Source organism: Camelus dromedarius, chromosome 4 (genome assembly GCF_036321535.1).
Source record: "Camelus dromedarius isolate mCamDro1 chromosome 4, mCamDro1.pat, whole genome shotgun sequence".
In the NCBI taxonomy this organism is placed as follows: domain Eukaryota; kingdom Metazoa; phylum Chordata; class Mammalia; order Artiodactyla; family Camelidae; genus Camelus; species Camelus dromedarius.
The window spans coordinates 54,998,891-55,070,979 of NC_087439.1; the positions used below are offsets into that span (position 1 = coordinate 54,998,891).

The 72,089-nt window shown below is 39.2% G+C and overlaps 1 protein-coding gene across 1 annotated transcript; it reads right to left on the bottom strand.

Moving 5' to 3' along the window:
- Positions 1-21,451: 21,451 nt before the first annotated feature.
- On the bottom strand, positions 21,452-52,762 carry FRZB (frizzled related protein). Its single transcript, XM_010991660.3, has 6 exons — positions 51,811-52,762; positions 44,792-44,839; positions 29,622-29,687; positions 26,056-26,260; positions 25,601-25,664; positions 21,452-22,461 (listed from the first exon to the last, which is right to left on the bottom strand). The coding sequence occupies exons 1-6, from the start codon at positions 52,286-52,288 to the stop codon at positions 22,345-22,347; spliced, it is 978 nt and encodes a 325-aa protein (XP_010989962.1). The 5' UTR covers positions 52,289-52,762; the 3' UTR covers positions 21,452-22,344.
- Positions 52,763-72,089: the final 19,327 nt, after the last annotated feature.

Here is a 72,089-nt window from a genome sequence, read left to right on the forward strand (position 1 = left end):
ATGAGGAAAATGAGAAAGCTCTGAAAAACTGCAAAACTTTAAACTCCACTCTATTTTGTCTGTCCTGTCTACCTGTCCAACTTTATCTTCACTCTTTTTGATCCCCTTCCACTTCCATTCTCACCCACATACTATACACTCTGGCCATATTCAAACAATGCCAGGTCCTGAAAGCTCAGACCTTTTTTTTTAATGTCTCTGTGTCTTTACACACACTATTCTCTCTACTAAGCTCTCACTAATAGTGATTAATATTAGGTATTATAAAGAACTATAAAAATGTTAATACAGCTGTTTGTCAGCTTAATAAAGAATAATGCAAGAAGTGAAGTATGTCAGGGCAATCTGAAGCACTCACTCTCAAAGGCAGGACCCTCTTCTTTCTGAAACTGCTATGATCGGGGTCATTGACGTATCTGAAGGTCCCTTTTCTGCCTTCCATTTTCTTGACCTCTCAGTAGCACTGATCACTGTCCAGTGAAGCTAACTCCTCTCCGGCTTCAATGACACTACATTCTCTTGGTCTTTCCCTTCCTCACCAGTCTGCTTAACTAGTCTGCTGGCTTCTCTCCTACTTGACCTCTAAACATTAGTGTAACTCAGACTCCATCCTCAGCCCTCTTGTCCTCTGCTTTTCTCCACCTACATCCACTTGTTGGACAGTCTTACTCATTCCCATGGCTTCAGATACCCTCTGTCCATCAATGAGCCCCACATGTGAGTCCAACCAGCTCCAAATTCTTTTATCCAATTGCCTTTTTGACATTTCCTTTTGGATATTTTAAAGGCATTTCAGACTTTACATAATCAAAACAAAACCTTCTGTCTGCTCTTCCCTCCTCTCCAAAAAATTTTCTGTTCCTTCTCTATCTTTGCATCTCAGTCCAATGGCTCCACAATCACTCATACCAAAAACCTAGGAGAAATCTTTAATGCCTAGCTTGCTTCCCCCACTATATCCAATTCATCAGTAGGTCTTATTGATGCTACTTTCAAAATATATCCTGACTTCCCCTCCTTCCAGCTCCCCTAAACCTATTTTTAGCTTTAAGCATCTCCTGCCTAGATTTCCAAACAGCCTCCTAGCTGGACACCATGTTTGCACTTCTGCAATTTGTTATTCATCGATTAGTAAAGTGAGCTTTATAAAGGATAAATTGTATGTCCCTCTTTGACTGAAGAATCCCTCAATGGTACCCCATTTTACTCAGAATAAAATAAAACCCTTCCCAGGATCTACAACAATCTTGGTGATGTCATCCCTGCCACTTTCTCGAGCTCATCTGGCACTGCTCTCCCTCCTGCCCACTGCCCTCCAGCCACATAGGCCTTCTTTCTGTTCCGGAAAGTCCTCCAAGTCACTCTCCACCTCCAGGCCTTTGCACTCTGTTCCCTCTGCCTAGGATACTCTGTCACCAGATATGTGTTTGATGGGCTCCTTCTTCTTATTTAAATCTCAATTAGAATTATTACCTATGAAAGTCAATTCTTAAAAGATCTTGCTGCTTTTATTTAAAATAGTCTATTCAGGTGATTGTGCATATGGTGATTCTCTAAAGTAAAGCAGGAAACACATGAGAAGGACACGGTTCTGGAGAAAATGAGCTCAATTTAGAACTTGTCGAGTTCGAGATAGAATGCCACTAGGCATCTGAATGGATGGAAAAGGGATATGATTGAAAACGTAGTTACTTGTGCATAGGTGGGAGCAGAATGCATGAGAATAGGTAGGTTTGCTTCAGGAAATTAGAAAAGAAAAATAGAAGGACTGGTGGTAGAACACTATGAAATGACACGCATTTTACTGATGAATATAGAAAAGCTACCAAAAGGCCCTAGGAGACAAGAAGGAATAAGAAAACCAGTGAAGAATGGGAATAAAAAGCAAAAGAGAAACAAGTTTCCAGAAGAATGAAGTGATTAACTCCAACAAGAAATTAAAAGTATAAATAAAACAAAAAGGGTCCAGTGCTTTTGGAACTGATTAGTCATTGATGGCCTGGCCTAGAGCATCAAGCCAAACTGCAAAGAACGGGAGATAGAGAGTGCAGGTGATGGTACCCACCTGCTCTTTTATCAAGTGTCTGCCTCCTTCACCAGATCTTAAGCCCCATGAGGGCAGAGCCCAACCTTTCCCTTATATCCATGTTTTCCAGAAGTCATTACAGTGTTAGGCACATTGTATGCACCCCTCCCTTCAAAAGAACTCACCCAGTGAAAGGATGAGAGGGAGCAGCTGGGGGAGAAGGGGGAAGGGCAGGAGGGGGAAGGAGGAAAAAGGGAGAGGAAAATGCAGGAAGGAAGGGAAAAAAGAGAAGGAGAAAGCCCAGCAAGGAAAGATACAGCCGTGGGTAGATGGAATCTGACAGTTTTCAAGATTGGGACACATTGAACATATTTCTACGTGGAGGCAAAAATAACCCAATAGGTAGAGTTTTCAGACAGAGGAAAGGGAAAGACAAATAGAAAGAAAGCTCAGCAAGAGGGTAGGAGATGGGCTCAAAAACTAGCAGAAGGATGAATTTCATATGGATGTTCCAGTGAAAATTAAGTTCAGTAAGACTGGCAGAATGTCCCTAATAAGCCACAGGTGATCTGTAAAGGGTGATTTTTAATTATTTCATAATATTATTTATGTTGATTCAATCATGTGAATGTGATTGTTCATGATAAACCAATATTTATATCCGATTTTAAATTCCTTTTTTTAATTAAAAAAATTTTTTATTGAGTTAGTCAGTTTACAATGTAGTGTCAATTTCTGGGGTACAGCAGTTTTTCAGTCATACATGAATATGCATATATTTGTTTTCATATTCCTTTTTACCGTAAGCTACTACAAGATCTTGAATATATTTCCCTGTGCTATACAATATAAACTTGTTTATCCTGATTTTAAATTCTTGATTAAATTCTTAATAACCCAGCTGCATTTTGTACTCGTTCCATCAGAATTTTAATTTTGAGAGAAACTTTCTCCTATAGCTATAGAACACATGACCTTTGAAGGTGAGGTAGAAATATGACCACAAATAAAGAAAAAATACACTTATTTTTCACATAAAATAAACAGCTGAATCACAATTTTTTAAAAAAATTGTTCTGCTTCACCCATTTCAGAACCAATAGAGGGTGACAGAAGAAACTGAGAAATAAGATTTGTTGTTTGTTATAAAAAAGATTCCAGTCTAAGTCTCATCTATTTTAGTCCATGTCCTTTGAAGAAAAAAAACCTCCCACCTCCAGAAAAAAAAAAAAAAGAAACTGAATAGTTACTGAACTCTACTCCAGTGCTGTGCTAACGTTGTCAAATTTCTTGTTTACCAAAATTGAACAGTCACAACATTCGTCCTGCATGTTCCTCCCCAGAGGACAAGGCTCTACTCTGCCGATTTCTTTGTGCTTTCTAAAACCTTATTTTGGCCTCACCCCTCACCCATCGGAGCTTTACCTAATTTGAATCTTAGTTAAAGAAGGCAAGAAATACAAATTTATTTTAGGCTTCACAAACTAGGTGCCTAACTAGGACCTCACATCAGATCCTTCATCTCCGTTTCATAGGGTATTTATCAGGGTTGACTTTAGAGATCACCATTTTGCAGGAAAATAGTGAGACTCAGGAAGTCAGAGTGACTTCACCACATGCCATGAGTTGTCGATAAAATTAAGGACTAGCTCTCAGGTTTTCTGACTCCAAGAACAGTTCATTTCCCACTACCCACAGGTGCCCTTTTGAAATACTTGCAGATACATGTGGCTAAAAGATTGCATTATGGGGGAATAGTGTATCCCATCTGATTCTTCTAAAATAAATTTTGAATCCTACTTTTTCTTCATCTCAATCATACCTACTTCCACTCATTCAGAAGCTAGGATCTGTTTGTTGATAACCAGAGCCTACGTTCCCATTTTGCTTCGGGTCTGTTTATTGCTTATTGATGTCTCCTGCAGTGAGGACAGGCTCTCTGAACAAAGGGGAAGCCTGCAGTGGGCACTGGATTTGCAGAGCTGGTAAGTCTAGAGAGAACTTTGAAACAAATGGCTTATTAGGATTTGTGGCTGGTTTTTGTTTTGTGTGTAGATTCCTGTCACGTGAGTTATTGAGAGTTCTATGTGGGCCCTATTGGCTGCTCCACTGGCATCCATGCCCCCCCAAACCAAATCACACACCTCTTCCACCCCCCAGAACCCCTCAGCCCTAACGTATCTTGTCCCAGCACTGGGTCCACTCTGACAACTCCCCAGGGGGAGCCTGCCTGTGCTTCGGGCACTCAGCTCCACCAAGGCACCCTGCCAACAGGGAGCCTTCCTAGGTACCTCTTCACTCCCCCACCCCCACCCCAAACACACACACAAACAACTCAAGTGCAGGGGCTTTCACACTCCAGAATCTCTTCTGATCAGTGGGAGATGGGAGCTACTGGGTAGATTTTTCCACCTTTTGCTCCACCCCCATCATAGCCCTGAACACAGTCTCTCTTAGATTCAAGCAAGCCCCTTTTTCCTTAAGCCCCAAGAACACAGTCTTTTGAAACCCCATTCCTTCATTCTTGTTTCTGTTCGGAGTTGAAGTTGGGTCATTCTGGTTCTCCTAGAGAGGAGAGTGAAGAAGGGAAGAGACGCGGGGAATGTAATGCTTATAAAAGCCTGACACATGGTCCATCCCAGAGAGATGTGGCGTGACAAGAGGGGACACAACCCAACACCATCCTTTACTTACATTTCTTGTCACACTGGGGAGACTTGACAACACTTGGAAATTTCCTTTAAATCCTCTTCCATCCATTAGAGCTTTCCCTAGTCTCCTGAAACTTCTTTGGTAAAACTTCTCCGCCCAACCTGGACTTTTACAAGTTCAAACCTTATCCTCTTCAACTTTTATAACACTCTCAGCTTAACTTTTTTCTTGAGGTCCCTTCCCTCCATTTCCCGCCCTTTTGGCACTAACTCAGTGCTCCTTCTCCAAATCTCCACCATAAACGACAATAGCACTTCCAGACGTTTTCTAGGAGTGAAAGTACCTTACGATACACAGAATGAGCCAGGATTGGAGCAGCGGTTCTCAAAGTGCTGTCTGTGCGGCAGCATCAGCGAGACCTGGAATTTGACAGAAACGGAAATTCTCAGGTCCCGCCCCGGACCTGCGCAGTAAGAAACTCTGGGAGTAGGGCCCAGCGATTTGTTTTCACAAGCCCTCCAGGTGTTTCTGATGTGAGCTAAACTTTGAGGGTATAATAGTAATCATTATCACATGGTTCTCATTCGATCCAGTAGTGTCTATCAGAACACCCGGGGAACATTTAAGACCTACCCTCCAGAGACCAGTTTCACCTGGACTATAATGGGGCCCAGAGTTTCCAGGTGATTTTACTGCTTGGTGGGGCTGCTGAAACTGCAGTATCCTCAAATAAGAACTAATAAGGGAGACAATTTTTTTCTCTTGTGGAGGAATTGCGGGGTGAGGGAGAAAAGGCATGGTGCTGGTTTCCTGGCTTAAGTTCAAAATATTTAGCTATCATTATAACCTTAACTCTAATCATTAACATGAAGCAAGACTGCATGTCCAATTTTTTAAATCTCACTTCAGTAAAATATATAAATGACTATTAGAATTTCTGAGCACATGTGGTAGAAATGCTGAAAGTAAGCAGAACCCTTCCACGCATCATGGACACCCAGGTTGGCGACAGAGCACTTGTGGTTCACTGATGGCCGGCTGGGTGCCTTAACAGATTTAGCAACACTTCAGGTCCATGCCCTGGGCAACTGGCCTTCTCACACCATCCTCTCAGCCCCCAGTCCTTTGGAACACAACTACAATTCTGCTAATGTCTTCAGACAAAGGCATCATTTTATTCAGCTTTTATTAATAGCAGCAAGTGTTAGAGGCTTTGTAGACTGAATCCTGTGGGGAAAAAAGTTAGAGACTGGCTGTGGATTTAAGCATTATGCCACCTCATCAGGACATTTTTCCACTTTCTTTTCGTAAGGACCAAAATAGACAATGGAAGAAACGCCAATTGCAATTTTCCAAATGGCAATGAGACACCGTGTTGAGAGTTCACTAGTGAAGTTTACGTTTAGGTAATATAACACAATCACACAAATCCCTACCTTCTCTGGCTTAATTGGGCTCTATTACTGTCAGCTGATTTGATTTGGGGATTTTTTTTTTTCTTTCAATTTAAATAATCACATGGCATGTAGTTAGAAGTAGTATAAACTTTTTGTTTTAAGAAATCTTGAAGTTTCTTAAAACTTTACTTTACACCTGAAACTAACATTGTAAATCAACTACACTTCAGTAAAATTTTTTAAAATAAAAAAAGAAACAGAAGTTGACCAAATGTCTTTAAGTTTCAATATATTCTTTTTTGGAGGGAGAGGTAATTAGGTTTATTATTTTTTTTAATGGAAGTACTGGGGATTGAACCCAGGGCCTCATGCATGCTAAGCATGCACTCTACCACTGAGCTATACCCTCCCCTCAATTTTCAGTATTTTCATCTTGGTTGCATGAATTACCCTGATTAGAAAATCAATTACAACACAATTAGCCAAAACTCCAGTGCGTTATCTGGTTACCCCATGAACAACTGCCAAGCTGTAGTTCAGGGGAAAAAATCTTTCACCAAAAGCACATGGTATTTATAAGGAACTCGAGTGCCAGCTGGTCTCGATGTCCAACAACAATAAAACCTTTAAATATCTGCCCTGTGCTTGCAGTCAGTTAAATGAGCATAAAGGAAATACAGAAGAGGAGCGCTGTGGTTCTCCTTTGAGTGAAAGCACATCTGGTCTTTTGCTGATGATATTCTAAACAGTGCTGGAAATGGATACTCACTGCACAACCTACCTGCTGAGAAGTCCATAAAATCTGGAACCTTGTCTTTGAAGTTGTTGGCAGAACACTGGGAAAACAAAAGTTGGAGGAAACACTGTAGAGACAATTTGTCAGACACTTACTATTGTATTCCTTTAAAACTGTCATGAAGTTGTCCATGTTTTTAGATGCGTAGTGTAATGCTCAGTGAGATGGAACTTGAACTTCCCTCCCACAAACGTGTAGAGCCTGAAAGTAGCTGGGCAAGACGTGGACAGATTTGCATGAGATGATTCCAACCCCTTCCGAGTGGTTGCCATCTGTCAGAGAGCCCACAAGGACTTGATCAAAGGCCCAGTGGCAGGGAATATAAACATACACTGTTATAGTAGAGAGACCAGCAGGGGAGCATGGCCACCGCACCTCCTGGATCACCAGAGCTTCTAGGCCATGATGGTGGCAGATCTCAGTCCTCATCCTGACCTGGAGATGGAAACTTGGTAAGGTGCCCTCTTGGCAGAGGTGGCACCAAGGCAGGGATTGTCATTAGACCTGTGAGAGCCACCCCAGCAGGACAGTCTGCTCTAGCCATGTTTCCGAGGCGTGGCCAAAGAGCCAGCAAACCCTACAGAGATGTTTTGTTTGGTTTTCTACAACGAACCAAAGACTGAGTGCCTCCTACTCCTCTCTGAGCCACTATTACTAATAAAATGACAACTCTAAAAAGCTACAAAAGAGTAAAAATTGGAGTTTAAAATATGATGGGCTCTTTGAGTCTCTGCTGAAGGTAGATAAGACTGTCAGCCTCAGAAGGTGAAACCTGACTTCTGCCTGAGTCCTTGGCTATTTTCTGAGTCTGCTGATTCGTTTTACTGAGCCAGAGTTAAAACTGGACTTTCTCAGCTTCAAGATTACATAATTGTGAAGCAAAACAACTAGTAAAATTTCATAGAATTTAAGGGCCAAAGGCAGAATACAGAGGCAATGTTGGAGTGAATCTTGAAAGATGTGTGTAAACTCATCCGGTTATCAAAGGGCAGGACTGCCAGGCCCAGAGAGGCAGCAAAAGGTCAAACCCTGGAATCTCCAGCAGAGAAAATTAAAATTATTCTGTGCCCACAAAAAGCCCTTTAGGATTATATACTCTATCATGAGAATAAAACCTACAGATTGTAGCTGATCATGTGAAAAATACAAATGAAGACATTTAAAAACTCATAAAAATAGGCAGCCCTTGGGAACTTTCCCAGGCAGCACGTTCAGTGTTTTCTGCCCACAGCTCACTTCACCGTCTAGCAGTCTTGTTAGGTTGGTGATGTTACTGCTCCTCCTTTATAGGTGAGTCAGCTGAAGTCTGACAGAGCTCACCCTCCTGACCTTAGCAGAATGACCGCCTCCAGAGATAACCAGTGAATTAAGATCCTCAAGGACGTTTATCACCAAAGTACAAGTAGGATGGGAGTTAATTTCCTGGCACAAGTTGTAAAAGGAAATGCTTGGGCTCTCGGATCCCTCTATTTTTCACTGCTTAGGGGGCACTTCACAATTTTTGGTGCTTTTAATGAATTTTTATTTCCCCTCTGCATCTTTCTCAGATTATATGCAGACAATATTTTGAATGAATACATTTGGTCTAAAAAAATGGGAATCAGAAAAAAAGATGTTTTGATGTTCTAGCATTTTTTAAAACTCAAGATTTTTCTTAAGGCAGCTGTAATCATTACATGGACAACTCTGAGTCCTGCTTTATTCATTTACATTATAGCTTAAGAAGTTCTCGTATTATTAAACACTCTTACAAAAACGTGTGAATAGTTGATAGTATTCTCTCAATTAAGTCAATCATAGGCCTTTTAACCAATTCTCTGTCATATGACAGACATAAAGCTAAATTCGAAGTGTAAAAGTTACCCTAACCCTTCCCTTAGCACTGAAGAGCTAGGAACTAATCAGCGGGGACTGCTCTCAGGGCTGGTTACCTGAAAGGCTGTTGCAATCAGCAAGTTACATAGCCTGTCACACTTGATCAGTTTTTACCATATTAACAGTGATTACACGTTTCTCGTGTTTCACTGGGAAATCAAATAATTGACAACAGCTGGCAATATTTTATTTTCCATGGAACACCGCAGCTGGAGGAACGCCAGCCTGGCCTTGAACGGGGCTTTAACTGATGCAAACATCGAGGGGCACCGTCTTGTGCCTGCTGACTTCCTTTCCTTTGCTAACCTTTCACTTGGTGTCTGAATATTTTCAGCAGTATACAGAGGAGTTACATAGCCTTCACCGAGGCCCAAGGAGAGCCCAGGAGCCCAACAAACTTTACCCCAAGAACGCAAAACAACCCTCGGATCCTGGAGGGCACATCGTGGACATTTCTAAAGGGCGGTGTTTGGAAACTCATTGGATCCCCTCGGGTTTTACAGCTGCTTCAAACCGATAATAAGCAAGGACAGTAACTTCAGAGAATGTGTTTTGAATACCAGTAATACCTGCCACAGGATTTTTATAAGCAAGAATGAAATAAAAAATGAGAAGAGCAAGAGAGAAATGAAAACTCCCTACCACTTAGGTTTATAAACGCTTCCTGACACTCACCATGGTTTACCTGAATCAAGTGATTAAACAAAGAAAGTTTCTATGAGTGAGAGAGTGTGTGAGTGTGATGCAGATTTATCACTAGCCTGTTTCCCCATTAAGCAGGAATATTAACATGCAGTTGTAGTCATTTTGTTATTAAAAAGAAGTCAGATCCATTCCACCTGCATAACCCACGTAATGTGAATCAACATGCTGTATAATTTGGACGGTACTTTTCCTAAAGTTGATGGGTTTTCACTGGGTACTAAGAAAAAGGGAAAAAAGGGTCATAGGAAACATTTTCTAGGACATACCCTTGATTTACTAAAAACAGAGACAGAAGCAAAGAACCCAGTCTTATTACAGCTGCTTTTTACTTCACAGAACAAAGAATGCTGCTGTCTACAGTAAGGCACACTTGAAAAAACAAAAAGAACCCTTAAAAAATTAAATTGCTACAATATGTCAAACCCAATCTTTAAAACATAATTAAGGATCAATTGTAATCAGCTGATGAAAATATTTTTACTTCTCGTAAACAGCCATATACATACATATACCCACATGTTTACACACACACGCCACAAACTCTAGCCTTCTATGTTAATTTTAAAACATTGATAAGTCAGTATTTTAATGCTTGTATCTATTTTCACTTTGGACATACCAACCTAAGAATGATTGTAAATTATTCACTTTGTTTTTAAATGTAGGTTTAAAATGTCTGTTTTCATGGGGAACAATTTTTAAAGTTAAACTATGTTTTAGCAACTTTCAAGGTTTTACTTTCAGCCTTTCCGATAAGCTTACATTTAAGAAAATGCTGGCTGGCATCTTTAAATATGCCCCCCAAGCCCATGGGCCATTTTTCATGTCCCCTCCTGGGTTAACGTGTTAACCAGGTTAAAGGGTTAGCCCTCGCGGTTACACACACTACATCATCAGGGAACAGCTTTAGGGGTAAAAGAAGTCTCCCAGGTACTTTATTCCAGGGATCATTTCAATAACACCTCAAACTGAGATGTCATGGAGCTGGGAACCATTTATAAATAACTTTAAGTGGTAAATTATATGTCAAAATTGTAACCTATTAGTAACAAGAGAATGACTTCACATAATTTTAAAAACTAGCAAGTTTATGTTAGTATGGCACATCTACTCACCAACGAATGCAAACTTTATTTTATTTTTAACTCAGCCTGCAGGCCTTTAGCCCCTGCCTTCCAAGGGTGTCTAACAGAGCTGTAGCGTTGGTACAGTGTCTTCTGCACCATCACTCATAGGAATTTATGAAACTAAATTTTAGCAGTAACAAAGAGGCATGTATTCATTTAGTGTAAATTCTGAGCATTAATAGTTGGTCCAGGACTGGTAAAGTTATTAGACTGGTTCATATCTGGTTCATTGTGCTTCTGCCCTGGTAGAATAAGCATTCAGCTAGGGTTCTCCTGCTGGAGGCTAGACACCAGTTTACGGGGCAAAAGGCAACAGGACAATTTAACTTCTAGTTAAATGTTTTTCCATTAATTCGGCCACACATTCTTACAAGCACCGTTGCACACAGTTTGGTTTTGAGAAGATTTGCAAGCGTTTTGTGTGCCTTTTTGTCAGTTCCAACATACAGCTTATCCTTGATTTAGCAGACTGCAGTTATACAGGACGTTTCTTAATTGCTTTTCATGCACAGTTGGGAGAAACAGCAGGCAGCCTTAAGTGAAGGTTTTGTGGCCCCGAAATGGTAGCTTAAAGTGCCTCCTTTCCTGTGTTTATCATTGACAAGTCAATTCGCATGCCAAAGCAGCTGCAGGCTGTAGAAGGCGGGGTCAACCAAGCTGCACAGCAACTCATTTTATTAACATAGGAAACAGAGGGACAAAATTGGCTGTGATGCATTTATCTTGTGTAATTCCTGAAGAGCACAACAGACAGGGCCGAGTCTAGCCAGTTTTCCCAAATTTTCATCTTACGGAAAGTCACAAATTTAAGCTTTTTCCCCCTCCACCCATTGGTGGCTGACAAATAGTTATCCATTTTCTCATTCTTCAAGCTTTAACAAAAGCTGTACTTCGTGAAAACAAGATAAAGACCTCATTTTCATTCAGGGTGTTCTTTTAATAAAAAGTGATATTTTTTAAATTAAAGGTAGGCAAACAAAATAAGTATCACGTAAGTGTATTTTATGGACAGTGCAGTCAACAACGATATTTTGGGTAGCCATAAGCATACTGAATTGTTGAGTTAGTTGTTCACAGTAGTTCCAGCAAAACTGGTGGGAGAATCTGAACAGTGCCAACAGCTCTCTGTAGGTAAGCAAGCTGTGGGGACTCCGGGTGCAGATTCCTGGGGTGGAATCTGGTTCTGCAAGTGGGTCCGGGGGCAGTTTCCAGACAGACACTCCACGTCCTGCTGGTGCAGCTGCTCTCTGGAAGCCCCATGGCACCAGATCCCTGAGATGCCTGGTAGAGCTTGGAGGTGATGCCTGCGTCTCCAGGAGTTCAGCACTGAGACTGGCTACAGCAGCAGGGATGACCATCAGACCCGCAGTGGGTCCCAGTCAGAAGGAGGAAAGGGTCACTCTTCAGGGCTCACACTTGGTGGCGTTGACTTCCCAGGTGCTAACACTTACTCCTAACAACTTAAGTTTGACTTGGGATATCACTCTTGGCTGCCAGCTACAGAACGTCTGAGCTGGAGGCAGAGATCTCACGAGGAAACAGCTTAGGGTGACTGTTCTACCTGCCCTGTTTTGTTTACATACCAGAAGTTCTGCAATGGGCAGAATTTGAAACTGCATTCCTTCCTTGCCAGCACTGTCAGCAAGGTCTCCTGAATCATTCCATTCTAACCCAATCATAGTCTTTGCCTCTTTTCCTACCTTCCTCTGAAATGTTTTTATTATGCCGTGACTTTGTAGTTCTTCAGGGTTTACCACTGTAATGTAAGCAACCCCAAAAGTACTCATTTCACCCCGAAAGTTCTTACGTTGGCTTTCCTGTCATGCTTACCATTTTCTGCTACTTTCCTCGTGCCTACCTTTTTTTTTTTTTTTTTTTTTTAGATTAGCCTTCTCATCAAAGACTACTAGACTTCAAAATAAGTATTTCAGGAATTGTGTGTGTGTGATGGTTGTGGAGGGTAGAAGTCCCATAGAGATAAGATATAAAAACCCCTAGATTACCCACTCTCATCAGAAAACAGAAGAAAATCCTAAGGAAGAGGTTCTGAAATAAGATGGAAACTTCCTCCGTACAAAATCCACTCACAGAAAACTTCATGGAGAGCTGAGTACTGAGCAGGCTGACACTCTCCACGTTGCAGTTAGGGATGCAGCCCCTGAGCATCGTAATTTGCAGCCTAATCATCTCCTTCCTGGATTCCAAGGGTATTTCAATACCTGTATATTTTCTAAATGCCTAATGAATGATGGTAATTGTTTAAGAATAATATAACTTTTACCACATTTGCAACCAATTATTTTACTGGTTTATCTTCCCTAAGGAAAAGGTAAGAATTTTTTGTAAGACCAGCCTGACAATTACTTTCTCCTTACAGTATCTTCTCTTCACAGCTCTTTGTAATTGTCTCTAATGCTACAGATACCAGGTACAAATATGGATTTGTCGGGCTCCTAGACCCTCAGATTGTGTTTAATTATAGTTGACACTTAGAACTTTCGGTTACACTTGAAAGAGATTAGAGACCCAGATTAGCCAATACTGCTCTTCCTTGCTCATTTGCAAAAACGTGTCTTTAACTCTAGGAAAACATCTCCTAACTGAAGCCTCCTAAAGTCAAGGCCTTAACCCATGGGCAAACACAATGTTGGCCACATGTCATGTAGGCTTTCAAAGCCTGGTCTGTTCATTGATTGGAATGATTCAGTGGTGGTCATATAATTGTTTCTCACAGGCCACTAACAAATGTAAACTAACTCTGATAACAAAGTCAAAGTCTGATTTATTAGATGGTATACATATTTCACATACCTAATTCATTCCTGCACACTCGAGTGGGATTAGATAACACAGAATGTCTTACTCTGTGATCCGGCTCTTACATCAGCTTCAAACAGATGTCAGCATTGACAGCACACAGATAAAGCCAAATCCGTTGTATTAATAAATGCCTTCCTAGATATTCCTAATGCAACTTTTTGTGATTATTTCAACCTTCTGGCAGCAACTCTGCCCCACCTCCAACATCTTTCTGTTAAGAATCCTGTAGTTCCACAGGAAAGTAGCTCTCAGGTGGAGTGTTTCTACTTAATCCAGTTTAGAAATTTGTCCTGTCTCAATTAAATTATAGAATGAAGAACCATCAGAAAGAACAGAAATAGGAACTTTATACAGTTTTGAAACATGTTACATTTACCAAACATGTTAGTAACTCCCAAATTTTTACCTGTAGCTTTCTCCTAAATTCCAGACTCATATAGCTGACTGCCTATTCAAGTTTGAATATCTTGAACTTAATACAATCAAATCAGAATTCTATTCCCTCACAACCCATTCCCCCAGTTTTTCCCTTTCTTAGGCTCTCCCCACCCTAATAAGCAGCTATACTATCAACCCAGTGGTTCAAGTCAGACAATTTACTCAGGCCGTCTTTGACTCTTTTCTCTTCCCAGTGCCCTATATCCAACACATCAGCTGTTCCTATGATTTCAAAATCTAATATGTATCTGAAATCTGTCCACTTCCCTCCATAACCACCACCACCACTTTAATCCAAGTTAATACCATCTCTCACTTGGAATCGTCCAAAAGTCTCCTTTCTCTCATCATGCTCCCAACCTCATATCAATCCTTATAGTCTGAGTAATCTTTTAAAAACATAAATCTGATCATGTCATTAGCCTGCTTAAAACACTCCAATGGTTTCACTTTGACAAAAACCAAACTCTCTAATACAGTCACCACAGCCCTCCATGTTTGTCCCTGCTAACTTCTCCAGCTTTCTTTCCTACCTCTGTCTCCATTCCCCATTCTAGTCTCTCCACAGGTCCCCCAAGTGGCTGAGCAATTTCCAGGTTCAGGATTTTCAAATGGCCCTTCAGCCCAACTGAACTACTATCCCCACATCAGGCATGGCAGGCTCCTTCTTATCCTATCAGAATCAACCCGAATGTCTCTTCTCCAGAGAAATCTTCCCTAACCACCAACCATGAATTCAGACTTTGTGATCCCTGAAGCTTGCCCAATTTGGGAGAATCTTCTTTTACGGAAAAAAAAAAAAAATTAAATCTTAAATTTGTAAAGCTTACAAAAACACATGCTTGTGGGACTCCTCTGGCTGGGCAAGTGAAGGACCCTAAAGCTTAGTGTCATTAACTTCCCAGTGATTCTCACTCTGACCCCTCTTGTCAAGCAGGTCCCCTGCACCCCCACCTCCACCCCGATGGTCTCTATTATTGCATCCTATTTACTCTTCTTAGCCCCTTTCACGAATTGTCACTTGTCTCATCTGCCTCCCGCCATCAGAGTGTACATGCCAGCAGGGCAGGTATGCAAGAACTCCCACCACCAAATGTCACATCTGGCACGGTAGCACTCAGTAGTGCCATTGAATGAGTGAGTGACAAAACATCCCGTGAGATTAACAAGGCTAGGTAAATGTAAAGAACTGTTGTACAATTTAAGTTTGCATGTCATTAAAGCAGGCTTGTTTTCTGTTCCCCCTCCCATGGTAAGGAGAACCTTACAGCATGACATCATTCCTGGTGTGGAGGAAACAATTATTATGCCCTCTCTACCTACTCCAAGTCTCAGGAATTTTTAAGGCCACACCTCATTGCCAGAGACAAACAAGGCAGTTGTCCAAGATGGTGGACCTAGTTACCTGGGTCAAAATCACGATCCTCTGTGTTTTGGAGGAGAGCTCTGCACCAGCGTGGCTGCTGGCTGTGGCAGCAATGGTCAGGACCAGGTCCTGCCAGCGTCCTCTGTGGAGCCCTGGGCTCTTCCCGGGCTCGAGCCTCTTCTCTCTGGATATGTTTGTGCACCTAGTGCCCGTTGTATTCACGTTTCTGTCAGCCTGTCCTCATGCCTGCAAGGCATTTCCCCAGTCCCCAGGCTGTGGCTCTGAGAAGGGTATCAGGGAAAGGTCCTGGAGTTTGTCACGAAGGAGAGCTAACACCTGGACCTAGGTGTGTTTGGAGCTCACAGACACCTTCCTGAGCTTGAAGGAGAAAAGCAGAACCTGAAGTTTTTCTGACTTACTGAGATGATATTCAACCTAAGTCTGAAATCCTTTCCAACTTGGCTATTTAAAAGTGTTGAACAAGTACTTGGGGGAAAAAAAGCATAACTTTTATAATTGTAGCTGAATAGTTCATGTAACTTGATATTTTCTTGTTCTAAAACCTATAGTGTAAACTGCCAATAGCAGGAATAATTATTATACCTTAGAATTATCTACCAATGGGAATTATTAAATGACTTGCAGGGTACACTTTCTGAATGGGAGAGATGATAGATAAGCCACTCTCTTACATGGTTTAAGTTTGGTTTTACCTGAACTAACAAGAGTGAGTGGCGTTGTTTTTGGGTTTAGAATACTACAAAAATCTTGCCTGACTTCCGCTGAAAATCTCTCAAAATCTTCCAAAAAGAATCAGCTGCACAAATCCAGAAATGAACTCGAGGTCCTGCTGTATTTATGTGAACAAACTGCATTTCATTTGTTGAGTGGCTTGGGATCTATGCCGTTCATTTATTCGTGGCAGGTTACACAGTCAGCTGGAGTATAGATTAATGGTTGAATTAACCCGAGCTGGGTTAATTATGGCGGCCCTTGAACCTCCATCTATACCTTGCCGATTCATCCTTAGCGTGACCGTATTCCACTCTCAGCTACAGTATATCAAGCACAAACTCCTGACTGGGAGCAGCTTCAGAATCAATTTACATTCAAATAAAAAGGCCCTCCAGTGAGAGGCACATTAAGATGTTTAAATTATGGGGCATGTGGGATTCATCAAGCAAGGAAAGCCATTGTAAATCAAGCTTATGGTGAACGGGTTAAACACACAGGGGGGGTTTTAGTGCCTGAGCAACACTTCCTAGTATCTTTTTCCAGTTTTAGCAGCTTAAATGAAAATGTTAAGGAAATAGCAAAGAGTAAACAAGGTTTTTACAAACGACAACTATCAACCATATTTATAGTTTTTCATGCTTGTCAGCTTTAAAAATAGGGAATAACTAGTGCTAGGAACATATTTCAATACACCAAACTGGAATGAATGGAGGGGAGGGCAAGAGAGAAGTGAGCCCGGGGGTTTGCAGGATTTTTAAGAAGAATTACCCTTTGTTCTTGCTTCTTTGTAGATCCTACCATCTTGTATTGTAAGTGGATTTTCCTGCTGGATTATCCTCTTCCACTTCTTACCTTCATTTTCTAGTGCTGAGCCTTGCAACAAAGTAGGTGTTTGTTGAATGGGTGTGCAGTGAACGAAGTGGCACTCTGTCTGGATATCTGAGCACTCATTCATGCAGGATTTTATTCCTAAAGAATGTGCCTTTGCAGGAGCAACAACAACAAAATATTATTGGGTGGTCAAATGGACCCCATGAAGATTGTTTAGAGGGCGAGACAAACGCCTCTCTTTCAGGGCCCTCCTCTTTCAGTCCCCTTTTCTTTACTCCAGGCGCCCGGGTACTCTCATGCAGCTTCTAGGGCCTCGAGCTACTAATTAACACTATAGAGATGCTGACTTGGTACATTTCCTAAGCCCTTGCATTTTAAGCAGATTTCTGAAGAGAATAATGTTCAACCCAGAAATTGACTTTCTAATGGTAACATTTTAGGCAAAGTCCTATTGAGCCCCAAATCGAACTTTCCTTGGTAGTTAGTTTCTCTATGCTACCAAAACCACCTATTTAATTAAGTCCAACAAATGAGAAAATAACTCAAACTAGTCAGGGAGCATTTGAGCAGACCCACAAAATTAGGCAAACGACGGCACAAGGGCTAAACCCAGCCTGCCTCCTGTGTCTGTAAATAAAGTTTTATTGGAACACCACCATGCTTACTCATGTGTGTATTGTCAGTGTTTGCTCTTGAGCCTCAGCAGCAGAGCTTGCAACAGAGACTGGATGACCCACAAAGCCTTAAGTGTTTACTATGCAACCCTTTACAGAAAAGTTTGTCAACCCCTGGGTTAGATTGTGCCCTTTGTCACCTGGCTTTTAGGTTGTCTTCTATTTTTCCAGTGTGTACTAGTCCCAGCCGTTATGAGTTACCCTTATTTCCAAGTTTCAGTAAAAGCTGCCTCTGTTCTGAGAACCCTCAGTGTGCAGCCTGGAATGCAGAGCCTGCACTTTTGAAACATAAACACTTTGTCTCAATATAATTTTAGTACTTCTGGAACTCCCTAGGAAATGAAAAACACCAAGAAGCGACTCGGACAAAATTCAGCTCATACCAAGAACACACAGCTTTGTAAGACATCTCTCCTTGCTCGCCTAAACCATGAACAATAATAACCTTTTTGGCGAACCAAACTTTTACAGTCACATGAAGAGAAAGTTGTCTTACCTGCTTTGCTTATTACTTGTAATGGATAATAGTAAATCCCATTCCACTTGAAAGTTGAAAGATTAAGTGACTTAATCTGGAAGCTGACATCTCCATAGAGTTAATTAGCATAAAGATATTAAGCTTTGGGGGGAAGGGTATAGCTCAGGTGGCAGAGCACAGCTTAGTATGCATGAGATCCTGAGTTCAATCCCCAGCACCTCCTCTAAAATAAATAAATAAATAAACCTCCCCCTCAACAAAAAAAAACTTTAAAAAGATATTAAGCTTTCTATAGTAGAGGTTTACCATTTCCCATATTTAAAAGCAACTGGGGATTAATTTATTTCCAAAATAAATCATATCTGAAACAAATTTGTATCAGTGATAGAAGTATTTGTAGAATTGAGGACTATGTACAGAATCTTATCTTTTTTAAACCTGAATACGTATTTATCTAGTCTCCTGATCATGTTACTTTCTAAGCACATCTGCCTCGCTCCCTACAGGAGGAAAAGGAAAATCATTTCAATCATTCAACTTGTGGATGAGCTGAGGGGATTTTTTGAGTCTGGCATCTTAAAGATGGAGGAGAGAGAATGGGGCAAGGAGTAGGATCTATTGGAAAGCCACGTTTTCTTCTCGGGTTGACAAGCACTCACAAGAGACCTGTTTGAGAACAGTGTACCCCACAGAAATGGTTCAAGAATAAAGGTGGAAAAACTCTGAGACTTAACTAAGCAGCTCCCATGCTCCAGGCACTGCTCACCAGGCTCTGCTCCGCTCAGCTCACCTGATCTTTCAAGTTGGAGAGTAGGCGAAGCAGCCAGTAAGTTGCAAAGTGAGAATTTGAATACAGGTGCCTTAACTCCAGAGCTCTTTCCCAGATGTGATAAGGGGGCCATTTGAATGATTTAATATCGCTAAGGAAAAAGGAGTGTGGGCAGCTGTAGCGCCAGGCTGATAGCAGTGGGCGTCTACAGTGGCAGAATGCATTTATCTTTTTATCAGGAATTGCAGTGGTGAAAAACATGTAACGTGGGGAGTAAGAAGATGGTCTGAGGCCCAGCTCTCCTACTTATATAACTCTGAAGTTCTAAATTCTTGATTTCTTCATCTGTAAAATGGAAATAACAATTCCTACTTCACAGACTTTCAAGGATGACATGAGGTAAAACACATGTGTTTTGTATAGAGCTCTAGCCACTGGTAGACGTATTACCCCAAAGAGACCATTATCAAAGGTATAACTCTACTGTTTTTTGTTAATATTAATACAGCTGGCAACCATGTTGCGGGGGGAGGTGGTAGCTCAAGTGGTAGAGCGCATGTGTAGCACGTACAAGGTCCTGGGTTCAATCCTCTAAAAATGTAAATAAATAAATAAACCCAATTGCTTTCCCCCTCCAAAAAATACAGCTGGCAACCATATTTTAAGATTCAATTGGTGGGATTTCAGTAACAGTATTAGAAATCTTTACTTTACCTCATATCTACACACGTTAACAACTTGTATTATTAACATACTAAAATTCAGTCTAAATAAACACCAATCTTAAAATACTTGATTTTTCAGTCACTTTACTTGTTGAAGGATAATAGAAAATAATTTCTCGTGGAAGACAATAAGCAGTGCTATTTACTCATAGTGATTCTAATTTTTGTATTTGCCTTCCTAATATGTAACAGATGTGGAATGACACGGATTTGGCCCACCCCACCCCCAAATGCTCACTGCAACACAGGGCACCGAATCGGATTACACTCTGTATGTGACACCGGAAAATACTCACATATCCATGAAGAGAATCCAAGTTTGCTGTCATTTTAGTTTTTGCTAGTTTACTCAGCACGCGCCTAACATTTTGTTGTTATCTGGCTAGGAAAATTAAAATCCTGAAGGTGACCAAGATTTTCCAAAGAAACTTTAATTTTGTAGATCTCAAGGTCACTGACAAGGATACAAATATATTAAAATTTTAGCGGCTTTGAAAGTTAATTCCTGTCCGAAAAGCCTGTTGAGGGGCATTAACTAGATGTGTTCGTATCACGGCAACTACAGAGGAGAAACGATTTTGCAGTCTGATTAGAAACGTGACCATTATGATAAAAAGTCATATCCCTGTGAAAGAGGCCTATACATAATTTACTAATGGAGATACTGCAACTACCAAACTGTAAAAGCAAATGTAACTTATTCATGGACCTTATACCTTTAGAAACTTTAACTGACAGAACCTCACACTCATGAGCAAAATGAAAGGTGGGAAAAAACCCACTGCTGAATCTGAAGACTGGGGACTCTTTGGCTTATAAGTATCATGTATATATATGTATTGAACATCAATTGTGTCAAATCTCTACACAAAAACTATCCCCCCCCCCCGAAAAAAAGAAAGCGACAGGATCTGGAGATGTCTGTGGTTCCCACTGTACATCAGAATATTTTGTCACTAAAAACTCCTCTCTGGTTTGGAAGAGTTTGTGACATTTTGTAGATTTGAGAAACCAGTTCCTTTAAATCTCCTGCAGCCAGTTCTTGCCCTTCTTCTCATCGTTAACGTGAAAAGGGCATGAGAAAAACAGGAAGGGCTACCCAGTCCTCAGTCCTTGAAGCTCAAGTCGAGGCCTAAGCGTCAGAATGAGAGGTACGGAGGCACGGCTGTTCCATTGTGAGACTTCACTCCTGCCCGTGACACCCACCCTCCCCTTCTGAGGCTACGACAGCAGCATCTAGAAAGAGATGCCTGTCTAAGCCACCTGAGAATAAGCCCCCAGGGGCAGACGGTGAAACGTGACAATACCTGGAAGGAGCCATGCGGCAGCTCACAGGCCACGTGGTCCTGATGGAGGCGAAGGTGAGAACTCTCTGTGGGATTGTAGGAACTGATCGTTGGGGTTTGGGGGTCAGTCAGAAGGCAGGGGTGTTCTCTTACTTCCAAAAGAGGGAATTTAGATGAATTGTTATTTACCCTTTTAGGAAACTTCTGTTCAGGAATGAATTTCATTCTTGCGTGTTGGTCCTTATAGAGGGAAACTGCACCACTTTGCTTTGCTTTTCAGCACACCACAGCTCAGAAATTTGGTTCTACTAATATCAAACGTGTAAATGTAAGAGAATGAGACTTTCAAGTGATGGGCACTGGCTCTCCAAAACCCTGCTGGAGGAAGGAAGGAAGAGCATTGTTGTTCCCCAGGGCCTGAGGACCCCACTGTAGCCTAAGTAAGGGGAATGTGTATTTGTTTCAAAAGTCAGAATCACCTCTCTCCTGACAACCATAATTCCTTTTATTTAGGCATATTTTACTGAACGTTAAACGGCACAAATCCAAATAATAAGGTGCAGGCCAGTGCCCAGGCCTGTAATTCAGTTCAGCTTGGGTGTGAGTGTATGGACACACACACACTAACACACACACACGCTCACAGAGCCTTGCACATTTTACCATCCTGCAACTACAGCATTTTATGGAGCTATATAGCTTTTAAAAATAACCCCCCTGGTGCCCATGCACACACACTTTCTTTTCCTGGTCAATGCAGCAAGTGAAATTTATTTTAAAAGAAGGAAAGAGGAAAAAAAAAAAAAGACTTACACCAATGGGTTTATCTAAAAGGAAGCAAATTAAACAGAGCTATCCTGATAACAGCAGATGTCTAGTTATAATTCACATACCTAAGGCTGATTAATATATTCACAAACAAATCGAATGTATTGCCAAAAACAAACAAACAAAAATGCTGCTGTTAACACCCCAGCAGCTACTGGTTTGCTGTGCTATTCCATCAGGCAAAATGCTCTTTCCCCAGCTCCTAACACTATTTGTTTTGCTTCCTGCCAATCTCACAAATAATTCATCTTGTGTGTCATTTCCTCTTAAATGCTTCCTGGTGCTTGATTGCTTTGCCTGGGTGGCATTTGATTTCAAACTGCCATTTTACCTTTATAAACATTTAGAACTTTCTAAGCGTAAGGAGAATGCCCAAAAGGCATGCAAAAATGAGGTTGTAATTAAATCAGCAAAGTATGCTTTACAGAGTATCTAGCTTTCTGGGTACACCAGAAATCTCTCTTTGCATCCAATACTGTGTTTCCAGTCTGGGTGCAGAACTGTAAATTAACATTTACTCTAGCAAAGAGGCCCTGGAATCAACATATTTAATTTATTATTATTGCAAAGATTAGTGAAATAGAATACATATAATATATTTAAGAATCTGCACCCAGACCACAAAAAAAGGGGGTATAGGGATGGGGGGAAGGTGAAAAGCAAAAAACAAAAGATAAAACAGAAGTAACATCAGTTACCACCTGATTTTTGTGGTAAAAAATAGAATATGACGTGCAATAGTGCAATTTTTCTTTGCTAGTCCAGCAATGCAAGTCTTAATAGGAAGTCCACGGAGGATTTTCTGCATTTCAGGATTTAGTTGCGTGCTTGCCGGGGGTTAGAGTTCCTGCCAGATTTCTGACTCTGAGTGGAATCACTATGGCTGGAATCACTTTTATTCAGTCCAAGATGACGGAGCTTCATATCCCAGCGCTGTGAAATGTAAAACAGAAACTGGTCACAAGCACATGTCACCAGAGTCATCACTTGTACTGTTCTAACAACTGAGCAAGATTGTAAAATCAGATCTTGAGAGCATTTTACTACTTTTCCAAATGTGTAAAATCTCTATACCAGGTTAACAATGAGAGCGATGCTATATGAACGTAATTCTTTGATTTTAAAAAGCACAAAGTTGGCCACTTGTAATAATATATCAGTAATGCTTTCAAATCAAATCGTAAGCTTAAAATCTCCATGTCGGTAGATGGTGACACAAATATGTGTCAATATCTGTGGGTATTTCCTGAGGTTACGCATACAAGTCTGCCACTTCATGGGTGATCAAGTGGAAGATTTACAGAGAGAATTTGAAGGAAGGGCAACTTTTTATCTTCCTCTCTTAATGACACATAAGAGCACAGCCTTTTATAACTATGTGATTTGAGCAGTGAAAAAAATGAAAATGGGGGGAGGGGATGACAACATTGTTAACTGACTATACTTCAATTAAAAAATATATAAGCAAAATAAAATAAAATGATTAGGCAGAAATTTTTAAAAAATGAGGGGAGGGGATAGGGTCCCTTACAATATTTTTCTAAGTTAATATATGCCAAGTGCAGCAAAACAGAACAAAGTTCTGCCCTCATTCTAAGTTTTGCAAAGCAGACATTACCAATTTTTTAATAACTATAATCAAGTTTCCTAATATTTCATTTTAACAATTTCAATTTTGTTTACATGTAATACACCAAACTAAAAGGAGGCTATATTATGGGTACTATAGGTAGAAATAAGAGTAAGTACTTTTTAAATTTTAATGAATATAGAAATAACCTGGATATCTTGTTAAATCTGCAGAGCATCATTCAGTGGGCTGCGATGGGGCCCAAGATTTTCATACTTAACAAGTTCCCAGGTGATGCCAACGTTGCAGGTCCAGGGAAGACACTTTGAGCAGTGAGGAGCTAATGTCAGATATGGCCCAAGTTCAAGTTCTAACTCCATCAGTTACCATGCAAAGTTTCTGGAACTTACTAGACCTTATCATTTACACATTAGAAAGTTATAAAGACTGTTTATTGTTCTGAAGGTGAACAGATGAAAAAGGTACACAATTCTTAGTACATAACAAATTTTCAATTTTTAATTGCTGAAATAATTCTTCATTTTAGCACCCTTTTACTCCATATCATATCTTACTGGTTTTCATATTTGAAAAAATAGTCTGATTCTCAACTCCCCAAGGCAGGCCAAATATCGTAATCTGAACAACCTGCTATGACCAACACTTTGGTTAAAAAAAGAAACAGTTTGCATGGCAAAACTATAAAAAGGGTCTTAATTTAATTCTTGATCTGTCCCTGAGAACAAAAAATCAGTTGAAAGGGCAACTCATTAAAAGGAGGAAACAAACAACAGTGCTCCATATAACTCTGTTTTACATCCTCAAAATTGACTGGAAAGCTAAAGTAAGGATCTCTATAGAGCCAAAACAGGCTGCCCACCCACAGACTTTAACCCTGAGTTCTGCATATGAATTAAAAAATGTTCAAGTTATTTCTTTCCTTCAGCGTGTTTAAATCCAGACTAAGACTATAGATGATTTTTACAATAATAACTGTGAGTTCCCCGTAGAAAGTAATAGAAAATATGTCTGCCTTCTGAAGAAACAAGACAAGCCAGGAGTCCTGGGTCTTTACATGATGATAATTGTTTCAGTACCAAAAGAGAAGCAGCAAGCTGTGTTACATGCTTTGCAGCAAGGATGTTGAAAGCTCTTCCAACTGGTACAGGAATTTAGGACAAATTCCTGTTATGCATTAGCAAGCAGAAAACTGAATTAAAAGGACAGCAAGAGATTCCAACATACTTTTTAATAAACACCAAACAAACTGAAAAGATACACAAATAGAGAATTCTCCTGAGTCTGAACTTGAAATACAGCTCACTTTTGACAAAATACTAAAGAAAAAAGAGATTACTGGAGGGTATTTTCTCTCTGCAAAATAATGCCCTCTGTATTTTTGTAGGTCACTTTAACTGAAATGTGTCCGCTGTGTCAAGTGCCAGATGTATAAGATAAACTGCCCAGGGGTGTTTAACTTACCCTGTAAATGTTTCCCAAGCCTTCAAACTCACAGAAGGAAGAGGATGTATTATGTTTGGTACAATTCCCACTTTCCCCTCCCCCCGCTTCCTGTCCAACACACACATAAACACACACACACACACACACATACACTTTTTGATTCTTTGCCCCTCTGTGCATACTGCCCCTACATCCCTTCAGTTGAAACAGATTTGCTTAGTATAGTAAGCGTAAATGGAATTTTCTACAAGGTGATTTATTGTGATTTTTAAAAAATGCATCACTTACAGAATCTCAGAGTCATTGGCTTAAAAATAAAGCTACAGTACAGCTCGAAGGACCTAATTTGGTCAGATCTTATCTACACAAATGAACGTGGCTGCACCCAGTACATAGGAATTGGTGTTTATGCACTGGGACAATCCTGGCAGTTTTCCACCTGTGCTTTATTCCCCCCTCCTCTGACTCACAGAACTGCAGTTTTTCAAGGAAGCAATACACTCACCTAAAAAAGCTAAATTTTTCAGCTTCTCTTGCAGCTAGAGATGGACATGAGACCCATGAATCCTAAGTAAAAGTTGTTAGATGGGGCACTTGGAAATCCCTTTGTAACCTCCTTTTCCTTTTACCCTGCGATGTAGGCGTGACATGGAGGTAGGGTAGCCATCCTGTGACCTCCGGCTGAACATGAAGATGGAGGCAATACCCTTAAAAATGGCAAAGCCATAAGCTGGAAGGAGTCTGGAGCCCTAATAATAATATGGAGTCACCAGACCAGGACTAGATTAACTACAGCTAGACTTCCCATTGTCAGAAGCCTGGCAGCTGTAGTTAGATCTCTGATACACTCTGATATAGAGAATTTGCTTCTTAAATGAAACAGACATTAGAGACAAACTCAGTTCTTGGACTACTGAATATAGATATATCAAGTTTTAACATTTCTTATGTATTTGAGGGCAGCTATTTTGTTTAAATGACAAATGGGTGCTTTTCTACGTTTCTATGTATCACTCTGAATTTAAAATTGAGGCTTACCTTAACTTTTTTACCAAGTCGATCCTTCCATTTCTCAGCGATAGAACCTTCCACCAACAGTAATCTGTATTTTTTAAAGAAGCAATCATTGTTGAAAAATTAAAACACATTATTGAAAAACACAAGCAATTGGTGCCAAGAAAGACTTACTGTTTATACTAGAATAGGACAGCCAAGTTTTAGAACAGCAGTTCTTAACAATTTGGGAGTTACAGACCCCTTTAAGAACAAATGAGGTCATGACCCCTCTCCCCAAAAAACGCACACCTACAAATTTCACACATACTCTTTTCTATCCAATATATGAAATTGAAGGATCCAACTAAAAGCTATCTTTAGTCCCCCAGAAGGGAGGCAGATCCCAAAGTAAGAACCCCAGAGTAAGCTCTCCAGAGACAGGCAGTAAGGCTAGGACAGGCATAGAAATTGCTCTGAGTCCTTAAGGAGTGAATTACCTGGAGCGTTCCTCGTCTTCATAGCCCATGATGATATACTCCTCATTAACGTTAAGCGGAGGACACAGGCAGCCAGAGCTGGTGTAAAGGTTAACAGTGTCCCTTGGAATGTTCACCAGAGAAGCCTTTAAAATCTCCTTCACCTCCACTACCGCAGTCACGTCATGGCACTTGCTCTTTACTTCTTTAACTTTAGCCCGAATGACTGGATAAAAGAGAATAAAGCTGGGATGGTAACATCACACACAGTAGGCGTCCCATTCAGAAAAGACAAGGAGACTTCTTTCTAGTCAGTTCATATCCACTTGATGCTCAGTGAGTGCAGGGAAAAAGTCAGCCAGATATTTCTGCCTTTGACAGTAGTGAGTGACACACTACACAACACGCCTGCCCCTTTAAGGTTCAGCCCTGATCACCTTAGAATCTGCATGTACATTTATATTTGTGTGTGTATATGCACGTGTGTGTGCACATATTTCATTGTGAGAAACCATTTAGATCATCAAGGGTTGAGTGGATCTGGGTGTAATTTTCCTCCAGAATTTCGCTTCGGATGTGTACAGATGTATGTGTATATTTGGATGTACGTGTACAGCTTCAGTTGTTGCCAACAGGAATTTAAACTATATTAACTTCACTATATGTAAAGACCTAGCACTTTAAAATGCTTTGTTTCCTCATCAGCATTCTTCTATCAGGTCTATTAATACTTTTCTAAAGAGTTAGGGTTTTCTTTGGTGTCATAAAGTAGTCCTGCTCCACAGTGTGCCCAAGCTGGTTCTGCAATCTTTCCACCTGCCTCCTCTGATCTCACTGGTCAGACATCAGCTCCTTTCTTCCTTTATTTCAGTAACTTTTTTATACTCTCCTTTATATATACTGCATTTTCTTTTAAAATAAACACTGACCCCACTCACGTGCTATGGAATATGGTCTAACTTGTCAATTGTATTAATCTACTTCTCTCAGTGGATATACTGGCACCCAACTTATAAGACTTGCCTTTACTTCTCAATATGAAGACAAATTGCCTTAAAAGTAATCAGTTCAGTTGCAAAATCAAAGTATTTGAGAATATAGAAAGTACAGCTCTGTTGCTTTTCTGTATTTCTCTCCTTTGGAAGAGCCAAATTCTTTAGATTCCTACTTCTGGTAAATGAGCGAGATTTTTTTTTTAAGGGGGAGTTTGAAAAAGCCTAAGAAGCAAAAATATCAATTAGTAAGAAGTCAATGGCTTTCACCCAGGCACCCTCATTGCTCTAGTTCAACATCCACGGACGTTATAGAGAGGAAAACACAACATGTCCACATGAGTGTACTTTTTGAAAGCCTCTTAGGCACGTATCTGCAGACCACTTTCATCTGAGTCCCTTCCCACATATTTTAGGGGTTTTGGACTACAAAGGAAAAAGCAATCCACGAAATCTAAGTCCAGTTAATCAACCATTTCCCCCATCAATGCCCCAATTCCATACAGAAAGTTATTCAATAACATTCCACCAGTACAACACACATACAAATTAAGCTACTAATCCTAAAAACTTTAGGACAAAACCTCATTTCTGCTTCATAGGTATTTCAATCTTCAGAGAATTAGGTGTCTCAAGTATGAGAATTTATAGCAAACAAAATATAACTGCCCAGCTATCCCTGTTTGGTTTGATTTGTGAGTGAAGGAGTCCCTTTCTATTAGGGTTCTATTTTATTTTAACAAAAGATAAGGTTGCCCTTTTTGAAATGTCATTTGGGAGGATCAGATGATAGATTCACAGCCCGACTAGCAGAGATGTTTTGGTGTCCTGGCTTCTGTGAATGTGCTTCATAGCCTTCATCAACTATTAGAGATCAGTGAACTGTGCAAATGTTCTCAAACTAATGATTTATTTACCCAATGTGTCTACTATTTTCATTAGAAATTTTTAGCACATGTACCTACTCCAAAATAAATATCTCTCTACAAGACTTACTTTATTATTCAAGTAATTTTGTTAAAGCTCCAAGAGCTTTTAACTGAATTAATCTGAATGAAGCAGAGGATTTATCTGAATTATCAGTAGCTCCCATCCCCACTTTGTTTTCTCAGTAGACACATGCAGATATTTAAGAAATAAAAATCAACATATTTTAGAATTATAAGGTATTTTCTTTTCAGAGCTTTTGCCTCTGTATCATCATTTCAGAGCCTGCCTTAGCCAAAGAATCTCTAAGTAAGCCTCAGACGAGTGAAAATCCTTAAACTATAGGTAATCTGAGTATTATTTGGCTATGAGAAAGAAATTATCTTTTTCCATTGATTGTGATCTCTGTCCCATTTCCTGTTAAAATAGTCACTCAGCTACTTTGTGGAAGATTTTGTCTTTCCATGACTTGGAACCACCAGTATTTTATCTTTTAACAAAAATAGCAGCACTAACCATTGCAGCACTAAGAAAGTTGGATAAAGTAAAAATTGATAATGGGTAAAATCAATACAAACTGAACTAAAATTCCCCAGTACAAAATTTTTACTATGCTTTTTAAAATTATAACTGTATTTAAAAGTTCATAGAGCATTTTTCAATCTCACAAAGCTAATCTAAAAATTAGACTTCCCTTTCTTTATGATTTTTTCACATCAATTGTAGAGGAGGGGGTCCTCAGATGAGCAGCCAAGCATCTGACTTCTTAGGTAAACATAACATTTCAAGCTTGGAAAGTATGTCTACCGTTGGCCAAGAGAAACTAGCTTCTTCTAAAGATGATTAAAAATAAATAATAGAAAATAAAAATTAATTCCATTGAGAAAAACTTCTGAATAATAAAGGAAGGACAAACTTAAGTTCAATAATAAAATAAGGACAATAATACATCTCACAGAGCAGTTGAAAAAATTACATAAGATAGTGTGTGGAAACCACCTAACACAGTACCCGGCCCAGAGACAGCAGGCTTTTTCCTCCCCAGTTAAGTCTGTCAGCTATGTTTGGGTTGGTAGCTCTTCAATTAATATTTTGTTTATCAGAATGCCGTGTATCTAGGTCAAGCTAGATAACGAAACATTTCCTTAATGGAACACTAACAAATTCTGTGTTACTTTCCAACTCTGTAAATGTTTTCCATGCGACAAACTACTTGAAGAAATCAAGTTTGATTCTTTTAGCAATCTCTTATGCATTGATGTGCTCCTCTGTTCACCCCACTTACCGTTCACCCCAGTAAAACACAACTGATGACCCACTGCAGCTCCAAAGCCTCCTCAGCCTGTCAGAGAGAGGAGTCCCTCCCCTCTGTTTTGAAACGTATCTCCTGTGTACTTAATTGCGTGGTTCTAAGATGCCAGCAGTGCTGTCTGATACGCTTCAAAAAATTAAGCATTTGTTAAGAATTGTGCCCATATGAGACATGTTAATTATTTGGAACAGGGAGACTATGCTTTTAAAATTTGTCCTTGTTAATTTGATTTTAAGCCTTATTTTTCAATTGCTGTATTCATTTACACACACACACACCACACACAAACACACACACAAACACACACCTCTTTCTTAGCCCAGCAGTTTATAGGTCAATGGTGAAGTTATCCTTACCATAGTTGTAATTGTTTCGGAAATAGGTCTTCTGTGTAGCTCTAATAGGTTTACATTTGCAGCGTTCTAAAAAATAGAACATTTTATCTATTATAAGCAAAATTTCAATATTAGCTAATGTAAACAAAAGAATTGTTTATGCACATTTTGTGGTAAGATTAAAGCCAAATTTGGTAGCAAGGAGGCTCCTAGGAATTCTATGTGTTTGATCTCTTTCTCCTGAAACAACATTCACATTTATTCTTTCTACAGAGCCTCTTATTCAGTGTCAATATGCTCATAAGTGCCTGGCCTCCAGCGTACCACCCAAATCCTAAGGAAAGATTGTTCTCCACCAAGCATGAGGAGAGCATGGCCCCTGAATCCTAAAAGAGACATGCTTAGTGCTTATGGCAGTAGAATCAATGCCTACTGAGAGGCAGCGTAGGCTTATGCTCAGGTGACTGGTTTACCCCCGTGCAGGACCACGTGCATTTGTATACATTTTCCAGATTACACAGCATTCCCCCAAACATTAGTTTCTGGATCGAAAAGCAACTCAGTGAGAAAAGCAGGTATTATTATAACCCAGTGAACTTACTGAAGTTCTTAAGAAGAGAGAAGTGATCTCCTCTTTTTTTATATATTTTTTTTTTTAGTTTTTCATTTTTTAATTTTTAATTGAAGTATAAATTATTTACATTACATTAGTTTCAGGGGTACAACATAGTGATTCTCATGAGCACCGACTAGAGCAGAATAATTGCTATTTAACCCACTGGTATTTTTATACTTATGGGAAGAAATTACTATATACGTATTTTATTTTTTATTCTTCTTTTGCTCCTATTATTACTTTTTCTTTTTTAAAATTATAATTGATTTACAATGTTATGTTTAAAAAGGTTTTTTTTTAACTTTTTTTTTAATGGAGGAGGTACTGGGGATGGAACCCAGGACCTCGTCCATGCTAAGCACATGCTCTACCACTGAGCTATACCCACCCCATACATATTTTAAAATGAGAAGTTCCATGCATTTTAAATTTCTGGTGAATAGTGACCAGAACATATTTTCTATGTAATATAATACAGGTGTATGTAATAAAGGTTCCAGTTTTCTCAAAATGTTTCATGTGTAGGATAAATCATTTAACATCTTGGAGACTGGATTACTATATTGCTTATAGATTACTTAGCTGAGAAATATGCATCATATCTACATCATAACCATGGTAAACTGCTAGTCATTGAAGTCAATATTAAAATAGAAGATAATACACAATTACCTTAGAAAGCATTTTATTTTGTGTAAAGATTTCTTTAAAATAGAAAGCTTCATTTAAAATGAAATGGCATGTGTTTCTTCTACTTGGACACAGAAAAAGGAAAAAAGAACACATGAATCACAGAAAAGAAGCCAACAAAAAATTTTTTTATTAAGAAGTGTTTATGTTAGCATGGAGACCAGGAAAAGGCAGAAGCTTTTGTTGACCATTTGACATTGTGTCTTCTCATCAAAACAAGTATCTCCAAGTTGAACTTAAGAGATGACATGCTTTAAAGCAGTAGCCCCAAGGAGAGTAGCACCTTCACTACCAGCTTTCAGTTCTAGAAATAAGTCTCTCTACAGGGAACAGGAGCTGATCTTCAAAGCAAAGCGGCCAGTGCTGTTGTTCTTACCCGAGAAAGACGTGAGAATTTTCTCAGTGCTACACAAAGCCATTTCCTTGTTCTGCAGATAATTTTTAACACAATTTCTGTGGAAAAACAATCTCAGCCCAACAAACTATAAGCGGTATCAGTGCTGGTTGCTATTTTGAAGAAGACGCCTAGAAAAATACTTTCTTATTAGCAAAACATTTATATTCCCACTTAAAATGGAATAGGGGGGATGGTATATCTCAAGCGGTAGAGTGCATGCTTAGCACTCAAGACATCCTGGGCTCGATCCCCAGTACCTCCTCCAAATATAAATAAATAAACCCAATTACCTCCCCTTCATTAAAAAAAAAAAAGAGTAAAATGGAATGGAAAGCTATCTAGTTCTATTGTACAGTTGTTTCATTTTGTACCAAAATGTTACACATTTTTAAAAGAGAGGTATTCTTGAGATGAGGCTATTTCTGAAAAAAATAAATGCCATGGTCTTTGATTTAAAAATTATCCTTACGCATACATAGATATAGTCTTCTGCTTTCTATCTATTTAAAAATAGATATCTACTCATTAGAAATAATGCGTGTAGATAAATGATCTACATATTTGTAATTCTTCAGAAACTTGCACATATGCTAATAAAAAATTATTGGCAAAAATACACCAGCTGTCACTGGATTAAGTCTAATGTGATGTTGTTACCATATAATTTTGCTTGAAGCATAAAAAAATGGATTCCACAAAACTTTCCAGGCAGAGATTTTTTTCAAAAAAAAATCGTATAATAATTTAGGAAGATTTCAAGTAGGTATTTCCACAACTATATGTACAACTAGATGTATTAGCTAAACTCCTTCCTAGTAGCTAATGACCTAAGCAATTATACTCTTGGGGCTAATTTTGTTCCTCCTGAATGCACCTGTTTTTCCTGCTGGCCTCAGAGGTAGCAATGCCATGCTATTATATGAGGCATTTTCTATGCTCCAATCCCTAGCTCTTGCTATAAGCAAATATCTGTCTAGTTGAAGTAACTAGTAGCTCAATAAAATAACAGAGTAATAAGAAGGAATGAAATTTTACATCCACAAGGCTCAAATACAGAACTTCCTTTCACTTATTTCCACTAATTCAACTCAAACATATTCATATCTGAGGGTATTCATCAACAGATCTGGAGGTTTATCCCTCTTCTAAATTATTTCTACTCGCAGCTACATATATATTCCCCCAAACCCAAGAACTGGGAAATGGTTAAAAAAAGAAAAACATAGAGGGATACACTGCATGCATTATTGACTACATTTTTTTTGGCACCAGCCACTCTAAATCAGACTGCAATTGCTTATTTTTATTTATGACCAATAGTTGATTTCTCAGACTTTTTATTGGGCCAGTAGCAGCATCATCATATTGACTTTAATTCACTAATAATTTTTCCAAGAGTCTTCCTCTCCCAGCTTCCTAATGGCACAAGGTCTATTTTTCCCCCTATAGTAGCAAAGTAAAATCTATTCTTCTACTAAGCTTTGCACAAAGACCATTAAATATTGATTTGCTTGCATTCCACTGCTGAGAAGAAAAACTTGTGAAGCAACTGCCTCGGTGTACTTATCTAAGGAAAAAATACGAAGAAGTTAGAGGAGCTGGCTGCAACAAAATAAATTAAGAAGTGGCAAAGAGTTCTTCAAAGGTCGGGAAGGTTTTAACATAAGCAATTCATTCCCCTTGAATTCAAAAATTAAATGTAACTCTCTGAATTGGAGAACAGCATCGGTGCCACATCCCACAAGCATCCACGGTGCACGGAGCACCAGGAAACTGTCTTGGGCAGCTCTCCATCATGTCCTCTAGCTGGGGTGTCTCAGCTACACTTCCAGAATCAATGGTCTCCTACTTCCCTGCTAATGAAACTGAAAATTGTTTATTATCCGAGTATGAAGATGAGTTTACCACCCTAGAACAGGTAAGAGTCTGTTAACTTAGCCTGCCCAGTGCTCCACAGAGGCTGGTCTGCAGTTCACCGCAGCTGCCCCACCGTGACTGAGCCACTAACAGCCCTGCTGTCACAACGCGGAGGCATCTTAGAAACATAATTCTGAGGTGAAAGCAATCACATCTTTCTTTATTCAGTTTTTCACTCATAAGAATCAGCTCATTTTTTGAAAACACATAGTCTTTTTTTTTAAAGGGTCATATGATTTTACAAGATCTAAAAATTGTAAGCACCTGACACAATTATGAAATTTGATACTCACTGGACCTTTACTATTTAATGCCACTTTGTTTGAGTTCAAGCTTAAGTGTGATACGCCTTTCTAACTAACCCTGACCTTTGTTTGAAGTTGACTTCTCCTGGGTCTCCTCCAGAGCTGTAAGACTATAATTAACTTTGGCATATTCCAAAACCCCTATAACCTTTCATGAACCATGACTTCGGAATATTACTATCTACTAGTGAATATTTTTCTGCTTTTTTTTTTTTTAAGGAAAAGATCTTAGATCTGTACTCAAGATTTATTGTCAGGGGGAGGGATATAGCTCAGGGATAGAGCACATGCTTAGCATGTACAAGCCTGGGTTCAATCCCCAGTACCTCTACTTAAAAAAAAGAAAAGAAAAGGCTTATTGTCAAAAATAGTGGGGAAAAAGAAAATACAATTCTATCTGTGTTACGATTTCTACTGCTCTTTCAAGACTGACTGTTTCTAATAAGATCAGAGTTTAAATAATTTTAATTTGTACCAAATGAACTATATGTTTTCTATTTGACCCTGGAAGCCCACTTGTCCACCTTCTCTCCATTTTAAGACACACTGGAGCAGACCATAACACATTTTAAAGCAGGTGTAAAAAAATAAAATTTTATGATCCTTAAAGTTTTATGACTTCTTGACTAAGACCTAGATCTATATTTTCAACTGCCTGTAAGTGGTGTCCATGAGCATGTCTTAAGAAATTTTAAACATACATCAATATCCATCATGCAATAAACTTGTCTTTCGACAGAAATAGTGTTTTCTTACTCTACAACCCTGGGATATCCATGCTTCTCTAAATATGAGACAGGAAAGGAAAAGAAAACTAACACTTGTTGAACATTTTGAGTCACTTATATATTAATTCACTCATTCTACAAATATTTATCAGGCATCTGCTACATGTCAAGTTCTACGCCAGCATGTAGGGCACCTGATGGGCACTGCAGACAATCCAGAAAAGGATACAGACATTGAACAAATAATTACACACAAAATAATTTACTTTCATGTATAATACATGCTATGAAAGAAAAGTACAATGTGCAATGAGAACATACGACTTGATGACGTACACTAGTCTGGTCTTCAGAGTCCTCTGAGGAAATGACATTTAAGCTCGAAACCTGAAAGATGAGTTGCAGTTATCTAGGCAGGAACTACATCTTTATACATAAGACAGTGAAGAAGTCCATAAAAGAGACTAAGAGGGAGTCTCTAATGAGAGGGAAGAAATACAGGAGAGCATGGAGTCAAAAAGCTGGAGGAAGATGGTGTTTCAAGGGAACAGGAGAGCTCTCTTTGAGGAGAGCACTCGCAAAACGCAAATGACTTAAGAGAGAAAGGGGTCCATTGAATTCAGCTGGCAAGAAGATGGGACCCTGAACAAAGGGGAGAATAGGACTCTGAAAGCCAGAGGGACACTCTATCCACCAACAAGAAGAAAAACAAGAGAGGGGTACTGAGGCTGCCAAGCTTATAAATCTGTTGGTGGGATGATGAGCAAGTTCCTTCTGAGGCTTTTACTTTCTCACTGGAGGATGAAGTCATCAGCTGTGGGGAATGAGGCGCTGAGAGAAGCTGGGTGTGGAAGAGTGAGGAGAAAAAAGTCTAAAACAGTCATTTTATCGATGGAAAGGCAAATTTTCTAGAGAAAAAAGGTAGGATTGCTAGGCAATGTTGAGTGTGTATCTGAATTTTATCTTGAACTTAGAGTGAAACCAGCTGAGTAATTTTCTCCAGCAATGAGAGCTGAGAATTTGCCAAGGGAATATGCCAGAAGAAAAGACAGACAAGGGAGTTGAGGGTATTTTCAAGGGAATGATGATGTCAGTAGACCATGAAATCTCAGGTGTATATAGAGGTTAGGGGTGAACAATAATAGTAAGAGGTCTATGAAAATTAGGCAGTCCCAGTGGAGTAAAAGTTTCAGGAGTGATGGTACTAGAGCAAATCTGCTGGAGTGAAAAGAGATGGTAGCACAGAATGGGATACTCGCAATTCAGATTACAGAACTGGCACCAATGCTAGACGGCAAGGTACAGAATGTGCCCATGGATGTGGATGGCTGGGATAGGACAGATGAATAGGTGAGTGAAGTGAAGAAGTTGATGTACTAGATGGAAGATCTACTTTGTCATTGGAGTCATCAAAATGGCAACAGTGATGGATGCCAGTACACAACGTGTTCAGGGAGAGCTTCATGAAGGGTGGGCAATACATCATTTGGCCTTCCAGAATGTCAGTTTCACTACACTTCCAGGAAAAAAGAGATGGTGAAACATCCCTAGGTTCCACCCCTAGGACCACTTTCCCTCTTCCCAAAATTACAAGTCATGAAATGGACATTTTATTGAAAATGTAGAGGATCTTATTCCTGGTACATTTAAAAAAAAAAAACAAGAACAAAAACAAAAAGACAGAACCCATATGTCTTGATCTCGATGAAAGAAAATTTTTAAACAGAACAACAATGTCTCTCTTGAAGAATCAGGAGCCAAGTTGATCTACATTGCTAAGTAGATCTGTACCGCTGAGACAGAGTCCAGAAAACACCATGTTTAAAAGGATGGACTGTTTAGAAAAATCCCATATGATATCACTTGTAAGTGGAATCTTAAAACAAGGACACAAACGAACTACTTATTATTTATAACTTAGATGATTGATTTCTTGAATATGCATAAGCACATTTGACTGTCCTTTATGATTGGATTACTGCATTCTATTGATTCTTATTTTGTGGTTGCTTTATTCCTTTGATAACTATGCACGTTTAAAAACCTAAAGCTCTAAACTGTTCTTAGAAACAATGAACAGTACATATATGTAAATTTTTAAATATATGTACAGTATATTGTATATATGTATTTACATGCAATATATTGTATATGTGCAGTCAAAATGTAACAATTCTACCCAATAAAACTGAAAAATGAAAAAAAATTTTTTTAAAGGATAGACTTTTATTTTCAGGCACAGCTGGGTTTGAAGCTCAGATCTATCTCTTACTACTTATGTGACTTTCAATATCTAAAAAGTGGTATCTTGCAGAGTTACTGAGAGAATTAACAGAGATAATACACATAAAATGCTTTTCACAGTACTGGGCACAGCATGCCCCATGAATGTCAGACTTAATTATGCACAAGATTCACTGGGAATCCCAATCCATCATTTGTAAAGACCATTTAATGAGCAAGAGAAGCAATATTTTCTCAAGGCTCCTGGCCACCTACAGAACTGTGGGGCTGACTAAAAGTAAGCACAAGCAATCAGATTTTTTTTTTAAACAGTGCCTGACTGTGCTGTTCTGATTCAGGTACCCCAAGCTAATTTCTGTTCTGATGTAGGGAGTCCATTTGAACTATCAAGTACACATCCAAAATTTGAAGCATCAAGCTTAGCAAGCCAAAATAATCCTATATGTGGCCTTTCTAATAAATATTATGGTGTTAAAGAGTATGGTTAAGTGATGAAGGGCACATGGGTTTCAATCCCAGCTCTGTCCCTTCCTAGTTATGTGGCCTTGGGCAAGTTACAAAACCTATTTCTAAACTAATGCTGGCTACCCCATAGGGCTATGGTAAAAATTTAAAGAGTAAGTCATATGCAGAATTTGACAGAGCCTGGTACTTAATCATTCATTAGATGTTAACTAGTACTAGTAGTAGTAATATATAAACCAACCAAAAAGAGCTGAAAATATTTTATGCAAATTCAAGAGCCATTTATGAAATAGAAGAGATAATTTCCTAACCACAAAAGAATCATCTATAAGTTTCAGGATAAAAATTTGCTAAATTTTCCCTAGAGATAGATACTTAATTTAGATGTATTGCCTTTAGTTTGGGAAGAACTGTACAAAAAAAGAAGAGAATTTAGTAATCATATTGGTATTATGCCCACACAAAGACATACTATACCATAATAAAAAAGGATGAAATGATATGTAAAACTAAATGGATAAATTGCAAACACATTGAGATTTGTTTTGCAAAAACAAAAGCAGCCATTCACAAAAGAGTATGTACTGCATGAGTCCATTCCCATAAAGCTGAAGAAAAAATAACATTAATCCGGGGTAATAAAATCAGACCTGTGCTTGCCTCATAGTGGGGTGGGTGATTGGCTCGGCACAAGGGAATTCTCAGGGGTGATGGAAATGTTCTTTATCTTGATCTGGGTGATAGTTACATGAGTGTATACATTTGTCAGAATTCAGAGTGGCATGCACCTAAGAATTGTGCATTTTACTGTAAGCAAATTACCATTAACATAAAAATTCATACTTATGTGAATTCCTTTCATTTTTCCATAAATTAAAGTATGCTGTGACTTAGTAGCTGTTCATGATGTGTTTAAAATAATATTTATTTCCTAAACATATACATGGGGCAAAGAATACCATACTAGATTTTATTTTGGATTAGAGCAGTGTGTGGAAAATGCAATGAAGTTGATTGGTGAATTTTTAGGGAATATAGTAAGGCTTTAAAAAGCAAAAATAACATTTGTTCAATTTAGCTGAAGAAACAAACCTCAACTATTGTAATAAAGGTCTCAATTCCTAGTAATTTATTTGCTCCTTGTAAAAGGGAAGTGGTTAAGATTGAGGGAACTAACACTATATTAATAAGAAAACAAAATTCAGTTTATTCCTTTACAATTTAGGTCTTCAGAAATATTGAATAAACTGCCTTTCAGAACTGGATCCAAGGGTCATTTAGGATATACAAAATACAGAGAATCAATGCCATATTCCTGTTTTCTCCTGTGAGATCAGGAGTGTCAGTTTTGGGATGTACAGGCCACTCTAAAGAGGTCAATTAACAGAAAAACAGAGAGGGCTTCACAGTCTTTCGGAACATCATGTATCTGTTCAATTCCAAGTGCACAGGAAAGAGGTGGACAAAGAGGGAGTGCAGTCAGCTAGCTGCTCACTCCTTCATTCCGTGCCCTTGACGTGTGGTACCCCTGGTACAGGAGGTGGTCATTACATTTGTGATGAGGGAAGTGTATGGCTCAGTGGTAGAGTGTGTGCTTAGCATGCATGAGGTCCTGGGTTCAATCCTCCATTAAAAAAAATAAGTAAATAAATAAACAAATCTAATTACCTCCCCCCTTCAAAAAATAAATAAATCCATTTTTAAAACTATTTTAAAATGTAAGCATGTAAACTGACAAAAAATAAAGTTGAAAACAAAAAAAAAATTTTTTTTTTTAAATTTGTGAATAAATGGTGGGTGAATGGACTGTGTAAACTAAGCAGTTTGTGTTGAGGATCTGGGAAAACAGTGGTGCCACATACTAAAAAGCTGCCAGGAGTAAATTTTTAATGAAAAGATAATTATTGCAAATGTCGTATTTAAAGGACAAGTAGGCTGCCCAGATAGAGATGTTTACTGAAGGAGAAATGTGAACTCTCCCTGGGGGAGCGATCAGAGCTGTCACGGGAGTGATGCGTAAGCCCAAGTAGCCGGATGGACTGGAGCAGGAAGAAGTCCTTGTAAGGAGGAGCAGAGGCCAAGCACAGAGCCCTGGGGAATGGCCACAACTGAGGCACAGGAGGAGGAGGACTAGGACAACTTGGGTAATAACTCAGGGAGAAAAATGCTTAGGAATAGTATTTATCAAAAATATCCACCACTGCAAAGTAATGGGGAAAAGCACATATTTGCAAGCTACTGTGTAATTATAAAAATACTATTTTTACCTATCCTAAATTGTTTTCAATAAAGATAGAAGTTGTCACAAGTTAATTCAGCCTCTGTAGTCAGTAAACATTTGCACCAAAGGAATAAAACTAGATTCCTTCTCAAAATTAGTAGAAAAGACAAAGGGGAGGAAATAAGTTTGGAGAAGGAAAGAGAGAGAATGGATCTATACTACCCAAGCTAGGCAGTGGTCATCTCAGTAAAAGGTGGGGGGGGGGGGGTGCCGGGGCAGGCCTGGCAGGTGCAGGCAATCAGGAATCTCCAGTTACTCAGCTGCAGAGAGGAGTTTCACTGAAGCACCTTTGAAAAAGGGCCAGGAAGGCGTTAGTGAAAACTGGGGCAGCGTACCCAACTTCCTCCAGCAGGTACTACTCATGTTTCCCTGACACGAAAATATATCAGAAATACATATCAGAACTCACAGGTCAATATAATCTCGGAGGTCAATATAATTTTATATTAGAAAACAGACTCAGAATAATTAGGTTAAGTAATGTGGTTATGCTCAAAAACAAATCAGTGTCAGAATTGACCAACTGTATCTTCTCTTTGGGGAAATTTGTGTTTTTCAAATATAAAAGCTCATCAACTGGTCACCATCACAAAGTAGATAACTGGGGGGATACTTTTTCAGAATTGTTTTTAATAAACAACACATCTTTTCATTACACCATGTGAATACCTGCCTTAATTTTCTGTGTTGATTTGACAGGCCAAGTGATTCGGCAGACTAGAACTAAGATTGTTTTTCTCCATATTCCATGTTATGAAAACTAGAAAGGATGTACTCTTCATTATGATGGTGGGTTTACAACAACAAAACACACTCATGAGTTGGAAGCTGCTCAGATAGTCATTATCTCCAAAAAGAGAAGACTGTTAAGCTTTGAGGCAAAGAATAAATTAACTGGAGTGAAAGAATTTCTTTTCCAAATTCCAGAAAGAAACAGCCTGACACTTTTGAAAACGGGGTTATGAGGCTTACATTGTTTTTATATCTTTCTCATTTCCTGCTTTATCATAATCAGCCTCAGCTGTTGCATTACTCCAAAGCACAAAATTCTGAATGTAAAGAAATTTTATTTTCTCCTTGGAACACATGACTTTGTCCATGTGTTTCTTCCACAAGCAGAATGAGCTTGGTTTTGCCTGCTTGTTAGTTTGTTTTCATCACTCCCATTGTACCAGGGGACAGGAAAACATTTATAAAAGAGGAACAGAAACACTGAACCCAGGAACACTGTATTCATTCTAGGTAGTTTGTACACATTGAACTATTTTTGTATATTATTTATAGTGTCATTACTGTCTTCTTTTCTCTTTCACATGTTGAAGTGTTGTATTATTCTAACCATAAGTTCTGGGTAAATGGATAGCACATGCATATACTTAGACTGCAATTTTGACTCACCGATTGTACTATCGCACAAATGAGCTTTCTAGTTGGTTTTGAACAAACATAATAGTAGCAGTGAGCCTTAAAATAGCACCACTACTGGACACTAGTGATTTCCAACTGATTTTATGACACTATAGGAAAATTCTCAACTACATTAAGAAGGCAACAAAATAATTCTAAATAAATCATTTTAACTCACTTGTGTTTTTTAAAAGATAAATGTTGGCTGGGGTACCTTTAGTGCACACTGCCTCATGTCAAAACTTGTCACTCTGATAAGAGTCAGTGGAAATCAACAGTAAAAACTGTTCCAATCTAGTGAAAATTGATGTTTCAAATTTATTTGCAGCTTAATAAAATAAAGGTTCCACTTCCACGTATAAGACACTTTACAAGACAGTACATACAGACTTAAATCACTGCAAGTTACTATTTCCAGAAAGTGAAAAAGAAGTATATAGTAACTAATTGGAGTTGTAATGTTCTTGTAGAAACAAATGCAGCATTAGCCACAGTAAAAAACCAAAAAGCAAAAAAAAACTAGAAACAACAAAAATGTCCAGGAACATTAAATGAATAAATGAAGTGTGTTATAGTCATATGATGGAATACTATATAGCAATGAAAATGTAAAAGCACTGCTATACACAGCATAATGAAGAACAAAGGAAGCCACACATAAACCATATATAGTAGGATTCCATACATAGAAGTTCAAAATCAGGTAAAATTAATCCATGCTGTTAAAATTTCTGCTAGTGGTTACCTTTGGGAAGAAGGGTAAAAGTAGTAATTTGGAAGAGGCACAGGGAAGCTTCTGGCATGTGGGTAATGGTATCTATCTTGATCTGTACAATGATTACAAAAGAGTGTGTACTTTATGAAAATACTACTAGGCTGCATGCTTATGATTTGTGCCTTCTCTGCACATATGCTATACTTCATTTAAGGGTTTATCTTATGTAAACCTGGAGTAAATAGAGGGAGGGCATAGTTCAGTGGCAGAGTGTGTGCCTAGCATGCACAAGGTCCTGGGTTCAATCCCCAGTACTTCCACTAAAACTAACTAACTAAATAAGTAAGAACACCCTCCCCCAAAAAAAAGAGCTGGAGTAAATAAACTCCATCTCATCTCTCCCACTGAACACAGTTATAAAACAGAATGCATGAAGCAGCTACTTAAGGACCCTAAAAAGTAAATAGTAGCAGGAAGTCTGAGAAAGAAGCCCAGTACCATCAAACTGGTAGTGGGTTTGTCATTCTCTCCACCTCTTATACCTCCCAGACTGGTTTCAACACAGCCTGGAAGTAGACATCATGTAGACACAAGCACTCTAGGAAAAGCCCTCTAGTTCCAATTCAGGAAGTGGGAAAAGGGTCTCCTAATACTCCATTTTCTTCAGTCCCATCTCTGAAGCAATCCTGGGCCAGAGATGGCACCACTGGCTGCTGCAGGGGAAGTCCTCAGAAGCCTACAATGCTGATGGAGGAGAACCTTCCTTTCTGATTGGATGACACATGGTATCAGGGTATTGGGGGAAACCTCCACTGCTTCGTCCTCCACCACTTGGCCCCTGATACAGAAGTCCCAGGAATTATATCACAGAATGTTGCCACCATAACTTCTCTAAAAGAAGTATAAAGGAAGGTCTTCAGACACAAGGGAAATGATACCAGAAGGAAGCCTAGAACATCAGGAAAGAAGGAAGAACAACAGAAATTACAAACATCTGTATAAATGCAGTAGGCTATTTATTTCCTCTTGAGTTGTTTAAAACATATTTGATATTTGAAAGAAACATTAATGGTTGAAAGAGAAAATACAACATTATCTCATGGGAACATTTATATATCACACAGACACATACATGAGTGTGTCTGTGTGTGTACACACATGATGATGAGTGAGAGAGAGAGATGCATTCACATAACCCAAGAAAAAGCTAGAATACAGGAAACAGAAATGAAAAAAGAAAGAAAAAAACAGAACAAATAATAAAAGGGTGGCTCTAAACACAAACTTACAATAATTACAATAGATGTAAATTGTCTAAACATACTAATCAAAAGACAAAGATTGACAGAAAGGACAAAATCAACACCAACAAGAAAAAACAACTATATGATGTCTAGAAGAAATGTATTTAAAACATAATGATATAGATATGTTAAAAGTAAAAAGATAGAAAAAGATAAACCTTGCAAACACTACTCAAAAGAAAACTGGAGTGGTTATATTAATATCAAACAAAATAGACTTTAGAGCAGAGAAAATTACCAGAGATAAATAGGAACATTACATCATAAAAGGGTCAGTTCACCAACAGACATAAAAATATTAAATGTGTATACACCAAGTAATACCACCTTTGACTGCATGGAACAAAACTGACAGCTGAAGAGAGATACAGAAAAGTCCATGATATTTAGACTTAAACACTTCTCTCACAGTGATCGATAGATCTAGTAGATAGAAAACCATCAAGAACATAAAGGAACTAAGAAAAAGTGTCACTCAACAAATCTAATTGACATTTAAAGAATATTCTATTCAACAACACCAAAATAGATATTTTCTAAATGCTCATGAAACATTCATCAAGATAGATCATACCCTGGGTCATACTATAATAAATCTTAATACATTTAAAAGAATTAAAGTCATATAGAATATATTCTCTAACCATAATGAAATTAGAACAAAAATTAATAACACAAAGAGAAAAGGAAAACCTCCAAACAGCAGCAAATTTAACAGGATGATACTAAATAATGCATGAATCACAGAAGTAGTCTCAACAGAAATGATAAAATATTTTGAACCAAAGAAAAATCAAAATAAAACCTATCAAAGTTTGTAAGATGCAACTAAAGCCATTCTTAGATGGATAGTTGTAGCATTAAATTATTATATTAGAAAGAAGAAAAGTTTCAAACCGTAATTTAAGTTTTTACCTTAAGAAACTAGAAAATAAAATAAAATAAAAACAGCAGCAAAATAAATCCAAAGCAAGGAGTAAGAAGGAAATACTAACGAGCAGCAATCAATAAAAATGAAAACAGAAAAACAGAGAAAAATCAATAAAACTACAAGATGGGTCTTTAAATCCAGAATTTATAAAGAATTGTCAAAACTCAGTTGTATGAACATAGTCCAATTTAAAATGGGCAAAAGACTTGAACAGACACTTCAAGAAAAAGAATATAAACGGATGGCAAATAAGCCCATGAGATGTTCAATATCATTAACCATTAGGAAAATACAAATTAAAACCATGATAGGACATCACTACACACCTATTAAAAATGGCTAATTTAAAAAAAAAAAAACAAAACCAGGTGGGAGAAAGGATGCAGAGCAACTGGAACTCTTAAATATTGCTAATGCAAAATTGAACAGCCATTTTAGAAAAAGTTGGGCAGTTTTTTTTTAAATAAAGTTAAATATATCCTTACCATTTAACCCAGTAGTACTATACCTAGATTTTACCCTAGAGAAATGAAAACTTATGTTTATACAAAAACCTCTACACAAATGTTTATAATAGCTCTATCTATGATTGCCAAAAACTGGAAATAACCCAAATATCATTCAAGACATAAATAGATAAACAAATGGTAATACATCCAAGTAATAAAATATTCAGCAACAAAAAGGAATGACTATTGACACATGCAAAAACTTGGATGAATCTTAAAGGCATTTTGCTGAGTGAAAGAAGCCAATATCCAAAGGTTACACACTGTCATTCCATATATATGACAATCTCAAAAAGACAGAACCATAGCAATGAAGAGCAGATCAGTGATTGTAGTGGTTAAGAGTGGGAGAAGCTTGTAATGATAAGAAGATACCATGAGGGAGAGTTTGCTTTTTTTTTTTTTTTTTTTTTTGAGGTAATGGAGCTGTCCTGTATTCTGATTGTAGTGGTGGTTACACAAAACTATACATGCGTTAAAATTTATAGAACTACATGCCGAAAGAAAAGATCAAATTTTACCATGTTAACTTTTTAAATAAAATACAAATAAAGAAGTCCTTTTATAAGTTTACTTTAAAAATGTATGACACAAACTTCCCCAGATAAGATCTGAGTACCTAGGTGACATCAAAGTCTAATCTGACCACAAATGAAAACCAGGAAGTTAGTGATGTACTCACCACTGCTCGCCCCTCTACAGTTTCCATTACTGGAATCCATAGGAAAATCTGAAAGTGGGTGATGGAATAAAGTGAGAATCATAACATACTCGTTATCACTTCAAGAACTTCCATATTAAAATCTAATTCAGTCACAGGCTGATTTGGGAAAGAACCCAGATGTCTCAAGGAAATTGATTCTTACCAGTGTTGTGAGGCTGGCACTCTACCATTTGTAGGTCAAATAAGGACACGATGTATTCTCTCATGTCATTAAATCTTAACGTCCTTTTTTGAATCCTCATCAACTGTGCATACTATTTCAGGATTTAGTAAACAAAGTTTCTGAGTTTCACAGAACTTGTGAATTATGAGCGCCCTCTAACAATAAAGCCCATGCTCATGTTCAGTACTCACCCAGCATCTGTTTCTTGATGACTCAAAGAACTAAATTACAGCTCTTCAACAGATAGATGTATCACACTTTTCTGGCATACATTTTAATTCTTAGTGCTTAAGGAAAACATGCAGAGAGCATTCTTGTGCTCTTTGTTAACTGCAGACTAGCAGAAAGGAAGCCTACCATCCAGGGATTACTCAAGCCAGTGCAATTAACAGACATAGTAATAACTGGAAATTGCCATTGACTCTTTTCATGATCCCCTAATCCCAGAAAATGGTAAAATGATAAATGATAATGAAAATGGTAATTATATAAAGTCTTTCTGTGCTCTAGTTAAGAAAGTACCCTCTTAGGAATAACACTGATCACCCAGCAAAGCACCATGCTGTATCCAATTATAGATTCTTCCTGACGCTTCAACTCAGTACTCTTACATGAGAGCTTTACATGTGTATTAACACTTTATGTCAAACGAGTTTAATGCCTCTGTTTATCCAAATAGAAAATAACATTCTTCCTCTGTCCTTTTTCTTCATAGGTCACATCATGAATAAATTAAACAAGGAGGGTAATACCATTTTAGAACAATAGCACCCAAAATTACAATTAATGAATTACTTTCCCTGGCTTAGTAATCATCAGCTGGTATTTTAATAGCTATATCCTAGGAAAGATAGCAGTCACCAAATAAAAAATAGATAAGCAGGCAACAAATATGTGATTCTAAAATGTTTGGTTCCATTAAGGTCAGATACTGTGAATTTAACTGCTTTTTCTATTCAAAGACTTTACTCATCATAAATATATCCAAATATTAAAGTAATATGCCAATAGTTTTTCTATTCCTGAAAAAGCCTAGTAATCATGTGATACTCTGCATATGATTTATATAAAAATGATCTCTCTGTAAATTAAAAAATCATATCGATCCACATTTAAAATAATTGTTTAATGTCGAAAGGTTGAAATAAAAATGAAAAATACAATCCTTCGCTTGGAAAAAGAAAACCTCTTTGCATTAGCTGAACCTAGGAGATTGGTTTTCTTTTTTTATTCTTATTCAGAGGAAAACATTTCTACACTTTTTAAAGTGCTTAGACATCAACTGTCAGAATTATAAGAGAGAAAACCAAAGTTTTCTGATCATAAATAATTCCAAAAAAGGTTCCAGAAAGTTAAATTTAGGAATCCTAACAAAATTATCCTAAATTAAAATAGTAGGTATTATTAGTAGGTCTTATGGCCCAAGGATTTCAGGTCGGAGTCATAGAGGTTTCCAGAAGAGTTCTAAAGGAGCTGTTCTAAAGGAGGAAGGGAGGGTTTTCCAAATAGAGAAGAGCAAAGGCATGGGGGTGAGAAAGCACAGCTCTCATCAAGGGACCTGACCGTCTTCCGGTGGGGCTCAACAGAGCGCTGTAAGCGGAGGGGGAGAAAACTAGAAAGGCAGGAAGGCATGAGATCATGAAGGCTAGAGGCAGATACCAAAGGATTGTAAACAACAGATTTGTGCTTCAGAAAGATCGCCCCATTGGAATGTGGAGGGGTAACACTGGAGGTAAGCAAGCCAATTATCATTCTGTCTCCATAATCCATGTAGGAAATGGTGAGGCCCAAAGAAAGAAAGTAGCGTTAGAGAAGAAGGGAAGGGAATTGGCTTCAGAGTGGATCTAATGGCACTTGTTACCTACTGAATGTGGAGGGTAAAGAAAAGGGTGGAAGAAAGTCTGAGTCCCAGGCCTGGAATATGGATGCGGTGGTGCCTCTGAACAACCTAGAGAATACTGGAATAGGCATAGGAAGGTAAGGAAGTGATACGTTCACTCTGGGGTCTGGTGAGACGGAGGGGCAAATGGTTAGCCAGGAGAATCTGGAATGCATGTTCTCTACTGTCTCAGAAGCCCAGGGAAGCACTTAGCTCTTATGTCTTGGAATCCTTTCTCCAGGGCTTCCCCTTATTCTCTTAAGCCCTGTATAAATGGGCTTTTGAAATATAATGAAAAAAACTTGTTCCTTTAACTGCAATCTGATGGTCAAAAGACACAGATATGCTATAAAATTAGAATCACTTACTTCTTCGTAGAAGAGGGAGCATAGCTTAGAACAGGTTCCGGTATGAATCGTCTATTAATAGCTTTATGAACTTGGTTCACTTAATTAACTTCACTATATGCCTCAGCTTCCCTTTCTGCAGATAATACTAGTACCAACCATGTAGTTATTATGAGAGTTAAAAAATCAATATGCATTACACAGAACAGCATCTGGAACATATTATGCGTCGTTAGTTCTTATTCTGTGGCTGCTGATGATTCCTGTCCTGAGAATGACATGTCCTGTCATCATGTTGCTGTTGCTTTACCATTTGTCATTCACTTCACATGAGTATTTCTTTTGTTCTTCACAATCCCAATGTTAATGTCAAATGACTTGCTCAAAGTACACCATTAATGGCCACTCTGGGATCCCAAACAAGGACCTATAACTCTAAAACTAATTTTCTTTAAACTGGGGGCATAGAGCCAATTCTTAATCATTCAAAACTAAGTATGTATATGGTGGTTGTTGGTCTCTTTCAATACACCTAGTAGGAAGAGAAGGAACAGATATAACGTCATCAATTTTGTTATTTATAGCAAATAACTATTTGGAATTTTGTGGGAACAAGATAAAAAATGAACTATTAAAATCAGATTTGGAGACTATGTAAGATTCCATTACCACTGATAATTGCATTAGCTATAAATGGAATTAAATCACATTCTGGGATATACTCCCCTACCCCTTCCAGAGTGCCTTTCAATATTTTACACCATGAAGGATCTTTAGAATCATGTTTTCTCTCTAGTTTTAATTAAAAATTTCCATTTCTCCTTTCCGTTCCACTTTCCTCTTCATATCACACTAAATAATTCTTCCTTCTTGGTATTTGGCCTCTCAAATATTTGTAGATCTAGGCTAAAGAAAAGGCTGCCTGTTCCCAGAAAGTGGAGAAATGATTAAACAGCAGTCCATGCATGTGAAAGTTGGCGCAGCGCAGCCCAGTGAGAAAAGGCTGGGAGAAATGTGTGCAGCAAAAGCTGGGATGACAACAAAACCCAGCAATGACTGAGGAGTGATTATAAAGCCCCTGGCATGGCAAACCACAGGGGCTGTAGAAATAGCTGTTAAATATCATACCATAAATTTTCTTACATTCTCCATGTCTACATTTCTGAGATAAACTATTTGTAATTAATAGACATTCATCAGACTCATTCTTCCCTTCCTATTGCTCCCAAAGGGATTTGTTCTTGAACCTGAGATCCAGGCTGATCTGTGCAAAATGAAATATTAAGTATTTTAAATACATATTAAATATGTATTCAGAAGAAATGAGATCTGCTTTTCCAGTTAGTTCTCAGTGTGTGAAGCTTGTTTCCCAGAGCTGAACTGATACAAGTTCTAGGCTGTATCTGCATTTACCAAAAGACCATGTTTGTTCAAAGAAAACAAAACAAAAAAGAAATCAATTTGAATAACAATAATAACAGTGAAATAACAAGAGCAATGTCAGCAATTTGTGAAGGACTTACTACTATGTACCAGACACTACAGATGCTGTTTAATTTCATCATCAGTGTGCCCTTGGGACGTAGGTGGTATTGTCCCCAGTTACAAATTAGAAACCTTTCAACTGGAGAGGTTATATAATTCCCCCACAGTAACAGTTGATACAAGGTAGAGTCAAGATTCAACACCTGGTCTGCCCCACTCCAAGCACTTTACTCACCATACAATATTAAAGATTTCACTAAATGTCATAATTAACCAGCAGAATGACTAAATTGAACTGAATTCTCCAATAAAGCAGATAAGGAAGTTCTATGTGTGGCCACAACTCTATAGTAAAATATAAACTGTGGAAAGATAAATGTAATGTAAATTTATTCATAATGGTCAGGAAGATATGATCTTTCTTTATGAAAATATGCTTGCCCTTAATATTTAAAAGCAAACAGTAGTTCAAAGCAATACCCCATTTCAATAAGATTTTGCTTTGTAAAAATGTCCTAAACTTGTTGGTGGAGTCATAATGTACCACGAGGGAACAGATCTGTGTGAATGGTAGGATCTGAAAATCCTCTTGACATTGGAGGAATGTAAAAGGTGGTTTCATTTTACTCAGGGAAACCTCATTTTTATATTCTGCTGGATTCTAGGCATAAGACATAAGGACTCTTTATACCTAAAGGAAGAGGGAAAAAACCCAGCTTAATGAACTATCATATCCCACTGAACCAAGGAGCACATTGCATCGTAAATTAAACTGGCCACATGTGGTAGTTCCTAAGTAATTCCAGGTGCCTGACAGTTTGACCCTGGATAGAGAATGTAATTTTCAGCAAGCTGGCCTTGGAAGCCAGGGCACCCTTCAGGCTAGAATCCACCCTTCAATTTGCCTTCCCCACCTCCCCTTCAGCTCCCTCCTGCCACCAGAGTCTCTGGTTCACACTGAGGGTTATGATTAAGAGGGGGAAGGGGGGAGACTATCACTAAAATATGGTTCCAACTGCCACCTACCCCTACTTATTTTTCTAGCAAGGATGTTGTCAGCAAAGCATATTATGGCATTTTAAAGCAGCTCAGCAATCAGGTCCCATGAACTGACAAATTGTTTCCATGCACGTCCTATTTGAGTGCTTCAATGAGGCAATTGTTCTACATTTGGTCCACGATGATAGGTAACTCAGGGACACTTAAGGAAACTGCTTTCCATCCATATTGACCATGGCTTTCGAGAGCCATTAATCTTGCCAAACCTCTCTCATTTGAAGTCCATTATCTCTAAGAGAGGTTTCAGAACAAGGGGAGAATGCATTTCAGTGTGAACCATAGCCACCTCATTCCTAGCCCTTGGCCTGAAAGAAGTGCCAGGATTTAACTGATTCTAAGTGCCTGGCAGACCAGGGCAGCAATGGACTGAGCTATCCCAGCGTCTGCCCAGCCTGTGACGGTTAGTGAGTACAAAAGCTTAAGAGTACTCTTTTAGCCCAAAGATTAATAAGAAATACATTTCTTTTTGATTATTTGATGCAACCAGTTTGTTTCTTCATGAAAATCAAGGCGACAATGGGTATAGTCAAAATGATAAACTAAGTCAGGTAACCATCAAAAGCTCCTGAAATCTTTCTGTTCAGTTTGGTTTTGCAGCTATTTGTACAAGCACTCTTCCCCTCCCCACTCACTGTATGTTAAGCAACTTTTCCAAATCAATTCCCTGACCACCAAAAACTATTACCTAGAAGGACTAAGGACATGGGCTTAGGCTGAGCAACTTAAGAGGCAATTGATGCCCAAGAAATGAACAGAGAGGGAGGTCTCAAGAGATCACACCTAAGAATAGAGATGATCTGAGGAGGATCCAAAGAAAGAGGATCAACCATGAAAGATTGGGTTTATTTTTAAAGTAAAAAGGAAGGGTGAAATTCAAGTTTGGGGTTAATTGGTAGGAATGATATTGAGTTAGAATTAAATGGAGCATAATGAACTGTTTAGTTGGAGTCTTAAGAGTTATGACTGTCCTAATTAGACTAAACACCAGTGAGAAAACAACTTGTAATGGGTTCCATTTAATGTAGAACTGCAATAAAGCTTTACAATAGGGAGAGATTGAAATGAATCTGCGGTTGATGCACACACAGAAAAGGGCATAAAATAAGGTATCAAAGACAAATTATTTGAAGAGCATAAGAGGGGGATAAAGGGTGTAAGTAAATATAACATTACATGAGTGTATGATGATACCATGCCTTAAATATAACTCCTTTCATCCATACGTCATTTACAAAATGACTTGAAGTCATGTGGGAATGTGAAAAGAGCCCAGCAATTTCACCCTGCCAGCTCTGAGTCTAGAGCAAGTCACAGAAGCTAATTAGTAGTGCATAGCAATGTTTCACAGCTATTTCAGTCTGGAATGGAAGAACAATTTATCTCATTGAAAGGAGGGGGAAATTTAAGGTGAAGGCAATTGCTCAAATTGGATGTTGAGTAAACACATACGACTAACATCTGTGGGTTGAAGTAAGGCTACTGAAGTTATCTCGGCATTTTTAATGATTGGAAGAAAATGGTGCTTCAGTTGTCTGTTTTCACCATACAATCTTTTTTTTCTTCATTGAAGTATAGTCAGTTACAATGTGTCAACTTCTGGTGTACAGCACATTCACCATACAATCTTGACAACCAGTTAAACACTGAAGATACAGAAAACTGATGACAGAATGCAAGAGAATCAGGCAAGAAAGCTCAATTATAAACAGATGAAGAAAGTAAGAAAAGAGCATCACTATACAAGATGTGGTTACTTGGACATGGAAAGAGTGGAAGTGAAGGGGTAAGTGTTGAGTCGTGCAATGGGAGTGGAATGAACGGAGTGTTTTAGAAAGACAGATCGCCTATTGGAAAAGTGCGTACATCTGAAAGGGTGATGAGGTGAGAGGAAAAAGGCATGAGGCTCGACAGAGTAATTAAGACAGAGATTAAGCGAGGTGATCCTCCCTTAATGAAAGACAGCATCAGAGAGTAAAGGTGAGTAACAGGACTTCAAGGAGTGGCTGGAAGGCAAGGGGAGAGGTCGGGCAGTGTCAGGACTCACCAGCTCCGTCGGCAGTGACGATGGCTTCGGGCGAGATGCACACGCCCCGGTCGTAAACCGGCAGCTCCTCGCAGGCCAGGCTCTCCGGCCAAGAGTGGCGGTACTTGATGAGGATGGGCTCACAGCCCTGCCGGGCCCGCTCGCACACAGACTTGCAGGGCTTGATAGGCTCGTGCTGGAAGTCAATGGTGCAGATGGGCGCGTACATGGCACAGAGGAAGAAGAGCAGATCTGGGCTGCACTGGGTGCCCAGCAGACCTTCGAACTGCTCGATGGCCAGGATGGCGTTGGCCTGGGTGCTGTGGTGCAGGTGGTTGGGCATCTTGGTCATGTTCCAGGGCAGGGACTTGCACAGGGGGATGCGGACGGGCTCACAGGCTGCCGCCCGGGCTCCGGGCACGCGGAGCAGGCAGAGCGCAGCCAAGGCGAGCAGCCCAGCCCGCGGCAGCAGCATCGCTCCCAGGCTGCCGCAGGCCATGATCCCGGCAGGATGGGGCAGGGCGCAGCAGTGCCGAGGACGCCGAGAGGCTCGCTCCTCCGTCTCCTCCTCTCCCCTGGAAACAGACACAATGATCTAGGAGCTTCTCCTCCCCCGGCAATCTCACAGCTTCCTTGGATCAAATTCCCCCAATGGGGTCCCACGAGCTTCGCCGAGCTCCAGCCGCCGCCGCCCCTGCCGCTCCTGCCGCTCCTGCCGCTCTGGCTGCTCTTCCCTACGTCTAAGCCTTCTGGGGCCGCAGCATCTATTTATTCCTCGCTCTCTCTAGCAGAAGCACCAGGCTTCTCAGATGAACCAGATGAGAGGAAAACAAGAGGAAGGGAGGGAGACATAAAAACAAAAGTAGAATTCAGCTGAGGTAGTTGGAGCTCTGGGGTGTCACGTCCCCTGGGTTACAAAAAGGTGCTAAAAGAAAAGCATGAAATACTCCCAAGTGAGGAGGACGCTGAGGGGGTGGAGGGCGGGGGTGGGTAGGGGGGACGAGGGAGGATCAGAGGGAAAAGACTTCTAATGGGGGAGGAGGGTGCAGTAAGAGTTTGCAAGTCTTGTAGGCTGAGCAAAAAATCCAGTTTTTGGTGTGAGCTGCGGCTGCTGCCGCGCCCGCCGCTAGCAGGAGGGACCGGCAGGAGGAGCCTCGACGGGAGGTCTGCGCTGCTCTTCACTTTCCTACCTCCGGGCCCCAGGCAGCTCCGCCCCCGCGCAGTCCCAGCCCTCCAGGGCCAGCTCCTTTTCCCAGGAAGGCAGCTGGGGATCCTGACTGAGAAGGTCTGTGGGTTGGAGGCGGAGGAGAGGGAAGCCTGGAGAAGCAGTGAGGATGCGATTACCCAAGAAAGAGCCGACTCGAGACGAGCACCTCCTCCCCACCCCCAACACAGGGGGCGCACCCCCCGACCCTGCTCCAAAGGAGAAGCCCTAGCCCCTCACCGAAGAGCCCACACCAACCTCGACGACGGAGTGTCCCCTGTTCCCCACCTGGGAATCCGCCTGAGCCCCTCACTCCCTGGAGATGTTTCCTTTAAGCAAAATACAGCTTCACCTCTGTGATCACCAGCTCTGCAATCAGGCCTGAGGGGGAAAGACTTAAGCAACGTCACTTAAAATGTACAAGTTGCAGAAAACTCACGCCCTGCAGCGATGGTGGAGCCTTATCAAACCAGAGCTCCAGACTACAGAGGTCTGCATTTTGAATAAGTGGTGGGGGGAGGGGGGGAGGAATCACCTTTCGTAAAAAGAGCAGAAACCCTGTACATAATTACAAATAAGACACCAGAAGCCAGACGCGTGGTTTGTTTGTTTGTTTACCTTTAATTTTTTTCCTTTGTCCTTAGAACTTTAGAGCTTTGCTTTTTAAGCTTCAAAGTGAAAACGAACTGCTTTTAAGCACTTGGGCTTTTTTTTCTTCTTCTTCTTCTGACTTAACTCACTAAAATAAAGTGGCACTTATTTAACTCTCCCCACCAATAATTTCACCTAGCACTTGAGAGAAATGTGTAGGGAAATTACACCATACTGGTAATAATAATGATGATAATGATAACAAATGAATTCAACCTAGAAAAGAAAATGGAAAACAGATCCCCTCCCGGTCGGCTCCTTCCGCTAATGAGCTGCCTCTTTCCCTCCCTCTCCCCCTTCCTCCCTTTTCAGGGCACATTGTAAATGGAATGACCTGCAGAGGACCTCCTACCCTGCCCTTTCAATGGGAAATCACTGAGCAAAGGGATTGCCGAATGTCAGAAAACACAGCCTTCATTGAGAAGAGAAGGAAACAAACCCTAAAACAAAACAGGAAGTCACCTTTGCTCTGCAACACTGAAATATTTGGCTGCTTTAATCTAGCCATTTTTCATTGTCAATAGTAAGCAGAGGAAAAGGGCTTCCACTTTAGTTAGAGCACCCGGTGAGATGGTTTCCATTCCCCACCACTGACTTGACAGCACTTAGAAAATGTCAGTGCTAACTTGAGTTGATGGAATTTTATCTCTAAAATGACCATAAACGGCCGTTTGTGACTGCAGTAAATTTTTTCAGAAGGAAGTTTGTTCCACTTAGGAGAAAAACAACAACAGATGGCAGATAGGGAGTCATTTAAGTGAGAATATAAACTGTTCTACAAGTATTGGGTGTCACTTAAAAAAAGAAAACCAAAAATTACATAAATGAATTAGATGAAAAATGATTTAGCAAGTAAAATTTAGGAGAAAAAACAAATTTAATAGCAGCCAATATTAGGGGGCTCATAAAGAAAATGTAGGTGAGATTTTCAATAAATTAGAGGTGAGGAGTAGATATCATAGATTGTTTGAGAAATATATTTTCCTGTTCACCTTAAATCTTAACAGTAGGAGAAAAAAAAAGAGCCAGTTGTTGTAATGGTTCCAGTATCCGAAATAAAGTGTGTTTTCCTTCCCCTGCACAAAAATCAAACATTACTTTTATCTCACATCTCCTCACAACTTTTCTCTAATCCAGATTTGTCTTTTTCAAAACCCCAAACAAATTTCACTGCCTCCCAGAAGCCTGGTTCTGTTCATTTTTCTAGTTAGTTCCTATTGAACCTTGTTCATTTTTGCAAATTATTCTTTAGCACTTGCCAATTTATGCTTCAAAAAATTTTCTTCATTTCATTTGAGTGTGCTCTGTGTTCCTGAATAGTGTGTATGATTTTTTTTAAAGAAGAGAATTCATCTCCTATTTCTTTTGAAGCCATCACTTGAGAAATGTTGACTGATGGAACTTGGAATGCAATGTTTTAAGTATTAAAATATTCATGTCTTAGAGAGAAGTAAAATACAAATTGAGTAAATTATGATAGCCAAGTTTGAAAAGTAGGCTATTTAATCATGAAGGTAACACGAATGAGGTATGGCATAGTTTCCACTAGTGGATGAGTTATACTCCCCAAACTGAGTGCTTTCAGACAAGGCCCACTTTAGAGAAAATCAAGGGAAGGCTGAAACCTGGTGCCCCCAAGGAAATAGGTCGTAGGTCATTTGTTTCTCTTAACGTTCTATTTTACACAATTTCATTTAATCAGCCTTTGACAAAACACTGATCTTTGTGTAGAGCTGCGTCTGGGCCACATGAAAGACATCTGACTGCTTTAGACATTTCCCCCTATCTGGTGAAGAAATTTCGAAGTAGATAATCTGTAGGTAACACACAAGGGGTTGGAGAATTGAAATTTTTAAATGATACTTTGATGGGCATAGCTATAGTGATCTTTCAGAGCTCACATTTTAGAACTAAGGATGAAAGTCAAAGAGTCTTATGCAGTTGATTTTATATTTGAGAAAGTTATCAACGTGGCAAATGCAAACATTACTTTGCTGAAAAAAACCTTATGAAAACCAGATTCCCAGAATTTGAAGGGCTCCCCAAGGCTTATCCAGTGGGTTTCTTCCAGGGATGAAGGCACTTCAGAGGAACCACGTGGCACGTGGCTCTCCGGGAGCTGCAGCATAGCATCCCCCTAGCACCTGGTTGAGACTATGGGTCGGTTTTGAGATCAACAGCTGCTTAGGAACTACACCCAGATCCAATCACAGCCACTCAGTCTTCTTAGTGCCCCATGACACCAAGGTCAGTGGCATTCCATTTAACTTCCTGACAAGGGTTCCTGTGAAGATACCAAAAAAAAGATCTTGCATATGAAAATGAATATATATATGTGTGTGTGTGTATAACTGCATCACTATGCTGTACACCAGAAATTAACACAGCATTGTAAATACTGTCTATACTTCAATAAAAAAATTAAATTAAAAAAATGAGATATGAGAAGAATTTGGTCAAGTATCAGATGTAAAAACCCATGCTTAAATCTGTGTCTTTGTGTTTTTCAAAAGAAAAAATTGAAGTGTCAACTATGTGTGGTGATCTGTGGTTGGTGCTACCTGAGAATACAAAGATGAGGCAAACATGATCACTTCCTCCAGAAGCTTAAATCTGATCTTTACATAAAAGCACAATATCCACACATATAATTTTAAAACAAAATGATTAAAATAAAGGGAAAAAAAGATCTTGCTAGAGGTTACCACTGTGAATTATCCGTATTTCCAAAATTTAAGTTTGATCGCAATATCTTGTTTTGTCTATAATTTAAATTTTAACATAATAATTAACATTATTTTTCATCTGTTTACATATACTTTAAACTTACCCCAGGTTTGTGTTTGTAATACGATCCACATCTGTCCTGTAGGGAAATGTGCAGGGCTGGCGTGGGAAATAATTAATAACTAGGGCAGCTCAGACACTGACCAGTCAGAGTGACTGCAGACAGTCTCGTGCTGTACCAGCTGAGCATCAGCCCTAGTACCCGGGGAGCAGGAGAACCGTGTCTATTGGGCACCTACTGTGTGTGAGGCACACAAACCACACCACACTTTGCAGGAGGTATTAGTTCCAAAGATGAAAAAACTGAGGCTCAGAGGAATGAAGTCATTCCCCAAAGTTCTCACAGCTGGCTAAGGGCCTGTCAGAAGTAGGACCTGAATTCATGCTCTTTTCACGATTCCAACAATCGTTTCTTCTTGGGCGGAAAGGAGCTGGGAACGTGAAAGATGAGGCTCTCTGTAAGCCTGGGTCTCCTCCGTCTGAACTCAGCCACACTGCTTGTCAGCCTCTGGCTCTGCTGCCCAGGAACAGAATGCAAAGCCTTACACTCCAGGCTGGGAGACCTTCCTGATTCATGGCCTCCACCCGAGCTGTTCTGCACACCTAGTAATTCTTCAAGTCCTGCTTTAGGAAGATCTCACCTTTCCAATCTCTAAGCAATGCAGTAAAAGCTTCCCACCTGTTAGCTACATCAACATTAGAGCAGTGGTTCTCAAGTCGTAATGTGCAGCAGAATCCCCTGCAGGGCTTCTGAAAACACAGACTGTTGGGCCCCACCCAGTGTTTCTAATATCGTGGGTCTAGGGTAGGGCATGGGAATTTGCATTTCTAATAAGTTCCCAAGTGATGCTGATCCTGTGGTCCTGGGACACTTTGAGTACCCCTGTTTTGAACTAGATTCTAAGCTCTGATTTGCCTGTAGTAAATACTCTCTACTCTCTACATATTATAAAGATTTTTTTTTAATCTGGTTATTTTCTCTCACAAGGAACTTAGAAACAAAAATGTCAGTAAGTCAGCCTAACAGCTAAGCAACACTCTGAAGGGGGAGAAGGGGGAGGGAAGGAGGAAGAGAGGACCAGATGCCTCTCCTTGTCATTCAAAGGCCATCCTCAGAGCCTCAGTGAGGCTGACAGTAAAATCAGTAAAATCATAAAGGAAGATAGCACCACTCCACCCTCCTTTCAACAAAAGAACAACAGATGGAGCTTCAAAGAAGTTCCAGAAGGAACCGTAGTATCTTAGCAAGGGAATGAACCTCAACAGTATAGCCCACCCACCTGTCCCCCTCCCTAATCTTCCAGCCCACCATATCTTTTTTTCCTATGTATTTTATTTTATTTTTTAAACAACTTTTATTGAACTATAGTCATTTTACAATGTTGTGTCAAATTCCAGTGTAGAGCACAATTTTTCAGTTATACATGAACATACATATATTTATTGTCACTTTTTTTTTTTTTGCTGTGAGCTACCACAAGATCTTGTATATATTTCCCTGTGCTATACAGTATAATCTTGTTTATCTATTCTACATATGCCTGTCAGTATCTACAAATTTTGAACTCCCAACCTGTCCTTTCCCACCCCCTTCCCCCTTGGCAACCACAAGTTTGTATTCTATGTCTATGTTTCTGTTTTGTATGTATGTTCTTTTTCTTTTAGATTCCATATATGAGTGATCTCATATGGTATTTTTCTTTCTCTTTCTGGCTTCACTTAGAATGAAATTCTCCAGGAACATCCATGTTGCTGCAAATGGCGTTATGTTGTCATTTTTATGGCTGAATAGTATTCCATTGTATAAATATACCACCTCTTCTTTATCCAGTCATCTGTTGATGGACATTTAGGCTGTCTCCATGTCTTGGCTATTGTAAATAGTGCTGCTGTGAACATTGGGGTCCAGGTGTCTTTTTGAAGTAGGGTTCCTTCTGGATATATGCCCAGGAGTGGGATGACTGGGTCATATAGTAAGTCTATTCCTAGTCTTTTGAGGAATCTCCATACTGTTTTCCACAGTGGCTGCACCAACCTGCATTCCCACCAGCAGTGTAGGATGGTTCTCTTTTCTGCACAGCCTCTCCAGCATTTGTCATTTGTGGACTTTTGAATGATGGCCATTCTGACTGGTGTGAGGTGATACCTCATTGTAGTTTTGATTTGGTCAACTAATCTTCAACAAAGGAGGCAAGAATATACAATGGAATAAAGACAGCCTCTTCAGCAAATGGTGTTGGGAAAACTGGACAACAGCATGTAAATCAATGAAGCTAGAACACTCCCTTACACCATATACAAAAATAACTCAAAATGGATCAAAGACTTAAACATAAGACAAGATACAATAAACCTCCTAGAAGAAAATATAGGCAAAACATTATCTCACATACATCTCAAAAATGTTCTCCTAGGGCAGTCTATGCAAGCAATAGAAATAAAAGCAAGAATAAACAAATGGGACCTAATTAAACTTACAAGCTTCTGCACAGCAAAGGAAACCATAAGTAAAACAAGAAGACAACCTACGGAATGGGAGAAAATTTTTGCAAATGAAACCGACAGAGGCTTGATCTCCATAATGTATAAGCAGCTCATATGACTTAATAAGAAAAAAACAAACAACCTAATCCAAAAATGGGCAGAAGACCTAAACAAGCAATTCTCCAAGGAAGAAATACAAATGATCAATAGGTACATGAAAAAATGCTCAATATCACTAATTATCAGAGAAATGCAAATCACCATATCTTTATTTGAAGAGAAAACTCAGAGATAAAATCACTTATGTAAAGTCATGAAGTCTGTTAATGGCAGTTAAAGGTACCCAGTTCAATGTTCTATTTACAACATTATTCTTCTCTGTTGAAAGTGTGTGTTTTTCATCCATTTGGAAACACCCAGTGCCTATATAAAGTATATATGATAATTAAACATAATGGTATTTAATTTTCACAATCTCTTAAAATCTTCCAAACCTTCCAAACAGGTCAATAGGATATGGGAATCCAGAGGGAAGATTTAGGACACATCCAAGAACATCTCACCCTGTGGCACTCCCTACATCTGATGTCAGTTGACACACAGATGATCCTGGATTTATTTCCAATCTGCCTTTGACAAGATTTAATTGCAGATGATTTCTAGAATACCCTTTCTATCATCTTACTCTAGAATAGACCTACAGTTTGCTACAACTTTCATCTTATATCTGCAGAAGTCTTGATTTACCCCTCAGTTCCCCCTCTTATGGTGACAGAGGGGAAGTCAAATGGCACACGGGTCATTCCAACATGGGCTTTAGGCCTGAGATATGATGTAAACAACTGAGCAGTTGACTGTGACCATCAAGGCCAAATTAGAAAATGGCCTTAAAATGATTCCCACAAGGTTAAAAAGCCTGCAAAACAAAACAAAACAAAACGAAAACAGTAAGAAGCAATAACCCAGCTAGTTCTCTGTCATCTGTGATTTGTTAAATGTGAGTCATACATAGCATGTTTAACCTGGAAGATGAATCATATATATGAATATATAAATAATGAGACCGTGAATCTGCCGACTTAGAAACCATATCAATTACTAAAGCCAATGAATTTTTAAGTCAGTTTTTTTTTCAGTTTTGAAGACAAAATTCTCATCAGAATATCAGAAATAGGTATTGAAAGATTTCTATGTTCAAAAGGAGATACTTTAAAATAAACTAGCCAATGTCAAGGTCCTAAATCTTAACATGGATTCTCCTAGTGCTAGCAGAACCTCTCCTGGGACGAGGCTTATTCCTGTGTATCACCCATCAACTAATTTGTCCCATGTGGGAATCCTGACCTGCTGAATTTCTTACTAACCCAAAATATGAATCATTCTGTGCAGTTTTCCTCCATAATCCTTTCTAACTGAGGCCTTTGACCCTCAAGTTGGCCCTCAGCTGTCTTTCTCTTCCCATCATCACCTCTGAGAGTCAGTAACTCCACCTCTGGCTAATACTCTTTCCATCTTTCTCTCTGTTCTTCCATCATAAAGGACTGAATCATCACAGTGCAGCTTGGACCAGAATTTTGCAACCACCCAATGCTAACAACTTTAGTAACTCAATAGTTGAGTTAGTAGTTAGAGAATTTCCTAATTACATCTCTCCAAAGGTAAATGCAGACAATTTGCCTCTTTCTTGAGATACATTTAATTACCTTTCACAGACACAAGATATTGCTTCTTAGAATGTAGCAACAAGAGGAAGCAAATGCATTTGTTGCTTCCTTCTTCCTCTGAATTTTGTTTTGCTATTATCTGTCTGGAATCTGTCCCTGAGATATCCATACCCCTCCAAGGACTTTCCCTTACTCAAACTTTGGCTCCTTTTTTCATGTGTTTACTCACTAAGTTGGAAGCAGAATGAGTTGGAATTCAGTCAGCACCAGAGAGTGGTGTTTTGAATTTTGTAGACTATATATAATAATAACAAATATTTATATAGCATTCACAGTGATTTACTATGTGGTTTATGTATTTACTAGAAAAGCACCTAATTCATTTAATCATCACAACAACTAACATGATAACATTATTATTCTCATTTATGAGTGAGGAAGCTGAGCCATAGAATAAATAAATACTTTTCCCAAGATCCCACGACTTAGTAAGAGGTCATGGCAGGATTCAGATCCAGACAATCCAGCTGTAAGGCCCGTGCTCTTCCTCTTGACACTACATTGACTCCACATGGAAACTTACTCCTCCAATCTTGGTACAGTGCCCATTAGGAACAGTTTGTTGTGCTGTGATATAAATACTCTACCTACTAAATTGCATTCCAGTCCCTCAGATTTTTTTTAATAGCATCTGTATTGAGATATAATTTTCATAAGTTATATAATGTTCACTCTTCTAAAGTATACAAATCCAGTGATTCTTCAATTTTCCAGAGTTGAGCAACCATCATCACCAATTTTAGAACATTTTCATCACCCTCAAAAAGAAACCCGTACCAATTAGTGGTCACTCCCCACCCCCTCCCAATCCCTTCAGTCCCAGACAACCAGTAGTCTATTTTCTGTCTTTATAGATTTGCCTATTCTGGACACACATATACATTTTCATATAAATGGAATCATACACTATGTGGTCTTTGCGACTGGCTTCTTTCACCTTTCATAATGATTTTAGGCTCTAATGTTGTATAATGTATCAGTACTTCACTTCTTTTTATTGCTGAATAATATTCCATTTTATGGATATACCACATTTTGTTTATCCATTTATTGGTTGATGGACGTTTCAGAAGTTTCAGCTTTTTGGCTATTATAAATAATGTTGCTATGACCATTTCTATACAAGTTTTTGTGTGAACATATATTTTCATTTCTTTTGGGTATATATCTAGGCATGTACTTGCTCAGTCATATGGTAACTCTATGTTTAAAATTTTAAGGAACTGCCAAACTGTTCAAAGTGGCTGCACCATCTTATATTACTGCCAGCAACATATAAGGGTTCCAATTTCTCCACATCCTCCCCAACACTTAATATAGTGTTTTAATGTTTTTGACTATGATGATGGTGATTAACACAATGACAACATAGCTATCAAGGTCTAGAATATTGGGTCTAATATAATCAAAGTGAACTGGATACAGAGAAAACAATTGAACTTCTTTTGTCAGGGGTGGGGTGAGGGGGTGGAATATAATCTCTGAAGAATGTTTAAAAGAATGTTGTTATCCTGGAAAAGATAATTCATCCATTCATCCATTGAAGACTTCTTGCTACCTTCTAAGTGCCAATTTCAGGTTGTAGAGATAACGCAATAAGCAAAGCAAAGTCTGGGCCATCACAAAACTTACCTTGTTATAAGTTTTCTCTACAGATATGGAAAGAACTATATAATGGTTGGTCCTGTATCTTAACTGAAGAAAGACTGAGTGATAGCTGTTACAGAAAAGAAGATTTACACTAGATCTGAAGAATGTTCTAGGTTGAGGTTGATAAAGTCCTGAAATTGGTCCCTTAAAAATTAAATTTTTGTAGAGAGAGAGAGAACACCTTTGTCTTCCAAGGGTTTAGATGACACCCTCCTACAAGCAAGGCCACAAACATCACTGTTTTCTTCAGACGGGCCCTAAACTTAATGTGGAAGGAGGCGGCCCTGGAAGGCGAGGCTTTGAAAGAACTGGCAGGTGGAAAACGATTAGCTTGGCATTTTTGATGGTACCTTTATACTACTCTTGAAAAATTGCTTACATTTCCCTGACATATTTTCAGGTTGGTATGTATTTATTTAGTCACTTTTCATATAAGAGCCCAAGTATATACATTCAGTGTGTATGTGCAGGTGACATATTTAATATTTCATTTCACCAAGTTATAGATCCTTCTATTTTTGCTCCTTTTCCGACATCATCCATGGACATGTTTTTTGCAGGAGAATTGCATTTCCTCTTCCAGGTATAAAAAATGTTAACTAGAAGTATCTGTAAGGCCATAATTGCCAGGTTGGTGCAAGCTGCAAGGAGCTTTCTGTCACACTGCACCACATCAGCCGCTCATTGGAAGCTGCCCAGTGTTAAAAATATCATTTATGGTGAAGGATTAGGTGGGGAGCTTTGCAGTGCTTTACATCTGCTACGCATTTTGTTTTAGAGCTCGTTTTTCTCTGAAGAATGTGGTCAAGGCGAAGATTTTCCCTAAAGTATTTAAGGAGAACCAAGTAGAAAACCATAAAATTGTAACACTCGATTCACAGTAAGACTATGACTAAGGCAATCAAGAAACTACTTTACATACAAAAGAGTTCAATCACATTTAGAAAAAAAAAATTATCCAAATATACAGCCAGTCCATTGCTTCCATCTAGCTATTGCTGCCTCTAGGGAAACACAAATTTCTAGGTTCTCTTTATGAATGAACTTATTCTATATTTTTAACAGATGAAAGGTATTCACACAGTCCATGTTTTCAATCTTAGACAAACTTCCATTTTCTTTCCTGACTCTACAGAATTAATATTTCATATATAGATCTCAAAATATACAAAGTGAATGTTTTCATTATTGTATTTGTAAATGGGTGTAACAAATAGTACTGTTATATCCCTAAGGCCACGCTATATGCTTGAAATAAAGTATTAGGACCAAATGCAGAGAAAAATGTCTGAGAGCTGCCCGTGATCAATACAGCATGAGTCCCCCTCCCCAACCTTGGGCAGGGAGGGAGAACAAAGGAAAGAACTAAACAGGTGCAGCAAAAACAGGTTGGAAGGATACTAGGGATGAACTTAACGCCAGTGGGGGAACAAGAAGATATTTCCACAGAGGGGAGGAGATGTCCACACTTGCCCAGGACTAAAAACATGGGAGGAACCCGGCTGGAAGAGCGACTTTTCTGGCCTGTGAAGTTGCGGACAGAGAGCTTCTGGGCTTTTCCCTCTCCTTTGGAGATCTGCAGGCCCTCTCTGGTGCCTGCTGTGGTCACTTCTAAGGTGGCACAGCTGCTGCCAGGAGGGCCTCCAATGGTCCAGCATTCTTGTGACTGGGCACTCAATTCTTACTGGTCCTGGAGTCAAAATCTAGCAAGCCCGATGAGCCATGTATCTAAAGCCACACTCTCCAGTCCACTTTGCTGGTCATCACATCCATCAGTTTATCTGCCATAACTTTCTTTCCAATTGAAATCCTATTTGGATTAGTAAGAGAGGTGTTTGTTTACTGAACCCTTTCAAGACTTACCAGGAGTCTAATTCCATCCCACTGGCCTCAGGGATGACTGTGTCTTGGGGTCTAGTTTCCCTGTGATAGGGGATAGCAAGGGGACCTCTGTGCGGTGCCTCCACAAGACATCACCATGAAGGATATAATTCCGAAAAGTGATGTGATGCCAAAGTACTGCTCATATTAATAATGTTGCTTATTTTTATACATACAATTACAGAGACCAACTAGGTCACAGATGATAAGTATAAAGTACCACTTACCAGGACTTCAACTCTCACCATTTTAATTTTTCTCATGTGTGCCACGACCCCCAACCAATTTTCCTCTCCTATTGCCTGCTCTTTGCCTATCTATAAACAGACATGCCCCGGGGATTACGTGCTACAGAAACATAAGCTGGAACAGATGGTGTGCTGAATAACCCCTCTCCACCCCGCCCCGAGGAAACCCAGGACTGAAGGTGCTTTTGACATACTGTATGTTTTCATAAGGCCAAAATTGTGTCACACCTTTTTATAACATGAGCACTATTCAGGAATCCGATCTGTACTGTGGCTAAACCCATAAAATAATGTAAGATTCTAGGGTAAGAGCCATGAAAACCACTGAGCTTCTGTGTAAATCTGCTTGTAATTCAACAAATATCCCACCAGGTTTATCATTTACTGTCACCAAGACTCTCCAGCTTCTTTTATTCGCAACTCCCCACAGATAAAAGTAATGAATTCCAAACATGTTCACAGGGGTCTGTGAACCAAGACTCAACCTAAGACATAATGGCTGCAAAATATTCATGCCTAGGGGGGTGGTAACAGTTCCTATATGTTTTCATTATCAATTCATTTATAAATTGTTTATAAAAAATGCTCATCTGTTGAATCCTTAACTAATCTCTCCCAATTTCTTTTTTTTTTTTTTAAAGAATGTCCACACATAGATACTTATTTACTAGATGACAATAGCATGCAATTCCAAAGGGAGTGGTAGGTAGTGCTAAGACATTTCAACATCCTTTACAGTTTGGAAGGATTCCTTGTCTAATTATTCCTATTAGACTGACAGGTTGTGTGTGTCCTTTCAAGTGTCTCGGGTAACCACTACAGAAACAGCAATAGAGCATATACCTTTCAAAACAAGAAAAGGAACATGCAAGAGGAGAAGAGATGAAAATGAAACTAAAAACTTCAAAAGGGGTCTCTGTACTGGAGAGCAGACATGGACTGAGAGTACTTAACACTTGTACACATTCCAGAGGGTGCATAACTCCTCCACCTTGTGACCTTCAAACCCCACTTTCTCCCCTAACCCAAGGTTCTTCTCTCTCCCCTCTACCTCTCCTTCACCCCCTTTCGTTCTCTCATTATCCATACACATATACACTTATATGTGCATACTTAATTCTTTCTATGTTCTCTACTTATTTTTAGATCAATTTTACACCTACATTTTCAGGCCTTATATTGAATCTACATATTAATAAACAAATTCCACTAATTAAGAACAAAAAGCCAGGTTGAATATAATTGGATTTTGATTTATTTGGTTGCTTGGTAGTGGTGTTAGGGCTTTTTGTACCTATTTTTCAGTGATAAACCGACTCTTAAATTTATGTAGCTTAACTCATTCTATTAGATCCAAAGTGTATGTTAATTAATTGTTTCACTGATAATGATAAATATCTTCTAATGATAATTTAGGAGAGAAAGAGAAAGGAGAAAAAAAACCAAAACAGGTCATTGAGACATGCAGAGAAACCATCCACGGCTGGGAATCAGTTGCACCAGCAGAGAAAGGGTAAGAACCTTCCCAGCCAATTTCATCAGCCCTTTATCAACACCACCTCTTTCCCTCTTCCCAGCCCTGATGAGATGGCTCTGAATTGACAAGCGAAGCACCATAAAGTTAGAATTAGATTCAGTGTCTCATTATCATGGCCTCTAGAAAAGACAAGACAGTATCTAATTGTGAGTAACAGACTAAAGCTAAGAGCTGCCCAGAGCCTTTTTCTGCACTGCAGACGATAAGAAAGGACAGGAGGCATTGACATTGGATTAAACATGAACAAAGTGCAACTCTTTAGAAAGGCATTCTATTCTATTTTAAAGAATAGGATTTTCAATGTGCAATTGATAGAGCTCTTCAAACCAGCAATAAATTTTAAATCTATTTGATTTAAAGTAAACTAATTAGAAAAACTTGAGTTAGACTTTCCATTACAGTTTGATTAATATGCCTATCTAAAATTGAAGCTTCTATAATAACTTATTCACATTAAATATTTTCCAGAAACCATGCAATGTTACATTGGCTTGCAAATTCTCCTAGGCTGCCATTTTGTTTCAAGATGGCATCCTGCGCCACAAATTTAACTTACTGTGTGTATTTAATGCTCTACAGTAGATGCATATTAGTAGTCTTTTCCAGACAAACATGAACTAACAAATGGCTAAGCTTAAACAAAACCTTACTGCTACCTGTATCCAGAGGGAACTCTAATTCAAAAAGAAACATTCACCCCCAGTATTCATAGCAGTACTGTTTACAATAGCCAAGACAAGGAAACAATCAAATGTCCATCGACAGATGACTGGATAAAGAAGTTGTGGTATATTTATACAATGGAATACTGCTCAGCCATAAAAGAGAATAAAATAGTGCCATTTGCAGCAACATGGATGGACCTAATGATCATCATTCTAAGTGAATTAAGCCAGAAACAGAAAGAAAAATGCCATATGATATGACTTATATGTAGAATCTAATAAATAAATAAATAAATAAATAAATAAATAAATAAATAAATAAAGACACAAATGAATTTATTTACAAAACAGAAATGGACTCACAGGCATAGAAAACAAAAGGGAGTGGAAAGGGATAAAACAAGAGTTTGAGACTTGCAGATACTAACTACTATCTATAAAATAGATAAACAAGTTTATACTGCATAGCCCAGGGAACTATATACTATGCCCTGTAATAGCTATAAATGAAAAAGAACATGAAAAGGAATATATACATATGTATAACAGAAAAATGCTGTACACCAGAAATTGATGCAACATTGTAAACTGACTATATTTTAACAAAATAAAATAAGACATCATTTCTACCGATTAAAGATTCCTTAGTGTAATGTTTTGAAAATGTTCTAGAAATCTCAATTGAAAAAAAAAAAAAGGAAGAGGTTTTTGCCGAAATGTGTCACATTTACCTAGTCCTAAATGGACAATATAGGAGTTATGGCCCTAAGTGTTAAGAAAACAAACAAAAAACATAAACTTTGCCAAAAGCTCTGAGGCTCATTTATTCTCTTTTGGCTTTGTTGGGTGGCAAAGATGTGAAGTGAACACTGTAATTTATGAAATGGTCACAGTGTTTATCCTTTTTTATTAGAGCAATTACAGCACTTAAAATACATTCTGAAGTTCACTGTGGTCTTTCCAAAAGAAGGCTTTCAGAAGAAAATCTGACGTTGTTAATCATGGAATCAAAATGCTTTGACCAGAAAAGTCTTGAAACCACCTATCCCCCCAAATACATGCCTTGTGCCTCTTTCCCACTCAGCGGGAAACACCCCTTGTTATTGGAATAAAATTGTAAAACGAAATGACTTTAGCATGAGGCTGTTCGGTGGCCATTGCCTTTTAGGGTGAGCACAGGGACTCCTTCAGCCCTGTGACTGACAGTAACAAAAAGAACAGTTTGGGTTTATTCAACAAAATGGTCATGACCTTCTCCTTCGAGGCACATAGGTGCAGGGAGTAGCTGAATTAAACTGAACCCCTGATTTAAAGTTACGAAGAGTGGAGGTGATGGGGCTCATACTCAAGTGAGTTTTTCCCTGCCAGAAAGTATTCTAACCATAACAGAACATGGTGTGAGCACGAGGCAGGGAATTACACTCCATCGATCGTGTGTCCCCAGCACGGCAGCCTGCATAGTAGTTGTTCGATAAATGTAGACTGTGAGAGTGAGTAAGTAAAAATAAAGAAAGAAAGAAAATGTGTCATTTTTGTCTAGTATAGGAACTTTTATTCTTCAAAACTAGTTTTGATATTTAAAATCATCATAGTGGGGAGAGTATAGCTCAAGTGGTAGAGTGCATGCTTGTACATGCATGAGGTCCTGGGTTCAATCCCTAGTACCTCCTCTAAAAATAAGTAATAAACCGAATTACCTCCCTCCACCCGCAAAACAAAAACAAAAACAAAAACAAAGAGAGGGAGGGTATAGCTCAAGTAGTAGAGCACATGCTTATCACACACTAGGTCCTGGGCTCAATCCTCAGGACCTCCTCTAAAAATAAATAAATAAATAAACCTAATTGTCTCTCCCCACACACAAAAAATTCTTTTTAAATCATGTTTTTTAAGTTTCAGGACACTGTTTCCTAGTGAGGTTAAATCTAATTAAATCTAACACTAGTGAGGGTGAAGGCAAGGAAGAAAGCAGTCCTTGGACAGTCCCTGTGCCCCTCGTGTCCTGAGCTTTAGGGTGGACCCGGAAGGTCAGTGTCTCTGCTCCGCCTCCATGTCCCCGTGTTCAGCCTTCCCCAAACTCATGCCTCTTCAAAGCGGCATAAGAAGTGGGCTGGAGCTGAGACTTACCCTCTGAAGGTTTCCTCAAAACCCTTTGGAACTTGACCTAGGATAGCCAGACCCCGACATTCTTCTACCATTCAGGCCACGCTCCCAACTCCAGCCACCACCACCCACCAAGGCTCCCTTGATCCTGGTCTCTTCAGGCCCCCAACAATGACCTTATCCCACTCCTCCCTCCAAGCCAACACACAGCTGTTTCTCAATACACTCTCTGCTCCAGGCAGGCTGTTGGATAAACACGACCTTCACAAACTCTTCTCCAGCCATGGCAGCCTGCAGTGACTACAGTGATTCACGACTATATCACGTAATCAGGTTACCCCTTGCTATAGCCACATGTACCAGTTTGTGATGCTTCAAAGTTGAGGGCCATATTGTAACTCTTTGTGTGCCCCACTGCAGCTCGCAGTGTGCTGTTCTCATAGTAGAAGATAAGCTTTTGTAATCTAAATGAGAACAGCTTCTCTTTCTATTCGCTTCTTTATTTGAGGCATGTTAATCCAGAGCTAAGCCCTTTCTGGACCAACACGTGATAGTAGTACAATAAGAGGTGTCCCTCACTGTGTGAAAGTCAGATAAGGATTTTCTCCACCCAGCAAATTTATCACTCCTGGATATGCAGAGGTGAGATGCAAACTTGCTCTGCAAAGCACTGTTATGGTAGAACCAGTTCACATCACCAACATGTAACAGTTATGTAGTCATGGAAGTGATGATGGTGGTGCTGGTGCTGGTAGCAACAGACTATTTGGATACCTAGGAGAGTCCTGGTATGTTTTCTACTTAAAAGGTGATCCTTGAAATCCTCATTTCCTAACATTGGGAGGGCTCAGTCCTTGATCCTCTTCTTTCCTCTGTAGTCACTGCCTTGGGCATCTCTTCTAATCTCACCACGTTTTTTGTTTTTTTTTTTTTTAATGGAGGTACTGGGGATTTAGCCCAGGACCTCGTGCATGCTAAGTGTGCACTCGACCGCTGAACTATACCCTCCTCCAATCTCACAATTTTTATGCTCTATCTAGAAACTGATGACTACCAGATTTAGCTCTCTTAGCTCAGACTTTGGCCCTGAAATGTACTCAGCTTCCTACTCAACATTTCCACTTGGCTGTCTAATAAACACCTCAAATTTAGCATACCCCGAATTGTGCTCCTGATCTTTCACCACCACCATGTCAAAAAAAGAAAAGAAAAGAATAAAATGTTTAAAACCTGGCTTACTTGCAATCTTGCAAATCTCAGTTAATGATAGTCCATCATTATAGTTGTTCAGGCCAAAATTCTGGGGGTCAGTCCACCTTTTGGCTCTACCTTCAAAATGTATAAAGAACCTGACCTCATCTCATCATCTCAACTGTCAAAAGGATGGAACAAAGTCTAGATTATCACAATAGCCTCGTGACTAGTGCCCCGCTTCCACTCTCATCCCTTACAGTCAAATCACAACACAGCAGGCAGGGTGAGACTGTGAAAATGAGTGGGATCCTGTTATGCCCCCAGTGGCCTTCATTTTCACTTAAAGCAAACTCACAGTCTTTACAGCGGTCCACAGGATCCCACAGACCCCACCTTTCCCCTCTCCTCTCTGACTTCTCCTCCCACTGCTCTTCCCCTCCTTCACCGCACTCTACCACACACATTTCCTTGCTGGTTCTTGAACATACTGGGTATGGAAGTGCTCCTAGTTCATGGATTTTGCTCTTGCTGATTCTTCTGTCTGCAGTACTCTTTCTCCAGATGTCCACATGACTCCGTCCCGTACCTCTTTCAAGTGTTTGCTCAAATGTTAACTTCTCAATGAAGACGTCCCTGATGACCCTATAAAAAGGTAAACGCCCCAGCCCATGTCCATCTTTATCCTTCTCCTCCACTGCTTTATTCTTCTCCATAACTTAGCACCTTGTAATATACTCTATAATTCATGTGTTTATTTGATTATATATCTCCTTCCCCTAGGGTGTAAGCTCAACATGTAATAGCAACTTGACCATTTGTTCTAGTGCCTACATCAGGCACCTAGTAGGTGCTCAAAAAGTATTTGTTGCATGAATGAATGAATAAGTGAGTGACTGTGAAGAAGAGACTTTACTGATTGTCATAGAAAGGAACAGCAGCACTGAGAAGTTATTCCTATGACAGCCCCACCAAATATGAAGACTAGCAAGGCACAGTTGGTTTCAGTCCTGGTTCCATCTCATTCTAACATCTTGTGTAAGTCATTGAACTTCTCTGACCCTCAGTGTCCTGATCTGTAAAACAGGCATTATAGTCCTTTCTCACTGCACATCAAAAGACAATTTTAGGGAAAAATAAGATAAGGTTTATAAAAACATCTGTGTCTCTGTAGGAACAAATTGGAAAAAATATCTCATGCTTGAAAGCATCTCTTCCCATCCTAACAATCCCTCATCCTTTTGTCAGGTGGGCACATTACTGGTCCATGCATCTCCAGGCTTTTATCGTACCTGCTCTGTCCAGACATAACCTGGACATTTCCCGCACCTGCCCTATTCTGAATGCATTCCTTATATTTTTTCATCAAAGAAATAGGTAAGTAATAATTGCCCGTCCTCCTCTGCGTAAGAGCTTCCTATCTCCATTAGAAACCCAGGAAACTAATGTCACATTTCCTCAACGTAATAATAATTCGAGTGCTTGCCAATGAGGTGATTTCTGGCTCTGGAAGAGGCAGCTTGCCCAATGATACCCTTCATAACTAAGGAAACCACCTTCGTGATTGCTACAACGGTGTGAGGAGGGATTTGCACAGCTACACTGGAAATTCCAAGACTTTATGCTGTTTGTTTTTCCTAGACTGGAAAGGGTAAACAGGTGGAGCCCAGGCTGGTCCCAGCTACCATCCCCCATTTGGGATTCCTGAAAAGCCGAGTCAGCTCAGCCCTTGCTGGATGAAGAGAATTTTTAATCTATTTTAAAATACGGTAAACAGAGATAAAGTGATCTGTCTTTACGAAAATGATGAATTTGTTAATTCAACAAATATTTATGAAGTATCTACTCTGTTTTGGGCATTTTTCTAGGCACTGAATTTACAGCAATGAACAGATCAGACATGACATCTGCCTTGGTGGCCCTTTGAATCCAGAGAAACAATGCCATAATGAGAAATTGTCTGACAAAAGGTACAAACTTCTGGTTATAAAACAGATCATGGGTACAGCACGGTAACTATGGTTAATGATACTGTATTGCATATTTGAAAGTTTCTAAGAGGACATTCTCATCACAGGAAAAAAAAATCTTGTAACTCTGTACAGTGACAAATGTTAACTACACTTACTATGATCTTTGTGCAATATATACAAATATCAAATCATTATGTTGTAC

Bases quoted from the DNA above. Each gene is read 5' to 3' on its own strand.
- FRZB (XM_010991660.3), bottom strand. From the start codon at position 52,288: ATGGCCTGCGGCAGCCTGGGAGCGATGCTGCTGCCGCGGGCTGGGCTG. The intron at 26,261-29,621 runs GTAAGGATAACT...TCTTTTATCCAG, and splicing joins CCGAAACAATTACAACTATG to TCATTCGGGCTAAAGTTAAA. The intron at 25,665-26,055 runs GTAATTCACTCC...TAAAAAATACAG, and splicing joins GAAGACGAGGAACGCTCCAG to ATTACTGTTGGTGGAAGGTT.